General features: G+C 41.2%; 1 protein-coding gene across 3 annotated transcripts; it reads left to right on the top strand.

Moving 5' to 3' along the window:
* Positions 1 to 30,475: 30,475 nt before the first annotated feature.
* On the top strand, positions 30,476 to 62,995 carry LOC121547186 (receptor-type tyrosine-protein phosphatase H). Of its 3 annotated transcripts, none has more exons than XM_041858322.2 (21): positions 30,477 to 30,870; positions 34,673 to 34,793; positions 34,969 to 35,229; positions 35,464 to 35,727; positions 35,930 to 36,193; positions 36,396 to 36,659; positions 36,861 to 37,124; positions 37,327 to 37,590; positions 37,911 to 38,174; positions 38,359 to 38,481; positions 39,809 to 40,075; positions 50,417 to 50,510; positions 50,596 to 50,646; positions 52,591 to 52,672; positions 53,130 to 53,220; positions 53,489 to 53,565; positions 57,427 to 57,561; positions 57,775 to 57,897; positions 58,122 to 58,282; positions 62,021 to 62,156; positions 62,321 to 62,994. In XM_041858322.2, exons 1-21 carry the CDS (start codon positions 30,799 to 30,801, stop codon positions 62,486 to 62,488), a joined length of 3,546 nt encoding a protein of 1,181 aa, XP_041714256.2. In that variant the 5' UTR covers positions 30,477 to 30,798; the 3' UTR covers positions 62,489 to 62,994. The 3 variants fall into 3 exon arrangements, with proteins under 3 accessions (XP_041714257.2, XP_041714256.2, XP_041714255.2); XM_041858321.2 differs by having other exon boundaries at positions 38,359 to 38,595; XM_041858323.2 differs by lacking the exons at positions 35,930 to 36,193; positions 36,396 to 36,659; positions 36,861 to 37,124 and having other exon boundaries at positions 30,476 to 30,870; positions 38,359 to 38,595; positions 62,321 to 62,995.
* Positions 62,996 to 72,089: the final 9,094 nt, after the last annotated feature.

Raw genomic sequence — 72,089 nt, 5'->3', positions numbered from 1 at the left:
ATATTTTCTGGTACTGTTCATTAGAGACTCGATTTTGGAGTCAGGTCCAGGAATGATTGTTATGTCATAATATCAGGGTTAAGATGGACCTGCAAACTGTATTGTTAGAGGATCTGAAAAATCACGATCATTATACTCTTGGGTAAAGGATCTATTTTTAGGGCAATATCAGTAGAAATGTTACAAATAGGGATGCTGAGGACACTTGTAAAATTTCATAGTAAAATGGAGGGATGTATTGCAAAAGGAAATAGCAAAAAGTCATTATACTGGAATTGATGGATTCATCTGTGGATATCAGAAGGTTGGAGTTAAGATCAGAATGAATGGGGGATTGGCCACTGTGGGTGAAAATCCAGCACTTGAAGAAAGAGGAAATTAGGAAGGAATATATGTATAAGTATTTAACTACAGGTACTACAGATGTGAGCAAAATAGCTGTAAGTAGCAGATTGCATTGCTGTGTGCTCAATTTTATACACCTGTCAGCAACGGGTGTGGCAGAAATAGCTGAATCCACTAATTTGATGGGGTGTCCACATACTTTTGTATATACAGTGCATTTGGGAAAGTATTCAGACCCTTTGACATTTTCCAAATGTTGTTGCGTTACAGCCTTATTCTAAAATGGATTTAAATGTTTTTTTCCCTCATCAATCTACACACAATACCCCATAATGTCAAATAAAAAACAGGTATACAAAAACTGAAATATCACATTTACATTAGTATTCAGACCATTTGCTCAGTACTTTGTTGAAGCACCTTTGGCAGCGATTACAGCCTCCAGTGTTCTTGGGTATGACACTATAAGCTTGGCACACCTGTATTTGGGGAGTTTCTCCCATTCATCTCTGCAGATCCTCTCAAGCTCTGTCAGGTTGGATGGGGAATGTCACTGCACAGCTGTTTTCAGGTCTCTCCAAAGATGTTCGATCGGGTTCAAGTCCGGGCTCTGGCTGGGGCACTCAAGGACATTCAGAGACTTGTCCCGAAGCCACTCCTGCGTTGTCTTGGCTGTGTGCTTAGGGTCGTCATTCTGTTGGAAGGTGAACCTTCGCCCCAGTCTGAGGTCCTGAGCGCTCTGGAGCAGGTTTTCATCAAGGATATCTCTGTACTTTGCTCTGTTCATCTTCCCCTCGATCTTGACTAGTCTCCCAGTCCCTGCAGCTGAAAAACCTCCTCAGAGCATGATGCTGCCACCACCACCGTAGGGATGGTGCAAGGTTTCCTCCAGCAGTGATCCTTGGCATTCAGGCCAAATAGTTCAATCTTGGTTTTATCAGACCAGAGAATCTTGTTTCTCATGGTCTGAGAGTCCTTTAGGTGCCTTTTGTCAAACTCCAAGCGGGCTGTCATGTGCCTTTTACTGAGGAGTGGCTTCCGTCTGGCCACTCTACCATAAAAGCCTGATTGGTGGAGTGCTGCAGAGATTGTTGTCCTTCTGGAAGGTTCTCCCATTTCCACAGAGGAACTCTGGAGCTCTGTCAGAGTGACCATCGGGTTCTTCGTCACCTCCCTGACCAAGGCCCTTCTCCCCCGATTACTCCGTTGGTGGTTCCAAACTTCTTCCATTTAGGAATGATGGAGGCCACTGTGTTCTTGGGGACCTTCTCTGCTGCAGACATTTTTTGATACCCTTCCCCAGATCTGTGCCTCGACACAATCCTGTTTCCAACCTCTAAGGACAATTTCTTCGACCTCATGGCTTGGTTTTTGCTCTGACATGCACTGTCAACTGTGCGACTTTATGTACACAGGTCTGTGCCTTTCCAAATCATGTCCAATCAATTGAATTTACCACAGGTGGACTCCAATCAAGTTGTAGAAAAACCTTAAGGATGATCAATGGAAACAGGATTCACCTGAGCTCAATTTCGAATCGCATAGCAAAGGGTCTGAATACTTTTGTAAAGAAGGTTTTTCTGTTTTTTATTTTTAATACATTTGCTAAAATTTCTAAAAAACTGTTTTCGCTTTGTCATTATGGGGTGTTGTGTGTAGATTGATAAGGGGAAAAAATAATTGAATTAATTTTACAGTAAGGCTGTAAGGTAACAAAATGTGAAAAAAGGGAAGGGGCCTGAATACTTTCCGAATGCCCTGCATGTAGTGGTGTAATAATGTGATATGATGTACCGTTTAATCTTTTGTTTTATGTGTAATGTAAGTGCCTTGGTGTGTTTTTACCCCCAGGAAGAGTATCTGCTGCCTTGGCAACAGCTAATGGGGATCCCTAATAAATACATATTACAAATACAAATATGAGTGAGAGGTGCTTGCACGCAGAAGGGAATTACAATTATTATATTCAGCCCAAGGGCACAACGGCCACTGGTCGCTAAAGGCATGGATTTTTTTAGGCGGCATTACGGCCACACAAAGTGGATGCAGCCGGGAAATTCGAAGGATTAAGTGCTTGTCAAATTGTGAATGAGAGACTGACAAAGTGTGTACAGCCTGCGCAAAAACCAAAGCAGAGCTCATGGCTTTTATGCGACTTTTTTACATCATCATTAGAGTCGCATCATGCAGCCTCAGAATGTTTTAAAAATTCAAAACATATAGCCCAACATTTGTATCAACTAAAGTTACATAAATAACTCTAAATTAAGCATATAGGAGTATCTGTTTCTTTGTTAACCGCTCAACACAGTGCGCACTCCCTCAAATCGTTTGGAGAAAATATCCTTTCTATTTTATTCAGCTATGTTCAATTGTATTCTTCATACTATAAAATAATTTCAAATAATGGAATGGAATTCTAAGCAAATATTGTCTGCTAAATGAACTAGTGTAGGCCACAGCCATATGGCATAGCCAGATAAGGGCCTAACATAAGGACAACTCAGAGTATGCAATTCTATTCTTCTGAAATAGACCACATTTTCTTCATATCATGTTTCTTTAGACCTGTCTAAAATAAATAATAGATATATTCTGATGGTGTAGGCCGACCGGCTCAATTCGGTCTTATGTAGCACAATTTGAAATGGTGATTTTACATTGGATAATAGTGGAGACTCAGAGCTAGAAAATGGTATATCATACACTGCAGTTGAGGAACAATGGGAAAGTAATTCTGCTTTGAAAGTTGATAAACTTGTAACCTCACTTTTGAGAAAATGGCCTTTGAATGTTTTGGTACACCCACTGGAGAGCTCTTCTTTGTCTTTACCCATTCAGCATCGTTCACTCCCTCTTAAGCTATAGCCCCGCCCGTAAACTCAGAGCATTGTCAGATTGTCCATTCCTAAATTCAGAGCGTTTCGCTTTCGGAGCGTTCAGAGCACACACTGGACGCTCTGGCCGAGGAGTAGGGTTGATCTGAGCGTTCTGTCCTAACAATAGTAGTCAAGCACCCAAGCTAACTGGCTAACGTTGGCTACTCTGACCATTTTACTCGCCCTAGCAGAGCTGGTTAGGCTGTTTTTATGTTATCCAGAGCGTTGGTGACTGCAACTGTGCTGCTGGCAACAATTTAATTACGTGTTTTTGCAAACATTTACTGACACCGGCCATAATCAACGGGTGTTGAGCGTTCCTAAATTCGTCAGTTATTCTGCGCTCTGGCACACTCAGACAAGAGTGCTCTGAAATCGGAGTAGATAGCCAGAACGAATTTACCAGCTATGTCTATCAACAGTTGTCGCATTGACATCATCACTATTGTATTGAAATGGTAACTTGCATAGTGGATTCTTTTGTTAAGACATGTAGGTAGCTAGCTAAACAATTAACCATAATCCCAGCTCATGACGTTACTACCCTGCATTAATCTAAAGCTAGCTAACATTAGGCTATAACTAGCAAAGCAAATGGCTCGGAGATACGAATAACATTACTACACAGATCATACACGTAACGTTAGCTAGCGAGCGAGCCAGCTAACATTAGCTAGCTAGCTAACAGTACACTTTAACTTGAAATGAAAATGACTTTGTGACAAAATTAGAAACGTGTAATATCTGAAAATGTAGCTAGCTAGACTATCTTACCTGTATACATGGATGGACGCTTCTCCCTCTCTGTCATGGATGCCATGGTTGCCCTTAGTTTGAAGATGTAATCCGGAGAAAGGTGTTTTCTCCATCTCCTTAGCTATCATAATCTAAATCCACTGATTTCAAAACTCGATCTCTCGGCATGTCCAGCCCACTCATTATCTCAGCCAATCATGGCTAGCGGGAAGGTTGTTGTCTTTTTCTGTGGCTAAACCAACTAGACTCGTAATTATTATTTTGTATTCGTATTTACAGATGGCATACAAATTTGTTATTAAGGCTCATGAAAGTTCAAATGTTCCAGAAAATATTTCTGCCAAAAAACGCATTTTGATTTAAAAAAAAGTTTACGTTCAAATGGCTCTCCTGTGAAGTAGTGACGCGCGACATACACCTAGTTTCCTGAAACAAGTCACATACAGTGGGGGAAAAATGTATTTAGTCAGCCACCAATTGTGCAAGTTCTCCCACTTAAAAAGATGAGAGAGGCCTGTAATTTTCATCATAGGTACACGTCAACTATGACAGACAAAATGAGATTTTTTTTTCTCCAGAAAATCACATTGTAGGATTTTTTATGAATTTATTTGCATATTATGGTGGAAAATAAGTATTTGGTCAATAACAAAAGTTTCTCAATACTTTGTTATATACCATTTGTTGGCAATGACACAGGTCAAACGTTTTCTGTAAGTCTTCACAAGGTTTTCACACACTGTTGCTGGTATTTTGGCCCATTCCTCCATGCAGATCTCCTCTAGAGCAGTGATGTTTTGGGGCTGTCGCTGGGCAACACGGACTTTCAACTCCCTCCAAATATTTTCTATGGGGTTGAGATCTGGAGACTGGCTAGGCCACTCCAGGACCTTGAAATGCTTCTTACGAAGCAACTCCTTCGTTGCCCGGGCGGTGTGTTTGGGATCATTGTCATGCTGAAAGACCCAGCCACGTTTCACCTTCAATGCCCTTGCTGATGGAAGGAGGTTTTCACTCAAAATCTCACGATACATGGCCCCATTCATTCTTTCCTTTACACAGATCAGTCGTCCTGGTCCCTTTGCAGAAAAACATTCCCAAAGCATGATGTTTCCGCCCCCATGCTTCACAGTAGGTATGGTGTTCTTTGGATGCAACTCAGCATTCTTTGTCCTCCAAACATGACGAGTTGAGTTTTTACCAAAAAGTTCTATTTTGGTTTCATCTGACCATATGTCATTCTCCCAATCCTCTTCTGGATCATCCAAATGCACTCTAGCAAACTTCAGACGGGCCTGGACATGTACTGGCTTAAGCAGGGGGACACGTCTAGCACTGCAGGATTTGAGTCCCTGGCAGCGTAGTGTGTTACTGGAGGTAGGCTTTGTTACTTTGGTCCCAGCTCTCTGCAGGTCATTCACTAGGTCCCCCCGTTCTGGGATTTTTGCTCACCGTTCTTGTGATCATTTTGACCCCACGGGGTGAGATCTTGCGTGGAGCCCCAGATCGAGGGAGATTATCAGTGTTCTTGTATGTCTTCCATTTCCTAATAATTGCTCCCACAGTTGATTTCTTCAAACCAAGCTGCTTACCTATTGCAGATTCAGTCTTCCCAGCCTGGTGCAGGTCTACAATTTTGTTTCTGGTGTCCTTTGACAGCTCTTTGGTCTTGGCCATAGTGGAGTTTAGAGTGTGACTGTTTGAGGTTGTGGACAGGTGTCATTTATACTGATAACAAGTTCAAACAGGTGCCATTAATACAGGTAACGAGTGGAGGACAGAGGAGCCTCTTAAAGAAGTTGTTACAGGTCTGTGAGAGCCAGAAATCTTGCTTGTTTGTACGTGACCAAATACTTATTTTCCACCATAATTTGCAAATAAATTCATAAAAAATCCTACAATGTGATTTTCTGGATTTTTTTTCTCAATTTGTCTGTCATAGTTGCGTGTACCTATGATGAAAATTACAGGCCTCTCTCATCTTTTTAAGTGGGAGAACTTGCACAATTGGTGGCTGACTAAATACTTTTTGCCCCCACTGTACCTGTCAATTTGTGGAAAAATCACACTGATTAACTCTTTAGTATTATCCCAGTTTACCTATTTGCTTATGGTCTTGCCTACGCCTAGCAAACAGTTTTTTTAATTATATGAGAAAAAAATATTCCATTTTATTTGGAACGGCAAGCAAGACAAAATTAAACGGGCCTATTTATATAATGAATATGAATTCGGAGGACATAAATTATTAAATATTAAAGCATTAGACCTATCACTAAAAGCTTCAGTCATACAAAAATTATACTTAAATCCAAACTGGTTCTCTAGCAAACTAGTAAGATTGTCTCACCCAATGTTCAAGAAGGGACCTTTTCCCATTATTCAGATTACAACCCCTCACTTTCAAGTATTGGAAAAGGAAATAATCTCCCAAATAATCTCCCAAATATCACAAGCCATAGAATGTTGGTTGCAATTTCAATTTAGTCCTCCAGAAATGACAGAACAAATATTGCAACAAATAGTGGTTAAACTCAAATATACTAATTGATAAAAAAACATTATTTTTTGAGAAAATGTTGAAAAAGGTATAATCTTCGTAAATTATATTATCGGTAGGAATGGTGGAGTTATGTCGCACATGCATCTAACAAAAACATATGGAAATGTCTGCTCTACCCAAAATTACAACCTAATAATTGCAGCATTGCCGCAAAAATGGAAGAGGAAAGTGGAAGGAGGAAAAAGTAAGGAACGTGTCTTTCGGCCTTGCATTAAAGAACATAATTGGTTAAAGAAAATTGTGATAAATAAAAAAGTTTACCAGGTTCATTTAAGGACCAAAAGATTGACAGCCGTCCCATATAGTTGGGAAGGTATTTTTGACGTACCGATTCCATGGCATAGTGTTTATGAACTGACACGCAAAACGACGCCGGATTCAAAACTTAGAATTTTTCAATTTAAATTATTAGATAAAATTCTTTCTACCAATAGAATGTTATTTGTATGGGGGATACAATCTTCCCAGCTCTGCAGATTTGGCTGTGAAGAGACAGAATCATTAGATCATTTGTTTTGGTACTGTCCATTTGTAGCTTGTTTCTGGACACAGGTCCAGGAATGGCTGAAGGATTGCAATATTTCCATGGAGCTGACCCTTCAGATAGCACTACTGGGTGATCTGAAAAGTCATAGTCAATCGATCAATAATATAATAATACTTTTAGCAAAGATGTTTATTTTAAATTCACAAACTGTAGAAACAATGAGAATAGAAAGGTTCAGAGCTTTTGTAAAACATCACAGTACAGTTGAAAAATATATGGCAAATAGAAATCCAATATGGATGGTGTTAAGAGATAGATGGGAGGTGTTGAATGGAGCTGAAGGATGGGACTAATAACAACAACTAATAACAACAAAATAACTAATGTAAAGCATACTGTGTCCATAATAAGTATATAGGTTATAGGTTGAGAGCTTTTGTGAAAGAGCACAGTTAGAAAAATAACCCCCACAAATATTATTATTATTATTTTTGTATTGTTTTGAGGGGGTTCCTTAAAGAGGTAGGGTTTCAAGTGTCTCCGGAAGGTGGTCAGTGACTCCGCTGTCCTGGCATCATGAGGGAGCTTGTTCCGGAGATGCCCAAATCGGAGAGGGTGGAGAGGAGGATCTGATGGTTCACAGTATCAAAGGCAGCAGATAGATCTAGAAGGATGAGAGCAGAGGAGAGAGAGTTAGCTGTAGCAGTGCGGAGAGCCTCCGTGACACAGAGAAGAGCAGTCTCAGTTGAATGACCAGTCTTGAAACCTGACTGGTTTGGATCAAGAAGGTCATTCTGAGAGAGATAGCAGGAGAGTTGGCTATAGACGACACGCTCAAGAGTTTTGGAGAGAAAAGAAAGAAGGGATACTGGTCTGTAGTTGTTGACATCGGAGGGATCGAGTGTAGGTTTTTTGATGGAGGGGTGCAACTCTCGCTTTCTTGAAGATGGAAGGGACATAGCCAGCGGACAAGGATGAGTTGATGAGCGAGTTGAGGTAAGGGAGAAGGTCTCCGGAAATGGTCTGGAGAAGAGAGGAGAGGATAGGGTCAAGCAGGCAGGTTGTTGGGCGGGTGGGAGGAGGAGGAGGATTCAGCAGGGAGGAGAAGGTGGCAAAGAGCTTCCTAGGGTTAGAGGCTTGAAATGTAGAGTGGTAGAAAGTGGCTTTAGCAGCAGAAACGGAGGAAGAGAATGTAGAGAGGAGGGAGTGGAAAGATGACAGGTCCGCAGGGAGTCTAGTTTTCCTCCATTTCCGCTCGGCTGCCCGGAGCCCTGTTCTGTGAGCTCGCAATGAATCGCCAAGCCACGGAGCAGGAGGGGAGGACCGAGCCGGCCGGGAGGATAGGGGACATAGAGAGTCAAAAGATTCAGAGAGGGAGGAGAGGAGGGTTGAGGAGGCAGAATCAGGAGATTGGAGGGAGAAGGATTTAGCAGAGGGAAGAGATGATAGGATGGAAGAGGAGAGAGTAGCGGGAGAGAGAGAGCGAAGGTTGCAATGGCACATTACCGTCTGAGTAGGGGCAGAGTGAGTAATGTTGGAGGCGAGCGAGAGAGAAAAGGATATGAAGTACTGGTCGGAGACTTGGAGGGGAGTTGCAGTGAGATTAGTAGAAGAACAGCATCTAGTAAAGATGAGGTCAAGCGTATTGCCTGCCTTGTGAGTAGGGGGGGGCGGTGTGAGGGTGAGGTCAAAAGAGGAAAGGAGTGGAAAGAAGGAGGCAGAGAGAAATGAGTCAAAGGCAGACGTAGGGAGGTTAAAGTCACCCAGAACTGTGAGGGGTGAGCCAGCTTCAGTAAAGGAACTTATCAAGGCGTCAAGCTCATTGATGAACTCTGCAAGGGAACCTGGAGGACGATAAATGACAAGGATGTTAAGCTTGAATGGGCTAGTGACTGTGACAGTATGGAATTCAAATGAGGAGATACAAAAGGGAGAATGTCCACTTGGGAGAGATGAGGATTCCTGTGCCACCGCCGCGCTGACCAGATGCTCTCGGGGTATGCGAGAACACATGGTCAGACGAGGAAAGAGCAGTAGGAGTAGCAGTGTTTTCTGTGGTAATCCATGTTTCCGTCAGCGCCAAGAAGTCGAGGGACTGGAGGGTGGCATAGGCTGAGATGAACTCTGCCTTGTTGGCCGCAGAACGGCAGTTCCAGAGGCTACCGGAGACCTGGAACTCCATGTGGGTTGTGTGCGCAGGGACCACCAGATTAGAGTGGCAGCAGCCACGCCGTGTGAAGCGTTTGTATGGCCTGTGCGGAGAGGAAAGAACAGGGATAGACAGACACATAGTTGACAGGTTACAGAAAAGGCTACAATAATGCAAAGGAGATCAGAATGAAATTAACTAAGCTTCTGGGAAAGCGAGAGAGCGGGGCCTCCCTCACGTTTCACTGAAACACTCAAATATAACTCTCCCAACTTCCACTTCAGATTAATATACTTTATTTAGTGTCTGGTCTGTTAGCGATGTTACCAAACAGACTAGTTCTGTCTCTTACCTCTAGTTAGCATCTGGTCTATTAGCAATGTTATCAAACAGACTAGTTCTGTCTCTTACCTCTACTTAGTGTCTGGTCTGTTAGCGATGTTACCAAACAGACTAGTTCTGTCTCTTACCTCTACTTAGTGTCTGGTCTGTTAGCGATGTTACCTAACAGACTAGTTCTGTCTCTTACCTCTAGTTAGTGTCTGGTCTATTAGCGATGTTACCTAACAGACTAGTTCTGTCTCATACCTCTAGTTAGTGTCTGGTCTATTAGCGATGTTACCAAACAGACTAGTTCTGTCTCTTACCTCTAGTTACTGTCTGGTCTATTAGCGATGTTACGAAACAGACTAGTTCTGTCTCTTACCTCTAGTTAGTGTCTGGTCTATTAGCGATGTTACCAAACAGACTATTTCTGTCTCTTGCCTCTAGTTAGTGTCTGGTCTGTTAGCGATGTTACCAAACAGACTAGTTCTGTCTCTTACCTCTAGTTAGTGTCTGGTCTATTAGCGATGTTACCAAACAGACTAGTTCTGTCTCTTACCTCTAGTTAGTGTCTGGTCTATTTAGCGATGTTACCAAACAGACTAGTTCTGACTCTAGCCTCTAGTTACCTAGCTGGACATGACTGAGATATGACCCACCCAACTGACTATGAATGAGATATGACCCAGCCAGCTGGCTATGACTGAGATATGTGGGTGTTCCAACTAGCTGACTATGACTGAAATATGACCCAGCTAGATGACTGTGACTGAGATATGACCAACCTAGCTGACTATAACTGAGATATGACCCACCTAGCTGACTATGACTGAGATATGACCCACCTAGCTGACTATGACTGAGATATGACCCACCTAGCTGACTATGACTGCGATTTCACCCACCTAGCTGACTATGACTGAGATATGTTGTTGACCCACCTTGCTGACTATGACTGAGATGTGACCCACATAGCTGAGTATGACTGAGATATAACCCACCTAGCTGAGTATGACTGAGATGTGACCCACCTAGCTGACTATAACTGAGATATGACCCACCTAGCTGACTATGACTGAGATATGACCCACCTAGCTGACTATGACTGCGATTTCACCCACCTAGCTGACTATGACTGAGATATGTTGTTGACCCACCTTGCTGACTATGACTGAGATATGACCCACCTAGCTGAGTATGACTGAGATATAATCCACCTAGCTGAGTATGACTGCGATTTCACCCACCTAGTTGACTATGACTGAGATATGTTGTTGACCCACCTTGCTGACTATGACTGAGATATGACCCACCTAGCTGACTATAACTGAGATATGTTGTTGACCCACCTTGCTGACTATGACTGAGATATGACCCACCTAGCTGAGTATGACTGAGATATAATCCACCTAGCTGAGTATGACTGCGATTTCACCCACCTAGCTGACTATGACGGTTGCTGACTATGATAGGTTATATATTGTGAGCTTTTTTGAAAGAGCACAGTTAGAAAGACATGGCATATAGAAGCATACCAGATGGACATCATGAAAATGATCGGAGGAAGTTCAGGAGTAAAAACAAACAAAATATAATTACTGACTGTGTCCATAAAATGTATAAGCATGAAGTAGAGGCCTAAGCGTTGTTGTTCACTAGTTTACTCAAATTATGTATGGTGGGGTTGGAAAGTAATAAAGGGAAATATATATATATATATATATTTTAAAGGATATGTATGTATGTATGTATGTATGTATGTATGTATGTATGTGTGTGTAAGTCGCTCTGGATAAGAGCGTCTGCTAAATGACAAAAATGTAAATGTAAATGTATATATATATGTGTATGTATATGTATATGTATATATATGTGTATGTATATGTATATATATATATATATATATATATATATATATATATATATATGCGAGAGAAAAAAACATGGGGGATTGGAAGTGATGCAGACAATTACATTGATGGAAGTTACAATCTATCTGCAATATTAAATCTGATCTACCCCCTAAAAAATAAAAAATAAAAATATTGACTTTGGGAGGGGGGGGGGGTTGAATAGTTATGCACACTTAAGTTCTGTTTTGTTGTCTTATTTCTTGTTTGTTTCACAATAAAAAAAAACATTTTGCATCTTCAAAGTGGTAGGCATGTTGTGTAAATCAAATGATACAAACCCCCCAAAAAATCCATTTTAAATCCAGGTTGTAAGGCAACAAAATAGGAAAAATGCCAAGGGGGGTGAATACTTTCGCAAGCCACTGTACACACATTAATACCAAAGACAATATCAGCATGTAAAGTAGCTAGTTAGCTGTAAAATCGCCTAAACAAACAGCACTATCAATTTAGAAGTCTACAATCTCACTATGTTCAACCTGCAGATCGATGTGCCTCACAGAGTGGAGTCTGACATTCGCAACGGCAGATATACTTTTGAGGAGATGGGAAAAGATGCCCATGCTACATCAATGGGCTGCCCATTGCATTCTGATCGATTCTGGAACAAGGAGAGCTCTCCTTCAAGGAGTGAATGGGAGTCTATTGAGCGCTAGCTCAAAACCCCAACATTAGCACAAATTCCGTCAACAAGAAGTACAACATTACAAATATTTTCTGAGATGTGAGATAAATAACTTGCTCTCTGTAATATTGTATAGTTTTGGAATCGTGACATTACATACTTTCGAGGAAAATAGGCACGTTTCTCAACATATACACTGACTTTGAGAAGGGATTGCGTGACGATTAGATTAGCAACCGCGTGACGCAGAATGACAACGTGAACGCGATTGGTCGACAGCCTGCTGGGTGGGGCGTTACACATTCATTGATTTATTGAATTCCTATCTCCTTTCTATATTATCTCTGGCAACGGCACCATGCAATGCTCCCTGGACTAAAGAGGCAGTCAAATAGAACGAATGTGCTAGACCCTCCATTAAATTAATATTGTCTCGAGGTAGGAATAACGCAAAAATATGATCAAAGGCTCATTCGAGAGAAGACATCCTCCAAAGTTATGACATTGGCCAGTATTGAAATCTGAAATGTATGATATACGTTTTAACTTCCAGTGTATTGAGAGCGACTTTATCACAGTGCTAGCCGGATTTCTGCCAGCTTGAACGCCAATAACTCAGATACACATGAAAACATGAAATGACCCAGAGAATCGATAGAACATCACTCAGAGATGCACAAAAACAATTAAACATTCAAAATGGGCGAACCTTTCCTTTAGCTCCAAGTCCTTTGCACCCCAGCCATGTGACAAAAACAACGGTACAAAACCAAAGATATTGATCTGTTTTAAACAATTCATCTTGTCATCGTGATGACTATAAACGTTTAAACATCACCAATCTAAAGTAAAAAGGATGTGGAATTCCACAAAGTTTCATGGGGTGAAAATGCAAGCTTGTGTAAAGTAGTAACACAAACTGTCCACATTAGGGAAATTTGTGCAATATGAAATAATTCAATTTGGCAATATAATTCAACATGACAATTTAACCTTTTACTGCAATCAGGGTCTCACAGAGTGTTTCTTGGTAGTCTTAAACAAATTTAATTTGAAACAAAAGTATACACCTCACACATGGTTATGGGCTGAAAAAAAAGAAGACACCTGTACAGTGTCAGATATGGAGTTGAAATGCATTCAATTTTGAGTTTGCATCCCAATATTACACTTTATATTAATCAGAGAAAACTGAAATATAACAAAACCATTTGACATAGAAACACAGGATTTTCGGCGGGTTTCTTGAAATAACGTTTATTAATTATGAAATTATAAAAATATTAATAACAATCCACCCATTAGACCACTAGATGGCAGTTTGATCATTTGACTACGATGATAGTACAGTATATGTTGCCCACTCACAAACTATTGCAACAATGATATTAATTATTCACTCATTTAACCGATTAGAGAGTTTAAAAATGCTCTTATCGTGTCCCGTCGGCTGTTGGTGGCTTATTGCTGTCAATCAAAGAGTCCGCTTAGGCTGCACCGTGATTAGAGGCTTTTATTAATATCACAAGTTTACAGCATAAGTTACAGACCCGCGGTGTCTGGAGAAGCACCGTCCCAAATTAATCTGAATGCTTCTGCCGCCTCTTTCTCTAGCTCATACTTATAAACAATGGCAAAAATATGGGTGGCTCCCTCTTTCGTCCAATCACCTATCCCCCCTGGGGCGTCACCCTACAACTGCTACATTTAAACTAAGATAAACAGTTTTTCTTTGTCCCTCTTGACTAGTCATAATCTTCATACACGACATATCCCCCCTTCGAGACTAACTAAAAGTCTCGAAAACAAACAGAATAGGATTATGACCAGTAACAATTTATCTTATTGAGTATCTTTAACATTAAACCAAAAACATTCTCCTCTAGAGTGTAAATACCTTTCTATGAAATATGAATAACTGTTTATGAAGTGTGAATACATTACTATGAAATATGAACAAATCTTTATGGAGTGTGAGAGCGAAAAACTGTCCGGCAACCTTCGTTCCAAATCCATCCATCAATCAAGACAGTAAAATTCTCTCACGGTCCCTCTGCCCCAGGCAACCACCTAGGTACTCCCGATAAACTCATAAACAATGTAAATGCATTTGAAACTATGATGCAATTAAATACACATGTAAGCCCCTGCAAACAAAATCCTATCCAAAAAATATCCACTCTAAGGCTGGTCAACCCATTGGACCCTACAGTGGACCTCTCCCTGCCTAGACTCCCTGTCCCTAAGCATCAACGAAATAAACAAAAACATCTAAGATCCTCACATGTATTCAATAACATCAAATATCCTTCTACAAAAATTAATACCTAAGACTATGACACACATTATGTATTACACATGCAAATATGTCTATATTTCATTGCAGACACTGGAATGTAGTCCACTACACTTCATCTCCCCGTAGTCTCGACTTCCAATGGATTGTTGATGATGGAATGGGAACCTTTCCCCCCCTTCCTTGTTTCATCTCCTCCAGTCATTGTCCTTTCATATTGTCCTTGTTTGAGTATTTCAATCTCCACATATTCCCCCAAATGCTTCTGGAAGAAAAGAAAAGACCAAACAGTATCTTTTGCAAAACAACACTTTCAAATTGAACATCAATATCAACTAAGAATATAAAAATGATATATAAATGATACCGATATATAAATGATATCAACTAAGAATATAAAAATGATATATAAATGATGTATGAATCACATTATCCTATTCCCCCCTTTGATTCATAAAATCATACTAAAAATCACACTAATATTGAAAAAAATAAAAAAAATGATCAAATAATCAAAAAGGATATTTATCCATTAGTACTCCATCCAGACCCCCTTGTCCATCTTCATCCAGATCAGGAACAGTCAACAACGGCATCTGAGTGTTGTCTCCAGGCATCACAACACCAACCCATCTTAAAATCATAGCTTTCGCAAAGGTCAGTAACAAAGTACAAAAGCAAAACATCACACACAACGCTATCAGCGCTGCAACTAAAATCTGAACCATCACTGCTCCTATTGGGCCTAACTGATCTTGCAACCAAGACTTCGCTGACCATCCAGCTCCTTCAGATCTACCAAATGCATCCCTTATATTCTTCAATGCATATATAACCCTAGTGATAATATCTGAACTATCTGGACTCAAAGTATAACTAATATTATCAATATGATCTTCCCAAATATTACACCATACCATGGAAAAAGTCCCCCCTTCTCTCTTGGACTCATCCTTCAATGATAGGCTTGAAGACTATGACATGTAGCCCTGTCTCTTTTCACCCTATTTTCAACTCTAGTTTCAGATTGATCTGTGTTCGGTGCTACCCCTCTTTTAATGGTAACCTCATATGGAAGCTTCAACGTTGACATGTAACAACATCCTGTCCATCAATAGGGTAAGAATATATATATTTCATCACCACAAACCCTCCAAATATCTATAACATTCCCAATAGTCACATTGTCAGGCAAAAGCTAATCTTTTAACCATCAAAGTCCTGCTCTTCTTACTAACTGGAACATAACAAGTTACATTATATTTCTCATTACTACCCTTAAGGTCATGCTTACCCAAAGTTATCATATAATCATCACAATCTGATATTCCCATAAACATACCCTTTCCATCATATGTTTTATTAGAACAAAAACAACTTTTAGCCCTCACTGCTTTCACCTCCAATGCTTCAGGGTTTGCTGTTACCTGATTTTCCTTCCCATCTAACAAATGCACACAAGTTAATTCACTTAACCCAATAACACCTAACCCTAGGCTTAAACAAATGTTTTGACAACGACATTATTTTATCTGTTACTGATTGTTGCTGATACAACAGTCATGACAAAGCATAAGATTGACACATACTTGATAGAGATCGAACGACCGTCTCTAAAATGTTTGGCTGGAATTCTCAACAGACGTGGACCCTCAAGATTCCTCACTGATATTACAGAATGAGCTGCTGGAACCAAAGATTCCTACCTGCCCATCTATCTTTAATTTTCACAACAGAAGAATCAAACTACATGCATTTAGTTTCTCTCTTCCCTAACGAGCGGTACTGATCAGATACCTCTCCTTGTCTGTCATTAAAATCAAAGACCTCATCCTGTACCTCCATGATAGTATCCTTCACTATTTCAGATGAATCTATATTCTCTCTACCACTATCTGCTCTCCTTTTTTAACCCTATCCTTACTAAGTTGTTGTTTGTGTCTGTGTCATACTTCCTACATCTGTTACCGCCGTCGTATCATTAATCCCTTTCCAAAGTTACCATTAAAGTAGTTGATTTAGTTGATGTATTAACACTCTTAACTACTTCTAGCGGGAAAGTTACCGATATCCTCTGTTTATTATCTACTGTTGGAGTGACTACTGTAATCTACTCCTCCTGAACTCCTTTGGTGACTGTGGAAGCTTCAACAGATTTCACATCTTCCATTTTAAGCGTCACTTTACGAATTACATAGCCTTTTAACCAATAATTCTTAACCGGAACAAATTTTAATGCTTGCACTAGATAAGTACACATATATTCTCCCTAATCTTCTCTTATCATTTACGCAAAATAAGTGAACAATCACTCATAACCCTCTTCCACTTCATATTGTTGTACAAACTATACCTCATTTGATTAGGTGCAACAGCTTCTACATCTGGTCCTGATAACAATACTTCTTCTCCATAATTATCTCTCCATGTGGGAGGAACGTCCCCATCCTAACCCTAATAAGTATTTTCCTCTAAAATTGGTGCTGGAGCTATTGGTTCCCTTATAATCAAATGCGATATATTTATGGCTTTAATAACTATCAATGTTGAAAGAGTTAAATTGCTTCTCACTGTTGTTTTAATAGACTGAAGTGTTAATGTCCCTAGTTACTTCATCCATTTTCCCCAAAGCTTTGAACTCTTTGCTTGTACTTCCATCTATCACCACTAGTGTCACTTTTTCCAACTCTCAGTCCTACCTCTAATCCCTGACTTTCAAACTTTTGATTTGATTATAAAAAATACACCTATAATTACCTTGATCTCCCTGCTGGGAACTGTAAATATAGATACTCAATCACCCTCAATCTTCTCTTATCATTCAGCAACACATACTTTCTCAATGCATCTGCTCCTAACAGATCTAAACTCCTACCATATCTTCCCACTAAACTCTAAAATGTCCTTCACTACTGTTCTCTCTCTTACTACTAACTTTGAAACTTAGCTTACTGTCTTAGAGTCTCTTCAACCTAGTTCTCCTAACTTATTTTAATCTAATCTTTTCTCATACCCTTTAAAAACCTTTTCCACTGATTTATTCACAAAATCCCTTTACCACCAAATTTTTAGGATATGTGATTGGGAAGTCCCCACATGCTTCTGACTTCTTTACACACAGACTTGGCAAACGACTAAACACCTTTTAGCCTAGCCTGAAATCTCTTGGTGTAAGAATGTAACCCAGAATAACAGTCACCCCTTTTAACTTTATTTTTCAGACAGATTGTCTAATAGGCAGTCTAATAGATTATCATCCTTCCTATGATATTATCTTTTTAAGCAAATATGATTCCCAAAAACCCTATTCTTTTTAAAATCTTCTACCAGACAGCCGTCTAGTGTACATCTTATTGTACAGTTCAATTTACACAATGCATCTCTTTCCAACAATGCAATAGGTATATGTTCTAATATTAGTATGTCTATTTTAATTTCTCTTTGATTTTTATAGCAGAGCTCAATTGGTTCCTTAAGAGTAATTAGCTGTTTTACTACCTCAAATCCCTATCCCAATTAGTTAATTTTACATAGTGAGATGTTTAACCTCTTTAGGCTGAACACAGATAAGTTTTTCCACTATTCACCATTATTTCTCATAGTCCTCTGTTTTTACTTCAATTGTTAGATATTTTCCTTCCTAATTGGTGCTATCAGCTGACACCCCCCTTTCGGATCTTCTAGGCACCTCTAGAATCCTTAGGGTTCACCTGGAGAACAGGTGATCTTCACTTGCTCCTTTATCTTCCTTAGAAATGTTCTCTGTTGTTTCCTCCTGACTTATTGCACTCACAGATAAAGTGACCAATCTGTCCATAATTATAACACTCTTCTGAAAGTTGCTGGAAGTGTAGCTGAAATCTTCCTCCTCCTTCTAAGCCTTCTCGTCCTCTTCCTCTCCAATTCTGTGTCTGTCCAGAAACTGGCTGTGGATATGAAACACCTGGTACCCCCCTTGGTGGCTGGTACAATTGCATTTGATATTGTTCAGTTGAAGCTGTAACAGTGATTGTTGATTTGGTTCACTCTGATTCTTCATAACCAAAGCTTCTCTTCTCCACCAGTTGTATGATTGAGTTTTCTGAGAGTTTCTTGATCCTGTTCTTTCTTGCTGTTGACATATCAGGATTCTTCAAAAGCTTATATTCTAAGTTCGGTCCTCGAAATATCATCTTCCATCATCTTCTTAGTATTGGCCTTTCCTTGACCTCAATGTATTATTCTTCTCCTCCAATTCTTGGGATTATTTTCTCAGCAGGTTTTCTCCTTCTGTATCTTCTCTTCTTGAGTTGTTCATCCAGTTGTGTTACTTCTTCTAAACTATTCGCTTTATCCAGGCATGATAAGCATCGGTCTATATCTCCTTCTATTTCTTCTGTGCCAATCATTGTTGAATAAAATCCTCTTGAACATAAAGCACCTTTAATCTCTAAGTCTTCATCTTCCCGAACCTCATTCTTCTCTTAGTTTCCAGACCTCTGGGTTTTTCTTACTTCTGGAGTTTTGGATTCATCTTTCTGGTCGTTTCTGCTTGTCCTCTATTTATTATTCATTCATCTTCCTCTCCGATGCAACAATCACCCTGCTGGATGATCACTGGAAGCTGAGGATAAACATCCCTAAGCTCTACTTCCTTCTCGTAAGGTGGGTGTCTTTTTGCTGAATCCGTATGTGAGAAAGGTGTACTAACTTCTGCCATTAGTTTTTCTGTCGCCTTTCCTTCCTTTAGCATTTTCTCTATACCTTTATCTTATCGCTGGAATCTTTTATCAGTTTTTGTTTGAGAATGAAGGGCAACTTTTGTTTCATTTGCCGGATAACCTAACACTACTTTAGTTAAAGGATTACTATTTTGTACTATACCAACCGGTGTAATCACCTTCATAGCCTTACTGTCCTTTCTCCCCCATTGTAACAACCCTTTTATATTCCTTTATTGTGAATTATTTTATTTTAGACTATATAGCCTATGGCTTCCCCCCTTTAATTATTAATATAAACCAAACAACCCCAAAAAAATAAAAAAATAAAAATAATTGTAATTTTTTTTTTTTTTTTTTTTTAAATAAATCAATAAAAATATGACTATGAAAAAATTCAATTAAAATTCCTATTCAAAAACCATTTCTAATTAAAATATAAAATAAATTAAAAAATAAATTAAAAATTATGAGTATCCTATCTTACCAATTTATCAATTAGTGGCTATCTTACCACAACCCATCAAATGCAAGTAGTCAACTTCAGACTACAATACCCATAAACAAAGCCTGTAACCCTACCATTACTACAATTCCCATAAACCCCCTTGCTCTATAAGCACCTAATTATTTAAATTTTACAGAATAATGTCAGTCCTTGATTCCCAACACAACTCCAATCAACCCCAGTGATGCACATAGCCTCCAAAATGCAATTTTTAATGAATCAGTATTTGCCAAGCCTATGTGAAATTGTCATAACATCAGATATCCTGTAGGGGAAGATTTTGTAACCAGAGCAGTACCAAAACCTTTTTGACTCGATCCTCTGTCGCGTCACGTGACGTTACGTCAGCACCCCCTCTCTTTCTCTCTCCATTGTTCCTCTCATATGACAAAAGAACAGAGACACAAAAATATTTTTGTAGTTAATGCAATCACTGAGTTATTTCAACCATATTCAATATTCCTTCGTTCACATTCGCTCTAAGAATCAACTCAGGACTAAATAGATCAATAACATTTTTATTTAATTTGTATTTATTTTAATCGTCATTTAATTTAATTTATTATAATCCGTCAACATATCTCTCTCATTTATCAATTCAATAGGTCACAAAAACAGTTTAATCTTTAACCAACAGCCGATGTAACAGCTAGAAGATCTAATTCATTTTCAAATCTTTCCTCTTTGTTCCCTCGTCTGTGTTTCTGTCTCCCCCTGCAGTGTAACCCCACAGAAATATGACACTTTACCCACAATCCCCCTGTTGTAGTTTTAGTACCCACCATGTTGTAGTTTAGTACCGGAACCCAACGTCTCATAATCTCGTGCCATAAACTCCAACTCCCACGTTTTGTAGTGTAGTGTTCCGCTACAACCTCACTATTTTATACCTTATAATCAAACAATTACACATAACAGAGCTCACATTTGCGTAGAACTCTGAATTCCACACACACAAACAAGTTTAAGAGGCTTATCCCATCGCAATGAGACCTCTAAGGACACCCGTTAGCATGTAGCACGCAACACAATTAGCATTTAGCCTTAGCATTAGCCGCTATGTACAATGTGGCCTGAACCAACATTTAGCATTAGCATTAGCATTAGCCTTTAGCTAACTGCGGCCTACCCCACACAAATAAGCCTCCTGCACTGCCCTTTTTCTTTTGACTTATTATCCTACCGTTTTGTGCTACCGTGGATTTAATGACCATTCACCGAGAAATTACACCCAACAGACCCCCCGTCGGATGAAAGTCGAGCAATAATCACAAATCAGATAAATTCCATCAACCCGAGTTTTCTTTAAAACCCACCGACTGCACATTCTAACGTGCAACCGGATTTGTCGGCCCATTTCTAAATGGCCCCCCTGGGGTCTTAAGCGGTACAGTGCTCTAATGTATGCGCATATCTGCCTTAATTGTACACCTGCCAATCTCTGCCTTAATTCCTACCGTTTTGTGCTCTAAAATTCCAATTATCTACCGTTTACCAATGCAACCACATTTTAGAATAATTATTACAGACTCCTAGTCGACCACAATAGCACCACAGCACAATCCCAAGTAATTTACATGGTACACCTTCACCCGCGCACATTCACCAGCCAGCCAAACAACTAATGCCCAATAATTTGTGAGAAATCTCACCTTTTTTTTTTTAGCCGGCTTGAGCGGTAGTCACCTCGCTGCTTATGAATGAACCAAAGGGAAGTTGCAGGCCAATCTCAGCGTATCGTGTCCCGTCGGCTGTTGGTGGCTTATTGCTGTCAATCAAAGAGTCCGCTTAGGCTGCACCGTGATTAGAGGCTTTTATTAATATCACAAGTTTACAGCATAAGTTACAGACCTGCGGTGTCTGGAGAAGCACCGTCCCAAATTAATCTGAATGCTTCTGCCGCCTCTTTCTCTAGCTCATACTTATAAACAATGGCAAAAATATGGGTGGCTCCCTCTTTCGTCCAATCACCTATCCCCCCTGGGGCGTCACCCTACAACTGCTACATTTAAACTAAGATAAACAGTTTTTCTTTGTCCCTCTTGACTAGTCATAATCTTCATACACGACACTCTCAAACACAATTTAACCGGCGCTCTAGACTAGAGCCTCCATAGTGTCTGTGCAGCAGCCTGAATGTTTAATGTCCCTATTTATAGCCCATACATTGCAAAGTTTGGCAGTGGCACTTGGCAAGCAGTCTAATGTGCGATGGTGAGTGTAACTTTAGTGACCTGAATTAACTGGCTAGGTCACTACTGTACTGGTGTTCTCTGATAAGTGACTTTAGAGAGATCGTTAGTCGTTAGTTAGCTAGTTAGCTAGCTAGCTAGCTGTTGTTACCCAAATCAATATTAGCTAACGTTAGCTAGCCACAGCATACAACTTCAATAATGTCACAGCTAGCTTGTAAACCTCCAGATCCAGCTAGTTGCATTGACGTATCAAATACTCAAGATTTAGTACCAGTAGATTCTACGATAGAGAATGATAGAGGCCTCTAGTGGCCAAAAGGCTCTATTAGCATGAGCAGTGTCATTGAGGGCTTCCACCATTTTAATGAAGTCAACTGGGTGGGACTTCCAACTTCATTGGCTGATCCCTGCTGGTGACCCTGTTGGAGTCATGTCCAACCGGGTCATCAGGAGGGATCAACCAATCGTGAAGAAGAAAACGGACTACTTTAAAATGGAGATAGCCTCAATGGCGCTGCCCATGCTGTCACTAATGCTATAATGGCACAGATATAAAGATGAATCCTCTATCTATCTCTATAGGTTTGACTTACTTTCTCCATTTGTTTCTTAATCACTACCAGAGCCGCGAGCTAGTAGCTATGCTAGGTTACCCCAGAAACTGAGCCAGCTTGCAGCGACTTTGTTTTCTTGTCCATCAAGTGATATGTTTCTTCACCTGTCGTTCTCCGCTAACATCAAGGCGGTGACCCGATCCTGTAGGTTCATGCTCTACAACATTCGCAGAGTACGACCCTGCCTTACACAGGAAGCGGCACAGGTCCTAATCCAGGCACTTGTCATCTCCCGTCTGGATTACTGCAACTCGCTGTTGGCTGGGCTCCCTGCCTGTGCCATTAAACCCCTACAACTCATCCAGAACGCTGCAGCCCGTCTGGTGTTCAACCTTCCCAAGTTCTCTCACGTCACCCCGCTCCTCCGCACACTCCACTGGCTTCCAGTTGAAGCTCGCATCTGCTACAAGACCATGGTGCTTGCCTATGGAGCTGTGAGGGGTATGGCACCTCCGTACCTTCAGGCTCTGATCAGTTCCTACACCCAAACGAGGGCATTGCATTCATCCACCTCTGGCCTGCTGGCCCCCCTACCTCTGCGGAAGCACAGTTCCCGCTCAGCCCAGTCAAAACTGTTCGCTGCTCTGGCACCCCAATGGTGGAACAAGCTCCCTCATGACGCCAGGACAGCGGAGTCACTCACCACCTTCCGGAGACACTTGAAACCCCACCTCTTTAAGGAATACCTGGGATAGGATAAAGTAATCCTTCTACCCCCCCTTACCCCACCCCCCATAAAATAAAAACATATTGTACAGTGGTTGTCCCACTGGCTATCATAAGGTGAATGCACCAATTTGTAAGTCGCTCTGGATAAGAGCGTCTGCTAAATGACGAAAATGTAATGTAAATGTTATTTCAAGAAACAACTTGATAACTCGAAAGTCCCGATCGCTAGGGTCATTTTAAAATGTCAGGCTTAAAAATCGGTTATGCCATTTTCGCAGAGTGAGGTACTACCCAAACCAGATCAAACCAACTGGTTTCAAGAGGCCAAGTCACGTCATGTGATCTAGCGGATGAACTGGGAATCAGACATGAGATCTGATTATATCAGTGAAAAGGTTACCACTTTAGCTTTCTCCTTATATGTATATAATTTCTGTAAGACAAAAATGTAAGGCATGGCACGTTGCACAAGCCCTGCGCTTTTAAAATGGCGGTGTTTCTATGGGAATTTGCGCATGTTTTGAGCGCCACCATTAGGTCAAAGATATAAATAAAAATAAGTTATCCTTTCGGAATTGGTGACATTTTTATTTCAAACCTAGACTTTCAAATATCTTATTCCCCAACATGGGGACAATTTGGGAACAAAACCACCCCAAAATAAAACTTATACAGTACCAGTCAAAAGTTTGGACACACCTACTCATTCAAGGTTGTTCTTAATTTTTACTATTTTCTACATTGTAGAATAATAGTGAAGACATCAAAACTATGAAATAATACATATGGAATCATGTAGTAACGAAAAAAGTTTTAAACAAATCAAAATGAGATTCTTCAAAGTAGCCACCCTTTGCCTTGATGACAGCTTTGCACACTCTTGGCACTCTCTCAACCAGCTTCACCTGGAATGCTTTTCCACATATGCTGAGCATTTCTTGGCTGCTTTTCCTTCACTCTGCGGACCGACTCATCCCAAACCATCCCAATTGGGTTGAGGTCGGGGGATTGTGGAGGCCAGGTCATCTGATGCAGCACTCCATCACTCTCCTTCTTGGTCAACTAGCCCTTACACAGCCTGGAGGTGTGTTGGGTCATTGTCCTGTTGAAAAACAAATGATAGTCCCACTAAGCCCAAACCAGATGGGATGGTGTATCGCTGCAGAATGCTGTGGTAGCCATTCTGGTTAAGTGTGCCTTGAATTCTAAATAAATCAAGTGTCACAAGCAAAGCACCCCCACACCATAACACCTCCTCCTCCATGCTTTACGGTGAAAACTACACATGCGGAGATCATCCGTTCACCTACACCGCGTCTCACAAAGACATAGCTGTTGGAACCAAAAATCTCAAATTTTGACTCCAGTCCAAATTTGGACACTAATGGCCATTGCTCATGTTTCTTGGCCCAAGCAAGTCTCTTCTTCTTATTAGTGTCCTTTAGTAGTGGTTTCTTTGCAGCAATTTGACCATGAAGGCCTGATTCACACAGTCCCCTCTGAACAGTTGATGTTGAGATGCGTCTGTGACTTGAACTCTGTGAAGCATTTATTTGGGCTGCAATTTCTGAGGCTGGTAACTCTAATGAACTTATCCTCTGCAGCAGAGGTAACTCTGGGTCTTCCATTCCTGTGGCGGTCCTCATGAGAGCCAGTTTCATCATAGCACTTGATGGTTTTTGCGACTGCACTTGAAGAAACTTTAAAAGTTCTTGAAATGTTCCGTATTGACTGACTTTCATGTCTTAAATTAATGATGGACTGTCGTTTCTCTTTGCTTATTTGAGCTGTTCTTGCCACAATATGGACTTGGTATTTTACCAAATAGGGCTATTTGAAGAATCTCAAATATAAAATATATTTTGATATGTTTAACACTTTTTTGGTTACTACATGATTCCATATGTGTTATTTTATAGTTTTGATGTCTTCACTATTATTCTACAATTTAAAAATAGTAAAAATAAAGAAAAACCCTTGAATGAGTATGTGTGTCCAAACGTTTGACTGGTAGTGTATATATTTGTTGCTTTCCTTTACCTGCTGCTGCTCCAGCTCTGTAAAAGTTAAGTTGTTGCTGTACACCTGTATCAGAACCCCACGGTTCTTACCTTTCTAACAGTACTAGGCATGTGCTTGTAGGACTTTGTCACGATCGTCATAATGATTGGAACATGGCGCAGCGTGATATGCATACATATTTTTAATAGTGTACTGGCAACACGATACAAAATACAAAACAACCAAACGAAATGTGAAGTCCTCGGTTAACAACACAAACCAACACGGAACAAGATCCCACAAAACACAAGTGCACAACAGGCTGCCTAAGTATGGTTCCCAATCAGAGACAACAAGCAACAGCTGATTCTCGTTGTCTCTGATTGAGAACCACCCCGACCAACCTAGAAAACACATGAACTAGAAACTGAACATAGAACACAAAAAATAGACCCTACAAACCCTGGCTCAACATATAAGAGTCCCCAGAGCCAGGGCGTGACAGACTTATAGTTTTGAAATCGAAATATATGTAGTAAAGGTAGTTTACAATTCGTGGCGATTAGAAAATGCTACCAGAGGGTGTCAGAGTTTAAGTGGTTAAAATCAGATTTTAAACTACTTAACCTAAACCCTAACTTTAACCACACTGCAAACCTTATGCCTAACCCTAAACTTAAATGAAGACCAAAAAGCACATTTTTGTTTTCATACAATTTTATTTAGATATACAGTGGGGGAAAAAAGTATTTAGTCAGCCACCAATTGTGCAAGTTCTCCCACTTAAAAAGATGAGAGAGGCCTGTAATTTTCATCATAGGTACACGTCAACAATGACAGACAAAATGAGGAAAAAAAATCCAGAAAATCACATTATAGGATTTGTAATGAATTTATTTGCAGATTATGGTGGAAAATAAGTATTTGGTCAATAACAAAAGTTTCTCAATACTTTGATATATACCCTTTGTTGGCAATGACACAGGTCAAACGTTTTCTGTAAGTCTTCACAAGGTTTTCACACACTGTTGATGGTATTTTGGCCCATTCCTCCATGCAGATCTCCTCTAGAGCAATGATGTTTTGGGGCTGTCGCTGGGCAACACGGACTTTCAACTCCCTCCAAAGATTTTCTATGGGGTTGAGATCTGGAGACTGGCTAGGCCACTCCAGGACCTTGAAATGCTTCTCACGAAGCCACTCCTTCGTTGCCCGGGCGGTGTGTTTGGGATCATTGTCATGCTGAAAGACCCAGCCACGTTTCATCTTCAATGCCCTTGCTGATGGAAGGAGGTTTTCACTCAAAATCTCACGATACATGGTCCCATTCATTCTTTCCTTTACACGGATCAGTCGTCCTGGTCCCTTTGCAGAAAAACAGCCCCAAAGCATGATGTTTCCACCTCCATGCTTCACAGTAGGTATGGTGTTCTTTGGATGCAACTCAACATTCTTTGTCCTCCAAACACAACGAGTTGAGTTTTTACCAAAAAGTTCTATTTTGGTTTCATCTGACCATATGACATTCTCCCAATCCTCTTCTGGATCATCCAAATGCACTCTAGCAAACATCAGATGGGCCTGGACATGTACTGGCTTAAGCAGGGGGACACGTCTGGCACTGCAGGATTTGAGTCCCTGGCGGCGTAGTGTGTTACTGATGGTAGGCTTTGTTACTTTGGTCCCAGCTCTCTGCAAGTCATTCACTAGGTCCCCCCGTGTGGTTCTGGGATTTTTGCTCACCGTTCTTGTGATCATTTTGACCCCACAGGGTGAGATCTTGCGTGGAGCCCCAGATCGAGGGAGATTATCAGTGGTCTTGTATGTCTTCCATTTCCTAATAATTGCTTCCACAGTTGATTTCTTCAAACCAAGCTGCTTACCTATTGCAGATTCAGTCTTCCCAGCCTGGTGCAGGTCTACCATTTTGTTTCAGGTGTCCTTTGACAGCTCTTTGGTCTTGGCCATAGTGGAGTTTGGAGTGTGACTGTTTGAGGTTGTGGACAGGTGTCTTTTATACTGATAACAAGTTCAAACAGGTGCCATTAATACAGGTAACGAGTGGAGGACAGAGGCGCCTCTTAAAGAAGAAGTTACAGGTCTGTGAGAGCCAGAAATCTTGCTTGTTTGTAGGTGACCAAATACTTATTTTCCACCATAATTTGCAAATAAATTCATTAAAAATCCTACAATGTGATTTTCTGGATTTTCTTTTCTCAATTTGTCTGTCATAGTTGACGTGTACCTATGATGAAAATTACAGGCCTCTCTCATCTTTTTAAGTGGGAGAACTTGCACAATTGGTGGCTGACTAAATACTTTTTTCCCCCACTGTATAGGCAATTTTGACTGGTAACTAGTGGTAACTAGTGAGAACCCATGCATTTGCTTTGAATACTGCACCACCGCCATCTTTCAGAGTGGGGTGTTGACTGCAGCCTAGTGTTGCTGACTTAGTAGAAGTGAAAGTGCTACAGTAGATGTGATGGTTGATTTGAAGGAGTCAGGCGCAGGAGGGTAAATCACAGATTACAGAGTTTATTCCGGAATACAGAGTTACGCAGAAATGCGTCAAAACAGTCCAGTGCGCAAAACAGGCGCACTGGAACCAAACAGGCACACAGGAAAATATACCCCGGCAATACAAAATACACGGAGCTCAACCGAGCTACACTCTCCTCACAATAAACAATCACCCACAAGGACAAGGAGGCAGAGGGAACACTTATACACGTACTAATGAGGGGGTATGAACCAGGTGTGTGTAATAAACAAGACAAAACAAATGGAATGATGAGATGAGGAGCGGCAGTGGCTAGAAGGCCGGTGACGACGAACGCTGAAGCCTGCCCGAACCAGGAGAGGAGGCAGCATCGGAGGAAGTCGTGACAGTAGGCCTACTAGCCTACCATCCTCATTCACAATACTTTCATTTCTCCTCATAACTTTGGTGTCCAACATTTCATAAGAAGAGCTCAAAAGTGCATCGTTCTTAGAAATGACAAAGTTTCTCCAAAGTTGAATTGATGCATGACATGACATCATGACGTCTTTGAGGACTGTCATTGTAAGATCCATTCAAGATCCATTAAGATCCATTTGTCTGGGCTCTTCTCAATATACTTCCTTAGACACAAGTTGTCCCTCGTTACCATTATGTTCGCGGGAGGAACTGAATATAAGAGTCATTATGGAGATGGAGCTCTTGACCAGTGACCAAGTAATTGAAGTCCTCTACCGGCAGAGGTCACAATGTCAATGACCTCTTATGGCTCAAGATAGAGGGTCTTCCTCTTCTTGTAGTCCAAAAATCATAGTGCAGAGAGCAAAAATCTATTTCCAGTCAGGTGGTAGACTACATAACAGATGTGTTTCCTTCTTCATACTGTATGTTGCGAAATGTCTGTCCCCAAGTCGCCATGCTGCACTATCAGTTAGGCATACTGTCATACAGTCCCATACGTTGTAATCACCTGATTTGGGACTCTACAGATGAGTGAGCCTGTTTCTATTTGCATCTATGGGCAAGCAGAGAGAATATGCTACCTCTCAGACAGTGTTGATTTGAGCGCAGAAAACTGGGCAACCCTGATCTGCTATTTTGAGGGGCAGGAGAACAGACTGATGGTTTCAACAGGTGCTTCCAAATAAAGACCAGAAGATCTCCCCCCCCCCCCCCCGCACCCACTCCGACCCCGCATCTCAATAGTTGTAGTCAATAGAAAGAACACAGCTGTTTTCATGACACTGCGGGATGTCTCCCAGCTCAATTACAATTGTAAAAAATGTAAAAGCCTCTGAAAGGCCTCTGAAAAAGAAAGTCATAAATCAAATACTGTATGATGCCATGCTGTTTTAAAGTGTGTACATGTCATGCGGATGTGTGACTTTTGGGAAAGTAGAGTTTGTTTGCAGAGTTCAATGCATAATACATCCAAATGGTGCCACCTCATCATTGAGGTGAATGAGCTTTTCAAACCTTAATGTTTGAATGACACTAAACTGTGTAGCTATACACTGAGTGTATAAAACATTAAGAACACCTTCCTAATATTGAGTTGCACCCCCGAGCTTGATGTAGTCATTGTGTGCTATGAATATGGGACCAAATACTTAACTTCTTACTACTTTAATACACATTTAAGTGAATTTGTCCCAATACTTTTGGTCCCCTAAAATGGGGGGATTATGTACAAAAAGTTATGTAATTTGTAAACAGTTCACCCGATATGGATAAAAATACCCTAAAATTAAATCTGACAGTCTGCAATTGAATCACATAGTCATTGTATCATTTCAAATCCAAAGTGCTGGAGTACAGAGCCAAAACACAGAAAATGTGTCACTGTCCCAATACTTTTGGAGTTCACTAAAGCTATGTAATTGTGTGTGTGTGTGTGCTGCAACCAGTGTACCTTATTTGTATATGTTCTTCTAACATAGCTGTAATTCTGATTTCAGTGTCATGTAACTGATGCACCAACTGCTGATTCACTAACTGTTACACCAACAACCACAGCTACACAGTGGTGTAAAGTACTTAAGTAAAAATACTTTAAAGTACTACTTAAGTAGGTTTTGGGGGTATCTGTACTTTACATTACTATTTATATTTTTGACAACTTTTACTTTTACTTCACTACATTCCTACAGAAAATAATGTACTTTTTACTCCATACATTTTCCCTGACACCCAAAAGTACTCATTACATTTTGAATGCTTAGCAGGACAGGAAAATTGTCCATTTCACACGCTTAACAAGAGAACATCCCTGGTCATCCCTACTGCCTCTGATCTGGCGGACTCCCTAAACACACATGCTTCATTTGTAAATGATGTCTGAGCATTGGAGTGTGCCCCTGGCTTTCCGTAAAATAAAGAAAACAAGAAAATGGCGCCATCTGGTTTGCTTAATATAAGGAATTTGAAATGATTTGTACTTTTACTTTTACTTTTGATACTTAAGTATATTTTAGCAATTACACTTTCTTTTGATACTTAAGAATATTTAAAACCAAATAGTTTTAGACTTTTACTCAAGTAGTGTTTTACTGGGTGACTTTCACTTTACTTGAGTCATTTTCTATTGAGGTATCTTTACTTTTACTCAAGTATGACAATTGGGTACTTTTTCCACCACTGTAGCTACAACGGTCCCACTTACAACAATCCCACCTACAACCCCTCAAATTAAAGCTGACAGTCTGCACTTTAACCTCATAGTCATTGTATCATTTCAGATCCAAAGTGCTGGAGTACAGAGCCAAAACAAACAAAACATGGTCACTGTCCCAATACCTTTGGAGCTCACTGTACATACATATTTATGTTGCTTAATTTGCCTATATTTCCTTAATACACCACAGATGCACACAGAGACACACTAACACATACTGTATTTTCTTGTTTGTGTGACCGTTACTGTTAATAAGGAAGTAACAGGCAGGGGAATGGTCTGTGCGTGTGTGTGGTTGTTTCCAGAAGAAAAAAAGAGAAGTATCAGTAAAGCAAGTTGCAAACAGCCATGATATGCAATCAGAGGTGACAGAGAGGAGGACGTGTGAGAAAATTAAAAGTAAACACTGGTGGAATTAAGTAGAGTATTGGTATAGCCTACTCAGGGCAGGAAGATTACCAAGGCAGGCCAACATACTGTTGCTTTTAGTTGAAAATACCTTCAATAGAAAATAGCAAATTGTGTGCGAACGTCGAGTAGAACAACAAGTTCAAGAACCATTTCAACATTTGTACAGTGATAACCCTGTTCCTTAGCATGGTTTGGTCTTCATCGCTTACAATGAGATTAGCTCACGTAATAATGTGCCTATGTGTGGCAGGAGTGTTGGTAAGTCAGTTTCATTTTACTTCTTGTGTTACTAGAATAGACTGCGCCTCTGTAGTTTCACGTATGCTTGTGGTTAGGTTTGACCGGTTTTATTTGAATTGTCTGCTTAAAATAAGTTTATTCAGTTGATTAAGTACTCTCAATTCAGGAAGTAAATAGAAATTCCTATTCAAGAAGTAAAACATTGCCTTCTAAAAATAAACGCCTTTCAATTATTAAGTTGGAATTCCAGTTCATCCCCTGAAGTGACTGAATTAAAATGGAATTGACTCCAACAAGTGTACTGTCAAGTTTAGATACTGTACAGTAACATGTTATGACTGATTGTTGGTTAAAAGCAGCAAACGAAATATATTTTTCTATACAAAGTCATTCTATGGTTGCGTTTACACAGGCAGTTCAATTATGATCTTTGCCACTAATTGGTCTTTTGATCAATCATATCTGATCTTTGTCCGACAATTGGGCAAAAGATGAGAAATGGGCTGCCTGTGTAAACGTAGCCTAACTAGACAGACCTTCGATGCATCTTGCTGTAGAGTTAGCGCTGAAATTATTTTCTTATCAAAAGGCAGATACTCCCCCATCAAGATGATTGGAAACGGATATACTCTATAATTCTGTCTAGAATATTTGACATTTACTGTAATCAAAAATAGATTGATTTATTGGTTTATAACACATATTTACTGGATCTAGTTTGATTTGATTTGATTTATTAGGATCCCCATTAGCCGATGCAAATTGCGACAGCTAGTCTTACTGGAGTCCGACACATAACGAAAAAGACATTACAGACAAAATACTTTACAATTGACATACAGTACCAGTCAAAAGTTTGGACACACCTACTCATTCAAGGGGTTTTCTTTATGTTTACTATTTTCTACATTGTAGAATAATAGTGAAGACATCAAAACTATGAAATAACACATATGGAATCATGTAGTAACCAAAAAAAGTGTAAACAAATCTATTTTACATTTGAGATTGTTCAAAGTAGCCATCCTTTGCCTTGATGACAGCTTTGCACACTCTTGGCATTATCTCAACAAGCTTCATGAGGAATGCTTTTCCAACAGTCTTGAAGGAGTTCCCATCTATGCTGAACACTTGTTGGCTGCTTTTCCTTCACTCTGCGGTCCAACTCATCCCAAACCATCTCAATTGGGTTGAGGCCAGGTCATCTGATGCAGCGTTCCATCATTCTCCTTCTTGGTCAAATAGCCCTTACACAGCCTGGAGGTGTGTTTTGGGTCATTGTCCTGTTGAAAAACAAATGATAGTCCCACTAAACGCAAACCAGATGGGATGGCTTTTCGCTGCAGAATAATGTGGTAGCCATGCTGGTTAAGTGTGCCCTGAATTCTAAATAAATCACCAAGTGTCACCAGCAAAGCACCACCACACCATCACACCTCCTCCTCCATGCTTTACGGTGGGAACCACACATGCAGAGATAATCTGTTCACCTACTCTGCGTCTCACAATGACACGGCGGTTGGAACCAAAAATCTCCAGACCAAAGGACAGATTTCCACCGGTCTAATGTCCATTGCTCGTGTTTTTTGGCCTAAGCAAGTCTCTTCTTCTTATTGGTGTCCTTTAGTAATGGTTTCTTTCCAGCAATTTGACCATGAAGGCCTAATTCACGCAGTCTCCTCTGAACTGTTGATGTTGAGATGTGTCTGTGACTTGAACTGTGTGAAGCATTTATTTGGGCTGCAATCTGAGGTGCAGTTAACTCTAATGAACTTATCCTCTGCAGCAGAGGTAACTCTGGGTCTTCTTTTCCTGTGGTGGTCCTCCTGAGAGCCAGTTTCATCATAGCGCTTGATGGTTTTTGCGACTGCACTTGAAGAAACGTTCAAAGTTCTTGACATTTTCCGGATTGACTGACCTTCATGTCTTAAAGTAATGATGGACTGTTGTTTCTCTTTGCTTATTTGAGCTGTTCTTGCCATAATATGGACTTGGTATTTTACCAAATAGGGCTATCTTCTGTATACCACCCCTACCTTGTCACAACACAACTGATTGGCTGAAACGCATTAAGAAGGAAAGAAATTCCACAAATTAACTTTTAACAAGGCACACCTGTTAATTAAAATGCATTCCAGGTGACTACTTCATGAAGCTGGTTGAGAGAATGCCAAGAGTGTGCAAAGCTGTCATCAAGGCAAAGTGTGGCTACTTCGAAGAGTCTCAAATATAACAAATATTTTGATTTGTTTAACACTTTTTTGGTTACTACATGATTACATGTGTTATTTCATAGTTTTGATGTCTTCACTATTATTCTACAATGTAGAAAATAGTACAAATAAAGAAAAACCCTTGAATGAGTAGGTGTGTCCAAACTTTTGACTGGTACTGTACATTTAAAAACATGAACATGTAGTGTGTGTGTGCACCTATCAGTTACTCATACATGTCAGTACATACACACAACAAGTAGGTCACATGGGGGAGAGGCATTGTGCCGTGAGGTGTTGCTTTATTGTTTTTTTTAAACTAAGTTTGCTGTTCACTTGCGCTATGTAAGATAGAAGGGAGTTCCATGCACTCATGGCTCTGTATAATACTGTACGTTTCCTTGAATTTGTTCAGGACCTGGGGACTGTGAAAAGACCACGTGGTGGCATGTAGCTTAGTGGTTAAGAGTGTTGTGCCAGTAACCGAAAGGTCGCTGGTTCTAATCCCCGAGCCGACTAGGTGAAAAATCTGTCGATGTGCCCTTGAGCAAGGCACTTAACCCTAATTGCTCATGTAAGTCGCTCCGGATAAGAGTGTCTGCTAAATGACAAAAATAAATAAAAATACAAAATAAAAATGTCAGGTGGGGTAAATGTGTGTGTCAGTGCTGTGTGCAAGTTGACTATGCAAACAATTTGGAATTTCCAACACATTCATGTTAATGTATTAAAACTAACAGAGTCAGTCTTTCCTTAACTCTTAGCCAAGAGAGACTGACATGCATAGTATTAATATTAGCCCTCTGATTACAATGAAGAGAAGATGTGCTGCTCCCCACGGGGGGCCAGTATAAAAAAAATATATAAATATATATGTATTCACTAACTGTAAATCGCTCTGGATAAGAGCGTCTGCTAAATGACTAAAATGTAAATGTAAATGTAGGCCAGCTGCAGCTTAACTAGGTCTTTCTTTGCAGCACTTGACCATATGACTGGACAATAATCAAGATAAGATAAAACTAGAGCCTGCAGGACTTGCAGTGTGGTGTCAAAAAAGCAGAGCATATCTTTATTAATGACAGACCTCTCCACATCTTTACTACCTTCAAATCTATATGTTTTGACCATGACAGTTTACAATCTAAGGTAACCCCAAGTAATTTAGTCTCCTAAACTCCTCCTCAAATTGCTGGAGGACAGAGCCAAAACAAACAAAAAATGGTCACTGTCCCAATACTTTTGGAGCTCACTGTACATACATATTTATGTTGCTTAATTTGCCTATATTTCCCTAATACACCACAGATGCACACAGAGACACACTAACACGTACTGTATTTTCCCGTTTGTGTGATGGTTACCGTTAATAAGGACTGCTACACCAACAATTAAAGGTGACAGTCTGCACTAACCTCATAGTCATTGTATCATTTCAAATCCAAAGTGCTTGAGTACAGAGGCAAAAAAATAAATAATTGTCACTGTCCCAATACTTTTGGAGCTCACTGTTGTTCTACTAAAGCTATGTGTGTGTGTGTTTGTGCTGCCACCAGTGTCCATTATTTGTATATGTTCTTCTAACATAGCTGTAATTCTGATTTCAGTGTCAAGCAACTGATACAACAATTGCTACATCAACAACCACAGCTACAACGATCCAACTTATAACAACCCTACCTACAACGATCCCACCTAGAACAATTCCACCTACAACCCCTAAACCACGTAAGTGTTCAATCTCATACCCTGCATCATTTGACAGGTGATTGAGTTCTGCTTTAACTTTATGTACATGATATTTGAGTTTTACTGCAAGTAATAGCAAATGTGACAAAGTCCTCTTTTATCGATCAATGATATTGGTAAATATAAACAGACTATTTTCTGTTTTGTGTGTTAGCTCCCGCCAACGTAGATCATGTAGATGTGACAGAGCAAACTCAGACCAGTGTAACTCTGCAGTGGAACAAGCCAGCAAATGGAGTCTCCAGTTATCTGCTGAACTTTGGCGAAAAAGAAGAGATTCACATTAATGCATCAGAAGGGGTAACAGATATACACACAGTCTCACCTCTCACTGCTGGGACACAATATGGGTTCACTCTCTTCACTGTGTTTGAAGGCGTCAGGAGTACTGGATTCAACTATACTGCTGCCACTGGTAAGATGCATGACTTGATTTGAAATCTATGTGTAAAGATGTTTTAACAAAACCTGCATGTATGCTGTAGTGTCAAAGTTTAAAACAGAATTCAACAATGCGGTATAGTTTTGCATGGATTTCATGTATTTTACAAATTAACGAGTGGGTGACACATGATGTACTAATGTAGTCAGTCCTGAAGTGCATTCTTGTTAGAAGGGTCATATTTGATTTGCCTCTCTACTGTTTCAGCTCCCCGCAACGTAGCTGATGTCAAAGTGACAAGGCAAACTGAGACCAGTCTAACTCTTCAATGGAAGAAGGTGGAGGGGGAAGGGATCACTTATGTGCTGCAGTTCAACAATGGGACTAATAATACCATCCCTGTATCTGATACAAGTGAAACAGTGACATACACAGTCTCATCTCTCGATGCTGGGACAAAATACAACTTCTCTATCTTCACTGTGTTTGAAAAATTACCAAGCAATGGATACAATGTGCTCACAATCACCCGTGAGTCTCTTTAAAATGGATTCTGTGTTATTTCTTGCATCCTTTAATGAGTTCACATGTCAATATGTTAGTAATGACATCATAGAAAATATTGAATCTATACTTTCTTAAATGTACAAAGTGAGTGACATTAGTTGTGAATACATTGTGAATGCATTGTGAAGGCATTAATTTACATTATCTTCCTGTTTTTCTATCTTAGGTCCCCTCAGTGTAGATCGTGTAAATGTGACAAGGCAAACTGAGACCAGTCTAACTCTTCAATGGAAGAAGGTGGAGGGGGAAGGGATCACTTATGTGCTGCAGTTCAACAATGGGACTAATAATACCATCCCTGTATCTGATACAAGTGAAACAGTGACATACACAGTCTCATCTCTCGATGCTGGGACAAAATACAACTTCTCTATCTTCACTGTGTTTGAAAAATTACCAAGCAATGGATACAATGTGCTCACAATCACCCGTGAGTCTCTTTAAAATGGATTCTGTGTTATTTCTTGCATCCTTTAATGAGTTCATATGTCAATATGTTAGTAATGACATCATAGAAAATATTGAATCTATACTTTCTTAAATGTACAAAGTGAGTGACATTAGTTGTGAATACATTGTGAATGCATTGTGAAGGCATTAATTTACATTATCTTCCTGTTTTTCTATCTTAGGTCCCATCAGTGTAGATCGTGTCAATGTGACAAGGCAAACTGAGACCAGTCTAACTCTTCAATGGAAGAAGGTGGAGGGGGAAGGGATCACTTATGTGCTGCAGTTCAACAATGGGACTAATAATACCATCCCTGTATCTGATACAAGTGAAACAGTGACATACACAGTCTCATCTCTCGATGCTGGGACAAAATACAACTTCTCTATCTTCACTGTGTTTGAAAAATTACCAAGCAATGGATACAATGTGCTCACAATCACCCGTGAGTCTCTTTAAAATGGATTCTGTGTTATTTCTTGCATCCTTTAATGAGTCCATATGTCAATATGTTAGTAATGACATCATAGATAAATTGAATCTATACTTTCTTAAATGTACAAAGTGAGTGACATTAGTTGTGAATACATTGTGAATGCATTGTGAAGGCATTAATTTACATTATCTTCCTGTTTTTCTATCTTAGGTCCCCTCAGTGTAGATCGTGTCAATGTGACAAGGCAAACTGAGACCAGTCTAACTCTTCAATGGAAGAAGGTGGAGGGGGAAGGGATCACTTATGTGCTGCAGTTCAACAATGGGACTAATACTACCATCCCTGTATCTGATACAAGTGAAACAGTGACATACACAGTCTCATCTCTCGATGCTGGGACAAAATACAACTTCTCTATCTTCACTGTGTTTGAAAAATTACCAAGCAATGGATACAATGTGCTCACAATCACCCGTGAGTCTCTTTAAAATGGATTCTGTGTTATTTCTTGCATCCTTTAATGAGTCCATATGTCAATATGTTAGTAATGACATCATAGATAATATTGAATCTATACTTTCTTAAATGTACAAAGTGAGTGACATTAGTTGTGAATACATTGTGAATGCATTGTGAAGGCATTAATTTACATTATCTTCCTGTTTTTCTATCTTAGGTCCCCTCAGTGTAGATCGTGTCAATGTGACAAGGCAAAATGAGACCAGTGTAACTCTGCAGTGGAACAAGGTGAAGGGAGAAGGGATCACTTATGAGCTGCAGTTCAGCAATGGGACTAATAATACCATCCCTGTATCTGATACAAGTGAAATAGTGACACACACAGTCTCATCTCTCGATGCTGGGACAAAATACAACTTCTCTATCTTCACTGTGATTGAAGATATCAGAAGTATTGGAAGTAAATTATCTGCAGTCACTGGTAAGATATTTTTTGGGGGGTGGATATAAGATTGTCCCTTACTATTTTAATTTCATTCACTCTTGTTTGATACAGTTAAAATGGATGTTGCTATAACCTTCATAAACCACAATGTTTTTTTTCTTCTCAGAATTACACGTTAAATAGTAGATTTTTATTCATGCAATATAATTGTGGAATTGTCTAATACTGAAGAGGTATTGGGATAAAAACCTGCATGTGATACATGTTTCAAGATTAGCCATGTATAGTCCGTCTTGAAACAGTGCATTGAGTGTGTATGATTTAACGTTTCTTCTGTCTGTCTCTCTCTGTATCAGCTCCCCTCAATGTTGAGGCTGTCACTGCAACAGAGTCACACCGCACTGAGACCAGTGTAACTCTGGAGTGGAAAAGGCCGGCATATGGCGTCTCCAGTTATGTGTTGCAGTTCACCGATAAAGGACAGATACCCATTCCTATATTGGAAGAAACAGTGACACATACTGTTCAACTTCTCGATGTTGGGAAAAGATATGACTTCACCCTCTTCACCGTGTTTGATGGCATCTGGAGCAGTGGAGAAAGCAACTTCACAGTAACGAGTAAACATCCTTTTTCCCCCCTTGATTTCCAATCAGGTGTTGTTTGTGACTACACTGAATGTTAACAATTACATTTTTATATGTGTACTATGGAGAAAGGATTGAAGTAATTTGATACATAAAACTTTATTAATCCTCAAATGTGAAAGCTATTAACAGAATCCACTTGTTTTTTTCCCTACAGAAATAAACTGTGCTGTTTTACCCTGGAACGTTACTACCTCAACTATCGAGGCTAAAATCCCTGGGTTGTTCACCAGTGCGACAGCAACTAATGAAACTTACTCTGAAACCCATGACAATGCTGGTGATGGCAAAGTGTTATTCACTGACCTGTATCCTGGCTCAAATTATACAGTGTCTCTTCAGTATACAAATTATTCTAAAGACCTTAGGCAGTGTACACACACAGAGACTGTGGGTGAGTCACTTACTTTGTCAAGAACATTGTGTTTAGTCCATTAAATACAATTATTTAAAAAAGTATTTGATCCCCTGCTGATTTTGTACGTTTGCCCACTGACAAAGAAATGATCAGTCTATAATTTTAATGGTAGGTTTATTTGAACAGTGAGAGACAGAATAACAACAAAAAAATCAAGAAAAACGCATGTCAAAAATGTTATGAATTGATTTGCATTTTAATGAGGGAAATAAGTATTTGACCCCTCTGCAAAACATGACTTAGTACTTGGTGGCAAAACCCTTGTTGGCAATCACAGAGGTCAGACGTTTCTTGTAGTTGGCCACCAGGTTTGCACACATCTCAAGAGGGATTTTGTTCCACTCCTCTTTGCAGATCTTCTCCAAGTCATTAAGGTTTCGAGGCTGACGTTTGGCAACTTGAACCTTCAGCTCCCTCCACAGATTTTCTATGGGATTAAGGTCTGGAGACTGGCTAGGCCACTCCAGGACCTTAATGTGCTTCTTCATGAGCCACTCCTTTGTTGCGTTGGCCCTGTGTTTTGGGTCATTGTCATGCTGGAATACCCATCCACGACCCATTTTCAATGCCCTGGCTGAGGGAAGGAGGTTCTCACCCAAGATTTGACGGTACATGGCCCCGTCCATCGTCCCTTTGATGCGGTGAAGTTGTCCTGTCCCTTTAGCAGAAAAACACCCCCAAAGCATAATGTTTCCACCTCCATGTTTGACGGTGGGGATGGTGTTCTTGGGGTCATCACCTTTATGACTTGGAGAAGATCTGCAAAGAGGAGTGGGACAAAATCCCTCCTGAGATGTGTGCAAACCTGGTGGCCAACTACAAGAAACGTCTGACCTCTGTGATTGCCAACAAGGGTTTTGCCACCAAGTACTAAGTCATGTTTTGCAGAGGGGTCAAATACGTATTTCCCTCATTAAAATGCAAATCAATTCATAACATTTTTGACATGCGTTTTTCTAGATTTTTTGGTTGTTATTCTGTCTCTCACTGTTAAAATAAACCTACCATTAAAATTATAGACTGATCATTTCTTTGTCAGTGGGCAAATGTACAAAATCAGCAGGGGATCAAATACTTTTTTCCCTCACTGTATATTATTAGCCTAGCATTATTGTATATGGGACACCTGTAGGATAGTGACTTTAGCAGGCAGTTAATGTTATGTGACATCTTCCTTTGTTTTAATCAGTTCCCCCAGACCTAACAGGAAAATGTGACTATCTGTCCGGCGGCTACGCTTTCTCTCTGTCCTGGGATGCGCCGGAGGGACTATGGACCAGTGTGGAGGTGAATGTAGCTGGGAAAAGCCCTCAGCAAGTGAAGGGAGAGCAGGTGATGGAGGCTGAAATCACTGGGGTTCAACCTGCCCAGACCTATCAAGTGACTTTGGTCTCAATCTCTGGGCCTCGCAGGAGTATCAAGGCTTTCTCTTTCAGCTGTCATACAGACCCAAGGGGTGAGTGAGACTGGCATTTATCTTTAACTCATGTTTAAAGGTTCAACAATTGGTCATTGATATCTGTAGTACTGCTGATGTAACAGTAGCTACACACAGCATGATGTGATAAACACGGTAAACCAAGGCATCTCACCAGCTTCCTGTATTCAAAAGGAAGTGCAAAAATATAAACACAATGTAAAGTGTAAAGTGTTGGTTCCATGTTTCATGAGCTGAAATAAAAGAATGCATACATTTTCCATACGCACAAAAAGCTTATTTCTCTCACATTTTTGGCACAAATTTGTTTACATCCCTGTAAGTGAGCATTTATCCTTTGCCAAGATAATCCATCGACCTGACAGGTGTGGCATATCAAGAAGCTGATTAAACTGTGTTGTGTAAATTCTAACACAGGGACACTCGAATCATTGTTTGAATCATTGTTTATTGTCAGCAAGCTGGAGAGGTCACAGTCAAACTTAGATGCATAAAGTACCGGTCTGAAGTGAGCTCTAACGGGGCAGTCCTGTTAGTTCTCTTATATACTGCAGACAAGTCATATTTGCATGATTTAGCTTATTCATAAGTTGAGACCTTGAAACTGAGATATCCCTTTCTCTAAACAAGGTTCTGGGCGTACAGCCCAATTGCAGATACTGATAGTGAGGATTCGTTCAATCAGTCACTTGCATGAACACAGAAATTGGTTTATAGAAAAGCACAAACGGAGAACACAGAAATGTATAAATAGAAAAGCACCAACATAACATTTTCCATCACAACAGCATGATCATTACACAGGTGCACCTTGTGCTGGGGACAATAAAAGGCCACTCTAAAATGTGCAGTTTTGTCACACAACACAATGCCACAGATGTCTCAAGTTTTGAGGGAGCGTGCAATTGGCATGCTGACTGCAGGAATGTCCACCAGAGCTGTTGCCAGAGAAGTGAATTGTCACGATCGTCGACTGATGAAGACACGGACCAAGGCGCAGTGTGATAGACGTACATACTTTATTTAGTACACACATGAACCAAAACAACAAAACGATACGTGAAGTCCTAGGTCATACAACACAAACCTTACGGATCAAGATCCCACAATAAACTAGTGAAAACAGGCTGCCTAAGTATGGTCCCCAATCAGAGACAACGAGCTACAGCTGTCTCTGATTGGGAACCACCCTGGCCAACATAGAAATAAACGATCTAGAACAAAACCCATAGAAAACTAAACATAACAAGTACACACACTGGCTCAACATTTAAGAGTCCCCAGAGCCAGGGCGTGACAGTACACCCCCCCCCAAAGGCGCGGACTGCGACCGCGCCAACCAAACACAACAGGGGAGGGGCCGGGTGGGCATTCCGCCTCGGAGGCGGATCCGGCTCCGGGCGTGACCACCACTCTCCCTCTAGCCCCCCGTAGCGCCCCTGGTCTGGTCCCGCTGGCCGGAGCTGGACTGGACACCGGTGGAGCGGATTGCTCTGGCTCCGGAGTGGAGCAGCTGACTGGTGCCGGACCAGGCACCGGTGGAACAGGCACGGACCGTGCCGGACTGACGACGCGCACCACTGGCTTGGTGCGGGGAGCAGGGGGCGCACCACTGGCTTGGTGCGGGGAGCAGGAACGGGCGGACCGGGCTGATGACGCGCACCACTGGCTTGGTGCGTGGAGCAGGAACGGGCCGGACCGGGCTGACGACGCGCACCACTGGCTTGGTGCGGGGAGCAGGTACGGGCCGGACCGGGCTGACGACGCGCACCACTGGCTTGGTGCGGGGAGCAGGAACGGGCCGGACCGGGCTGACGACGCGCACCACTGGCTTCGTGCGGGGAGCAGGAACGGGCCGGACCGGGCTGGCGACGCGCACCACAGGCTTGGTTGGGGAGCAGGAACAGGCCGGACCGGGCTGGCGACGCGCACCACTGGCTTGTTGCAGGGAGCAGGAACGGGCCGGACCGGGCTGGTGACGCGCACCACAGGCTTGGTGCGGGGAGCTGGAACAGGCCGGACCGGGCTGGCGACGCGCACCACAGGCTTGAAGATGAGAGAGGCCTGTAATTTTCATCATAGGTATACGTCAACTATGACAGACAAATTCAGAAAAAAAAATCCAGAAAATCACATTGTAGGATTTTTTATGAATTTATTTGCAAATTATGGTGGAAAATAAGTATTTGGTCACCTACAAACAAGCAAGATTTCTGGCTCTCACAGACCTGTTGTCACGATCGTTACATGAAGCGGACCAGGCACCGGTGGAACAGGCACGGGCCGTGCCGGACTGACGACGTGCACCACTGGCTTGGTGCGGGGAGAAGGAACGGGCCGGACCGGGCTGACGACGCGCACCACTGGCTTGGTGCGGGGAGCAGGAACGGGCCGGACCGGGCTTACGACGCGCACCACTGGCTTGGTGCGGGGAGCAGGAACAGGCCGGACCGGGCTGGTGGCGCGCACCACTAGCTTGTTGCGCGGAGCAGGAACGGGCCGGACCGGGCTGACGACGCGCACCACTGGCTTTGTGCGGGGAGCCGGAACGGGCCGGGCCGGACTGTGGAGGCGGACTGGAGGTCTGGAGCGGAGAGCTGACACAACCCGTCCTGGGTGCCTACTTCCACACAATATGTGTGAGGCATCAGCACAGGACGTACAGGGCTGTGCACTCGTACTGGCGCTACAGCACGTGGCACTGGCGCAGGATATACGGGACCGAGGAGGGGTACTGGAGGCCACGAGCGTTGAGCCTGCACACTCTGTCCTGGCTGCATGCCCACCTTAGCACGACACGTGCGTGGTGCTAGCACAGGACGTACAGGACTGTGCCGGAACACTCGCGGCACAGTACGTGGCTCCGCATAACACGGAGCCTGCCCTTTTAGCCCCCACCAAATATTTTCTTGGGGCTGTCTCTCGGGCTTCCTCCTCGGCCGGTACCCACTGCGTTGCCGCTGCTCCTCTCTGTAGCGCGCCTCCACAGTCTCCTCCCAAGGACGGCGATCCATTCCGGCCTGGATCTCTTCCCAAGTCCAGGATCCCTTCCCGTCCAGGATCTCCTCCCAAGTCCAGGCTGTCTGTTCCTGGACACGCTGCTTGGTCCTCCTTTGGTGGGATCTTCTGTCAAGATCGTTACATGAAGTGGACCAAGGTGCAGCGTTATATGCGTACATCTTTTATTTAGTACGCACACGAACAAAACAATAAACCAAATTATACGTGAAGTCCTAGGTTAATCCAAAACAAACCTTACGGAACAAGATCCCACAAATGACAAGTGCACAACAGGCTGCCTAAGTATGGGTCCCAATCAGAACAACAAGACACAGCTGCCTCCGATTGGGAACCACCCCGGCCAACACAGAAATACATAATCTAGAAAGAACACATAGAAAACAAAACATAGACACTACACATAGAAACTAAAACCCTGGCTCAACATATAAGAGTCCCCAGAGCCAGGGCGTGACACCTGTAACTTCTTCTTTAAGAGGCTCCTCTGTCCTCCACTCGTTACCTGTATTAATGGCACCTGTTTGAACTTGTTATCAGTATAAAAGACACCTGTCCACAACCTCAAACAGTCACACTCCAAACTCCACTATGGCCAAGACCAAAGAGCTGTCAAAGGACACCAGAAACAAAATGGTAGACCTGCACCAGGCTGGGAAGACTGAATCTGCAATAGGTAAGCAGCTTGGTTTGAAGAAATCAACTGTGGGAGCAATTATTAGGAAATGGAAGACATACAAGACCACTGATAATCTCCCTCGATCTGGGGCTCCACGCAAGATCTCACCCCGTGGGGTCAAAATGATCACAAGAACGGTGAGCAAAAATCCCAGAACCACACGGGGGGACCTAGTGAATGACCTGCAGAGAGCTGGGACCAAAGTAACAAAGCCTACCATCAGTAACACACTACGCCGCCAGGGACTCAAATCCTGCAGTGCCAGACGTGTCCCCCTGCTTAAGCCAGTACATGTCCAGGCCCGTCTGATGTTTGCTAGAGTGCATTTAGATGATCCAGAAGAGGATTGGGAGAATGTCATATGGTCAGATGAAACCAAAATAGAACTTTTTGGTAAAAACTCAACTCGTCGTGTTTGGAGGACAAAGAATGCTGAGTTGCATCCAAAGAACACCATACCTACTGTGAAGCATGGGGGTGGAAACATCATGCTTTGGGGCTGTTTTTCTGCAAAGGGACCAGGACGACTGATCCGTGTAAAGGAAAGAATGAATGGGGCCATGAATCGTGAGATTTTGAGTGAAAACCTCCTTCCATCAGCAAGGGCATTGAAGATGAAACGTGGCTGGGTCTTTCAGCATGACAATGATCCCAAACACACCGCCCGGGCAATGAAGCAGGGGTTTCGTAAGAAGCATTTCAAGGTCCTGGAGTGGCCTAGCCAGTCTCCAGATCTCAACCCCATAGAAAATATTTGGAGGGAGTTGAAAGTCTGTGTTGCCCAGCGACAGTGTGTGAAAACCTTGTGAAGACTTACAGACAACGTTTGACCTGTGTCATTGCCAACAAAGGGTATATAACAAAGTATTGAGAAACTTTTGTTATTGACCAAATACTTATTTTCCACCATAATTTGCAAATAAATTCATAAAAAATCCTACAATGTGATTTTCTGGAAAGAAAATCTCATTTTGTCTGTGATAGTTGACGTGTAACTATGATGAAAATTACAGGCCTCTCTCATCTTTTTAAGTGGGAGAACTTGCACAATTGGTGGCTGACTAAATACTTTTTTTCCCCACTGTATATTGTGATCACTACATCCTATGGATTTGGATACTGCTTTAAAGCACATTTCTGCAGCATTAGTAAGATGTGATCAATACATGTTGATGATTTCATTTCTGTGCTTTTTGTAAATACCCTGGTAAGTTGACTGACAACCTGAACCAGGTTGCAGGCACTGGTTACAGTTTGAAGTTGTTTCTTGAGTGGGCAGCTTAATGAGAGCCAGTCAATATTTACAATAACCCAGAAAATATACTTCTCTGTTGATATCACATACATTATCAAGCATTTCACACATATTATCCAGATACTGACTGTTAGCACTTGGTGGTCTTTAGCAGCTTCCTACAAGAATGGGCTTTAGGTGAGGCAGATGAACCTGTAGCCATATTACTTCAACAGTATTTTACATGAGATCGTCTCTAAGCTTTACAGGAATGTGGTTCTGAATATATACCACAACACCGCCCCCGTTGGCGTTTCTGTATTTTCGGTAGATGTTAGAAACATGTATTGCTACCACTGTATCATCAAAGGTATTGTCTAAGTGAGTTTCAGAGATCACATTTACATTTTAGTAATTTAGCAGACGCTCTTATCCAGAGCGACTTACATGAGCAATTAGGGTTAAGTGCCTTGCTCAAGGGCACATCGACAGATTTTTCACCTAGTCGGCTCGGGGATTAGAACCAGCGACCTTTCGGTTACTGGCACAACGCTCTTAACCACTAAGCTACCTGCCGCCCCCAGAGATAGTCAGAATATGAATGTCATCTGTTACAAGCAAGTTATTGACTTCATGGACCTTGTTCCTCAGGTTGCATATGTTAATATGGGGTATTTTTAGCACTTTTCTGAGTTGCTTGATGGTTTTTAATGCTTTACTGAGAAGCTTATCAGAAGTAGACTTGCTCATGTTATTTAAATTGGAGCTGATAGTGCAGAGTGAGCTGCACACAATGGTCTTCCTACTAGGGCACACCACCTCAGTGCTAACAGTGTAACTCTGGTTCATAGGCTCATGATTACTGCATACAATAGCTGTAGGATCAACAGAGGTATTCAGGGCAATTAGGGGGACATAAATTAAGTTACTTACATTGTGTCTGCCAACACCCCTAGGATAATGTACATTTGATGCAGCATTATGACGACTCATTGCCACAATGGTAGGGATTAACTGAGCTGGTCTTGGGTCATTGCTAAGTCATTGTTTCAATGCAGCCTTGAAATGCGTGGACAGAGTCCAGGAGCCAAGATGATTTGGATGGACTCCGTCATTCCTGTAGAGTATCTTCTGTTTCTAGAAGGTGTCAAAGTTATCTATAAAAGTGATTCCAGCAGAGCTACAGTAATCTTTTAGCCAGATGTGTAATGCCAGTAGCCTGCTGAATCTTTCACACCCGCAGCCCAACGATGGTACTGGACCTGAAATGATTGGCAGTGTTTTGGAGTCTTTTAAACCTCTTAAGGATTGGACCCTTTTTTTCAATTTTCGCATAACAGTACTTAAGTAAAAATACAATTTTATTCAATTTTTCCCTAAAATGACATACCCAAATCTAACTGCCTGTAGCTCAGGACCTGAAGCAAGGTAATGCATATTCTTAATATCATTTGAAAGGAAACACTTTGAAGTTTGTGGAAATTTCAAATTATTGTAGGAGAATATAACACGTTAGATCTGGTAAAACAAAAAAAACATGCGTTTTCTATTATTTTATTTTTGCATGATCTTTGAAATGCAAGAGAAAGGCCAGTCATTGATGTAGGATTATAGATGTAATTTAGATGTTGTCCACTAGATGGCAGCAGTGTGTGTGCAACGGTTCAGACTGATCCAGTGAAAAATGACATCACTTCACAATATTTTTTATATTTATTTAACCTTTATTTATCAAGTCTGCCAGGAGTTTTCCCAAATGTGCCAAATTGGGAACATTTAAAAAAAGGCTTTGGTAATACAAAATTTAAGTTTGCTGTCACGAACATTGAGAGACGGGTCGGACCAAGGTGCAGCGTGAAAGGCGTACTTGTTTATTTGTTAGAATAAACATACAAAAACAACGTGACGTGAAAGTCCTATGGGCTATACAACAACCAGCCTAACAGGAACAAGATCCCACAAACAAGGACTGCAACCAGGCTACTTAAGTATGATCCCCAATCAGAGACAACGAGCGACAGCTGCCTCTGATTGGGAATCATATCCGGCCAACATAGAAGTCAAACAACTAGAATCTAAACATAGATATACAACAACCTAGAACTAAACATGCACACCCTGACCAAACTAACTAGAGTTCTATAGGTCAGGGCGTGACATTTGCACACTCCCAGGAATGTCATACATGATGGATCATTAGCTTCCCTACAGAAAAGACACTAACCGTCACACATCTAGATGGCCGGGTGGGGTGGGTGTGGAGCCAGAGGTCAAACTGTAGAACCCAGTTCCTACATTTTAATATAACAATTGATTTTTCAAACAAAACTACACTACATTTTATCTCTGGGACCCTCAGGTTGACAAATCAGAGCAAGATTACTGAATGTAAGTACATTATATACTTTCAGAGGTGAATGTACCAACCAGTTGCCGTGATAAAAGTGTTTTGTTGTTGTGCACTATTCTCAAACAATAGCATGGTATTTTTTAGCTGTAATAGCTACTGTAAATTGGACAATGAAGTTAGATTAACAATAATTTTATGCTTTCTGCCCATACAGTGAGGGAAAAAAAGTATTTGATCCCCTGCTGATTTTGTACGTTTGCCCACTGACAAAGACATGATCAGTCTATCATTTTAATGGTAGGTTTATTTGAACAGTGAGAGACAGAATAACTCCAGAAAAACGCATGTCAAAAATGTTATGAATTGATTTGCATTTTAATGAGGGAAATATGTATTTGACCCCTCTGCAAAACATTACTTAGTACTTGGTAGAAAAACCCTTGTTGGCAATCACAGAGGTCAGACGTTTCTTGTAGTTGGGCACCAGTTTTGCACACATCTCAGGAGGGATTTTGTCCCACTCCTCTTTGCAGATCTTCTCCAAGTCATTAAGGTTTCGAGCCTGACGTTTGGCAACTCGAACGTTCAGCTCCCTCCACAGATTTCCTATGGGATTAAGGTCTGGAGACTGGCTAGGCCACTCCAGGACCTTAATGTGCTTCTTCTTGAGCCACTCCTTTGTTGCCTTGGCCATGTGTTTTGGGTCATTGTCATGCTGGAATACCCATCCACGACCCATTTTCAATGCCCTGGCTGAGGGAAGGAGGTTCTCACCCAAGATTTGACGGTACATGGCCCCGTCCATCGTCCCTTTGGTGCGGTGAAGATGTCCTGTCCCCTTAGCAGAATAACACCCCCAAAGCATAATGTTTCCACCTCCATGTTTGACGGTGGGGATGGTGTTCTTGGGGTCATAGACAGCATTCCTCCTCCTCCAAACACGGAGAGTTGAGTTGATGCCAAAGAGCTCGATTTTGGTCTCATCTGACCACAACACTTTCACCCAGTTCTCCTCTGAATCATTCAGATGTTCATTGGCAAACTTCAGAAGGGCCTGTATATGTGCTTTCTTGAGCAGGGGACCTTGCGGGCGCTGCAGGATTTCAGTCCTTCACGGCGTAATGTGTTACCAATTGTTTTCTTGGCTTTCTATGGTCCCAGCTGCCTTGAGATCATTGACATGATCCTCCCATGTAGTTCTGGGCTGATTCATCACCGTTCTCATGTTCATTGCAACTCCACAAGGTGAGATCTTGCATGGAGCCCCAGGCCGAGGGAGATTGACAGTTCTTTTGTGTTTCTTCCATTTGCGAATAATCGCACCAACTGTTGTCACCTTCTCACCAAGCTGCTTGGCGATGGTCTTGTAGCCCATTCCAGCCTTGTGTAGGTCTACAATCTTGTCCTTGACATCCTTGGAGAGCTCTTTGGTCTTGGCCATGGTGGAGAGTTTGGAATCTGATTGATTGATTGCTTCTGTGGAGAGGTGTCTTTTATACAGGTAACAAGCTGAGATTAGGAGCACTCCCTTTATGAGTGTGCTCCTAATCTCAGCTTGTTACCTGTATAAAGGACACCTGGGAGCCAGAAATCTTTCTGATTGAGAGGGGGTCAAAAACGTATTTCCCTCATTAAAATGCAAATCAATTTATAACATTTTTGACATTTTATGATTTTTTTGTTGTTATTCTGTCTCTCACTGTTCAAATAAACCTACCATTAAAATTATAGACGGATCATTTCTTTGTCAGTGGGCAAACGTACAAAATCAGCAGGGGATCAAATACTTTTTTCCCTCACTGTATAAGACATGTCTATGTCCCGGAAAGTTGTCTGTTGTTTACAACACCATTCTAGTCACATATCGCATATTGAGCAGCAACCGTCCTGTATAAGGGACACCGATCCCGTAGAGGTTAATGCTAAAATCAGTTCTTTATAATCAATTTTCAGATGTTCCGAGCTAGCTTTCCTGATTTTGTTTGACCTTACATGGACTATGACAGAGTCAGCTCCCGGTATCTGTCGTAGAACAGTCGGAAGCAGCCTTGTGATGTCCTGTACTCGTGCTCCTGTGTAGCACAGGGTTTTTGCATTGGGAACTGAGTTGTTTCTCACCATAGAGCTGCCGATGATGACAGCTGGTGATGTTGAATGGGCCGGTCTCTCAGGCAGCCTCATTGTCTGATGGGGGGGCTCTGAGGAGCTGAACCTGAGTTAGAAGCCACCAGAGAGGGAGACAGAACAGAGGACGAAGACGCAGGTACCTCCGGATCCGATCTTGAATGGGAAGCCCCTAAGGAAGAAGGCACCGCAACCTCTGGATCCAGGGCGGCAAAGCCGTTTCTGGTCTGTGTCAGGTCCGGGCTTAACATCTCGAAGGAGACCAAGTTGCCAGAGGATGCCTTTTTCGATTTTCCACAGCGAGTGACGTATCTCCATGGCTGGTTGGTTGGATCAAGAACAGCTCCGTTCTCCAGGGAAGGGGGAGACCCCTTCGGGGATGGGTCCCTGCTGAGCACCGGCCAGTCGGCTGTGGAGTGCCGACACAGCGGCGACACTTCCACCAGACCAGAGCGGCGTCCGGCTACTGGGGTGGAAGAAAAAGAAAAAGTAGGCAGGCGTGGATTCCCCAGTAGCTTGTGTAGGTTTGCTACTTGCATGCTAAGAGTAGCCACTTCACCCCTGTAGTCCTCCGCAAGCAAGCAGTTGCTACATTGAAATTCAGCGCAGTCCACATTGTCCCGGAATAAAGCAAAGTAAACACAGCTCCTGCAGCGCCGCTGGAAACGTTCAATAGCGACCTCCATTTGAGACTGCCGAGCCAGCTAGGCTAGCTGGGCTTCCGCGTCTCTCCCCCTATGCGGGATCTGGCAGTAGATACTGTTTTACATTATCTGTTGATACTACATGCGTGATTGTCAGTAGACTTATGTTGCTTAGTATCCTTGGAAGAACAGCCCATTGTCTCTATTATGATGATCACTCTTATGTGATGTTTATAAGTAGGCCTATAACCTAGTTATTAATATGTCATGCTCTATGCGCTCATGCTAAGCCCAGGTTTCTTCTCTGTAGGGGTCATTGCATGGTCAGTCATGGTTGTGCTGGTACTCTGCCTCCTGGTTTGTCTGGGTTTCTTCATTTGGCGTTGGAAGCCAGAAATGTTCAGGTTGGTGCTGCTACCTTTAATGATCTTAGATATGGAAACCATTTGGAATCAATAATCAATGTCTTTCTTTTTCCTTTTCCCATAGCCGGCTCAACTCGTTGTTTGTGGAATCCAAACTAGCCGGCGAAAAATTCAAGTATATATACAGTTTATTTACAGTATTTAAGAGTCAGACTTAGCCTTAAAGGGGCAATCCACAGTTCCAATAATAACAAAGCGACACCCCACCACTTTTTTGGTAAAAAGCCGAGGGATGGCGCTGGAGAAATGTAACCACTCTCACATTCATAGACAGAGCGATGGATGCAAGGACTGACCATCCATGGTATACGCATTATGTTTTGAGGCTATCCAGTGTTTATACAGTGCATTCGAAAAGTATTCACACCCCTTGACTTTTTCCACATTTTGTTACATTACAGCTTTATTCTAAAATGGATTAAATAGTTTTCCCCCCTCATCAATCTACACCCAATACCCCATAATGACAAAGCAAAAACAAATGTATAAAAAATAAAAAACTGTAAAATCACATTTACATAAGTATTCAGACCCTTTACTCAGTACATTGTTGAAGCACCTTTGGCAGCGATTACAGCCTCGAGTCTTCTTGGGTATGACACTACAAGCTTGGCACACTTGTATTTGGGGAGTTTCTCCCATTCTTCTCTGCAGATCCTGTCAAGCTCTGTCAGGTTGGATGGGGAGCGTCGCTCAAGGACATTCAGAGACTGTTCCCGAAGGCACTGCTGCGTTGTCTTGGCTGTGTGCTTAGGGTTGTTGTCCTGTTGGTCTGAGGTCCTGAGTGCACTGGAGCAAGTTTTCATCAAGGATCTCTTTGCTCCATTCATCTTTCTCTTGATCCTGACTAGTCTCCCAGTCCTTGCCGCTGAAAAACATCCCCACAGCATGATGCTGCCACCATTCTTCGCCGTAGGGATGGTGCCAGGTTTCCTCCAGATGTCACACTTGGCATTCAGGCCAAAGAGTTCAATCTTGGTTTCATCAGACCAGAGAATCTTGTTTCTCATGGTCTGAGAGTCCTTTAGGTGCCTTTTGACATACTCCATGCGGGCTGTCGTGCCTTTTACTGTGGAGTGGCTAAGGTATTTCTGTTTTTTTTATTTTATACATTTGCAAACATTTCTAAAAACCTGTTTTCGCTTTGTCATTATGGAGTATTGTGTGTAGATTGATGAGAAAAATTAATAATTTAATCAATTTCAGAATAAGGCTGTAACGTAACAAAATGTGGAAAAAGTCAAGGGGTCTGAATACTTCCCGAATGCACTGTATATAATATACAATATATTCATATGCCATTTAGCAGACACTTTTATCCAAAGCGATTTACAGTCATGTGTTCATACATTTCAAGTAGCGGTTGTCCCGGGAATCAAACCCACTATCCTGGCGTTGTAAGCACAATGCTCTACCGACTGAGCTACAGTAAAAAAATGCTTATGTTGGGTTCTGATGTGGTACGACAGTTGAATTTAGCTGATGAGGCATTAATATTCTTCAAGAATCAATGAGTATATATCATTAAGTCCAAATATGGATGTAGCAGCTGCAGATTGCCCCTTTAAACTCAACCATTTACTTTTATCTTAAAAGTTAAGACAAAATATCTATATAGGCTAGATTTAAGGGTATCCAAATAGCAACTAGTCTATGTACACTAGAAAAAAAGGGTTCCAAAAGGGTTATTCGGCTGTCCCCATTGGAGAACCCCTTTTTGTTCCATGTAGAACCCTTTTTGGTTTCAGGTAGAACCCTTTTGGGTTCCAAGTAGAACCGTCTGTGGAACGGTAAAAAAAAAAATATGAAAAAAAAAATGAGCTAGATCAGCTTTAATATTGCAGAAAGATTGTAACTTCCATCAATGTAATTGTCTGCATCACTTCCAATCGGAATGGAACGGGTTCTTTGTGGAACCCAAAAGGGTTGTACCTTTTTTTCTAAGAGTGTATTTTAAGGCCAATTAAGCATGCGTTAGACATTATCACATGTCTATTACCGTAACAAATGAAATATCAACTCAGAACATACCTTTAAGTGTATTTTCTATTTTCTCCAGAGCGATTCCAGTGTGGAAGTTTTCAGACCACTACTACAGAATGAGCGCTGACACCAACAGACAATTCAGTGAGGAGTATCAGGTAGCAATGAGGAAACCATGCTTGCTCTTCTGTTTGTTTTATCCTGGTGTTGGTGTTATGTCTCGTGTGTTTCATAACCACATCTTCACAACAATTCAATAATGATGATATGAGAGACAGGAATTCAGTTTAACCATGTATATGAACGTGCTCATTTCAACACACATAACTCCCATGATGCTCGGCGGCACAACTACGGTAAGTCTGGAGGTGCAAGTTGTACAACTGTAATAGCCTATATAACAGTTGGTAATGCAAAGTAGCTGGACGATTGTCCAATGTTGTTTTCCCTGTGAGTGTGATTACAGTATCAGAATGGATGTATAGGCCTGTTTTGTCATCTTGTAATCCATCTGTGTGTCTGTGCATAAGCCTTCAGACGACTAATTGGAGTATGTTAACATTAATTCGTTTTTCTATACAATATGCTCAATCTATGCTTTATATCTGTATGCAGGACTTCATCCCTGTTGGCACAGAGCAGACTCAAAGAGCAGCCCTTCTGGAGGAGAACAAGAACAAGAACCGCTTCACCAATGTGCTGCCATGTAAGTGTACTCTGGCTGCTATTTCTACACATCATATGAACAACATACAGTTGTGGAATTCTTTGCAACAGTTGAACTTTGTGTCAGCCAATTGACCAAGTATAATAGGGTGGATCAGATAACTATGTCTGGAATCTGATGGCGTTGGCCTAAACACCCCACCTGCAGATTTTATACAGTTTGAGGTTTTGTGGGTTATATTCTCCAAAGTAAAGTTTGATGGGACAAAACTCATTAGTCATTTTAAATCTTCTCTCTCTCTCTCCAGATGACTGGTGTCGGGTGAAGCTAACCACGATAAACCACGACATGAGCTCTGACTACATAAATGCGAATTACATGCCAGTAAGTACAGCAGCATGTAAGTCTCAGATTTCCTTATACAGATCACTGTCCATATCAATCCTAGAGATCCTACACAGGTATTCCTACTGTGACTGCACCTCTAAAAAGTACTAGACTGATCTACTATACTGACATAAACCTTGATAGCCTACTTTAAAAGGCTTACTTATGGAAAAGGTTTGGCTAGGAATTTACCCCCCCCCCCCCCCATGGTAAACAAATAAACATTGCGTAACACCAAAGGTACAATTGTTATAATATTATAATATACTGAACAAAAACATAAATGCAAAATGCAACAATTTCAACGATTTTAGTGAGTTACAGTTCATATAAGGAAATCAGTCAATTGAAATAAATAAATTAGGCCCTAATTTATGGATTTTCACATGACTGGGCAGGGGCGCAGCCATGGGTGGGCCTGGAAGGGCATAGGCCCACCCACATGGGAGATCCAGCAAGGCCCAGCCAATCGAAATATGAATATATATATATATATATATATATATATATATATATATATATTTATACACTACCAGTCAAAAGTTTGGACACACCTACTCATTCAAGGCTTTTTCTTTATTTTTACTATTTTCTACATTGTAGAATAATAGTGAAGACATCAAAACTATGAAATAACACATATGGAATCATGTAGTAACCAAAAAAGTGTTAAACAAATCAAAATATATTTTATATTTGAGATTCTTCAAAGTAGCTACCCTTTGCCTTGATGAGAGCTTTCAGATGAGAGCTGAGTTATTCCCCAAAAAGGCTTTATTGCAGACATAAATACTCCTCTGTTTCATCAGCAGTCTGGGTGGCTGGTCTCAGACGATCCCGCAGGTGAAGGAGCCGGATGTGGAGATCCTGGGCTGGCGTGGTTACACGTGGTCTGCGGTAATACGGTGACCGTATTACCGCCACAGCGGCGGTCATAATGGCAGTCAAATTCCACATGACCGTTTAGTCACAGTAATTAGGCTTCTCCAAGCTCTGATGCTGCTGATGGTCCTTAGTAGCCTACCAAACTTGCCTGATACTCAGCACTCTATTGTCCCGCTAATCACTCCGACATCAATGCAAATGTGATGGAAAATATAAACAAACACTTCATGAGAGCCCATGAGCTCATGTTGTGCAACATTTCTATAGGCTATGCAATTGCATGAGAAAACAGAGGGATGGCCTCTATTAAAAACAGGAGGATCCCATCAGGTTTCTATAAGCTAGGGCTACTATATTTATTTCTTAACTTTCCTAATATTAAGCACATTGCTTCTCTTTAAAACAGGAGTATAGCCTACCTGGCTGGCATTCAAATGAACCACGAGAAAAGCATCCTCCGTTCGCTATTTAAGTGCATAGATTACGTATTTTTTTCAACTGCCCGTTTCGAGACAGGTGCATGATAATGGTCCATTCTAAATCAAAACAAATTTCACACATATTATTTAGTATATGTAAAGACAAGATTAAATCAAGAATAGTGTGATGGGTGACAATATTAGCCTATCACTTGTGACTGATATATTATCACTTGATGATGCCCAGCTTAAGGCAAACAGCGCATGCTTTTTGTGAGTGACTTTTTCAAATCATAGTCGCACACCTCATGTAGCCTAGCCCATAGGCCTATATGTTTTGATAAGGTTTGTAGCACAACTAAAGTGGCCAAATAACTTCTTAAAATGAAGCACATTAATCCGCTTTACAATTGGTGTAGTCTAACTGGCATACATATGCAGCGCATGAGTTTCAAGTTTGGGGAAGATAATTGTCACCATAAAAATGCACCTTTATAATAAAAGCATTACATGAATAATCGCATTTACGGTCACTTTTGAGAATGGTGTTTTCTAATGGAACATTTACGCTTATAGCCTACTGCCGTGTGCGCATTGCTGAGCTTATAATGTTAAGAAATAGACTAATATTTATCAACATTTTAAGCTAAATGTTCTCATCTGTTGAGTCAGGCTCATTGCTTAAAACAGGCTTTTTGATGCTAGTGGTTTTATTAATTTGGGATCTATCGCATCCCACAACTGTCCCAGACTATGTTTGGAATATTTATTTCTCACACGGAATAGAATAGGTCAACTTTTGTACTACGGGGATAGTAGATTGACATAGGCTAGTGCTTTTGCTGTTCGTTAGGCCTATTCATCTTGTTGGCTGCCGAAAAGTAAATGTGGACAGCTCTTGTAATATCTTCAATATGTGCCTCGGAATTGGATAAGGACGCGCGCAGTTGCGTCCCTGATGTGTCTGTCTTCACTTGTAGCCTGTGAGAAAGACCCGATCATGGTTACTGAGAGCCATGTGAGTGAGAGGTGCTTCGGCACGCAGCCGGGAGAAGGGAATTATAATTATTATATTCAGCCGAAGGGCACAACGGCCACTGACCGCAAAAGGTATAGATTTGTTTAGGGGGCATTACGGCCAGACAAAGGGGATGCAGCCGGGAAATTCGTGGCATTATCAAGTGCTTCTCAAATTGTGAATGAGAGACTGATGAAGTGTGTACAGCCTGTGCAAAAAAACAAAGCAGAGCTCATGCCTTTCATGCAACTTTTTTCAAATCATCATTAGAGTCACATCATGCAGCCTTAGAATGTATTAAAAATCAAAACATATATACCAACATTTGTATCACAACTAAAGTTACATAAATAACCTGTACCTGTTTCTTTGTTAACTGCAGAATAGCCGCATGTGTGCACTCCCTCAAATCGTTTGGAGAAAATATCCTTTCTATTTTATTCAGCTATGTTCAATTGTATTCTTCATACTATAAAATAATATAAAATAATGCAATGGAATTCTAAGCAAATCTTGTCTGCTAAATGAACTAGTGTAAACCACACTCATATGGCATAGCCAGATCAGGGCCTAACATAAGGACAACTCAGAGTATGCTATTATGTTCTTCTGAAATAGACTACATTTTCTTCATATCATGTTTCTTTAGACCTGTCTAAAATAAATAATGGATTTATTGTGATGATGTAGGCTATATTACATAGATGTATTATACTTTTTAAATGTAGATGTTCCAAAGGCCTGCATCACTGGCTTGTAGGCTATGCATGGAAGCCAGGAGATGCTAAATGTGTTTATGTTAATTAATGGTCAATTACCATGAGACTGGCAGCTACTTGCTTGACAATCACCGGCTGACAAAATTTCATGACCGCCACAGCCCTAGTCTGCGGTTGTGAGGCCTGTTGGATGTACACTAAATTGTATAAAATGACGTTGGTAGAGAAATTAACATTAAATTCTCTGGCAACAGCTCTGGTGGACATTCCTGCAGTCAGCAAGCCAATTGCACGCTACCTCAAAACTTGAGACATCTGTGGTATTGTGTTGTGTGACAAAACTGCACATTTTAGAGTGGCCTTTTATTGTCCCCAGCACAAGGTGCACCTGTGTAATGATCATGCTGTTTAATCACCTTCCTGTCAGGTGGATGGATTACTTGGCAAAGGACAACATTTGAGAGAAATATGTGTTTTGTGCGTATGGAACATTTCTTGGATCTTTTATTTCAGCTCATGAAACAAGGGACCAACACTTTACATGTTGCATATAGTTTTGTTCAGTAGTTACTGGCAGTTGCCGCTAAACGGGCTTCAATACTTCCCAACAAAACTCTTTATGTCAATTATAAATGTCATAATGTAATAATAGCACGATATCGCTGATTAATATGATGCCTTAAAAGGACTACATACACCTATAAATGTTTACACAAGTTGTGGCTGTGATATATTGATTAGTGAACCATATGAGTCATTTTAAATTACTATAAATACAATAGGTGTGTTTTGTTAACCATGATGCTTTCTGTTTCAGGGCTACGGTAACAGCAGACAGTACATCGCTACACAGGGTCCCCTGCCCGCCACCATCAAAGACTTCTGGAGAATGATCTGGGAGCAAAGGGTAAAGGGCGTGGTCATGGTAACCAACTGCACCGAAAGAGGGAGGGTGAGTCCTGTGTGTCTTTAATGTGCTTTGCATTATGTGTGGTTTTGTGTGGAGAATGTGGGGATATCACAGATAAACAGTGATGTAGTCATATAAATAGAATAACTAGAATGGGCAAACCCCCTCAGACCATGGCAATTTGACAGATAAGATTATATTTACTGTATTTCTATTGATTAAATTGCCTAGTCTCCATGGCTGTCTCTCTCTTAGACTAAATGTGAGCAGTACTGGCCTCTGGACTACACCCCGAGCCTGTACGGAGACCTGTTGGTCACAGTCACATCCGAGAAGAGAGAAACCAACTGGACACTGCGGGAGTTTGTGGTGAAAAATGTGAGCACTATGCTTTATCTCCTCATATGAAACCTGGGACGTTTTAAGTAGGGCACGCATATAGCAAATCGTTTTGGAAACTAAAATCCATTGCAAAACATTTTCTCTCTTATGAACACAACCCTAGACAAGGTTTTTAGTGCGTGCCCTGCTTACAATACAATACAATTTACCTGTGTGAATGTCGCCTCTGCCACTAGTTGAAATTCTTCTCTTTCTTTCAGAGAGACACATCTGAGGATCGCCTTGTGAAACACTTCCACTTCACGGCCTGGCCAGACCACGGAGTCCCAGAGGGGACAATGACTCTGATCCAGTTCAGAGGGCTGGTCCGGCAGCACATAGAGAGCCAGGAGGACAGTGGACCCACTGTGGTGCACTGCAGGTAATGTTACAGTACTGACAACACCCAGCCATTACTCTATACAGAGAATGCAAAATAGGGATAGATAGGGCTGTACATATGGCAACCATATAATTAGGAATTAGAATACTCGAATGGACATGAACCTTCTTATGATGGGATAAAGGTCAGCCATTTTGGCCAGTGCTGTGATAAGATAATGTAAAATAATGAATTTGAATATTTTATCTGCACTGTATGTTAGCTAGCTAGCCAGACAGTTTTAGAGGAATGATTCCATACATTTATCAAATTAACTGCCAACAGGTTGTTATCAATAAAACGCCACAATACATGCAGAGCATTTTAATTTGGCAAGGAGCCCCCAGCTCCGCTAAAACAATTGACAACTAGCTACATGCGGTTTTCAAGAGATTGTTAAATAAATGTTACTTTAACATCATCACCTCTTGAAGAGCATAGTCAGAACTACACATTTCCAATTATTTTCCACATGTAGCTTTATCATCATAGTTATACAGCAAGTAACTGCATGCTTTTCATGATCAGTAAACATCAATTGATCATGTAATTTCAGATATGTGAGGGTAGCCTATCCATTTGGCATGTAGCTAGCTAGCTAGCAAAGCAAACAACATGTGCCATTTAGCTTGCTTCATCAGAGATTAGGCTTTTGGAAAGAGCTTGATATCGGCAAGTCCTCATCCTGGTAAAGTCAGTCGCACTTCTGTCATCACCACTATAGATGGCAAGCAAATCAAACAATATTTGGATATAGCCATCTAGTCAATCCCCTGAAAGTTAGCTTGTTAACTAGCCGTATTGATGTGATCTGTTATTAGCTAGCTAGCTAGCCAATTTGACATGGTCCATAAATCAATGTAGCCTATTAGGACTGTCAGCAGCAATCTTGATTAAACACTTAAAAACAATGTTGAAAAGGGGATAGATAGCTAACTTCACTAGGTAGGCCTACGTTGGTTGGAGAAAAAAGTACATTAAGTCTACTTACCACTATGTTTAGCCAACTGTACAACATTTCTACTGGTAGCTTGCAAAGTAAACATTATCAGCTAACAGTACATCGGCAAATGCGCCCTTCTGCTGCTTGACAGGCAGAGCCCACAAAGGATGGGAAATTAACCTAAACCATACCATGCAGGTATTTTATTTTATATCACTCAAATATCCAATTAATGGTGGCCAATATTTACATTTACATTTAAGTCATTTAGCAGACGCTCTTATCCAGCGCGACTTACAGTTAGCGAGTGCATACATTTTTCATACAATATTGGGAGATATCGTAAAGCTATTGATGTTTACTGATCATGAAAAGCATACAGTTACTTGCTATGTAACTCTGATGATAGAGCTAAATGTGCGCAATTGTTTTGCATAGAGGTGATGATATTACAACCAAATAGTTAACATTTATTTAACAATCCCTTGAAAACAGCACACAGTTGTCAATGGTTTTAGCGGAGCTGGGGATCAAGGGGCAGACAAATCGAACGCTCTGCATCTTGTGACGTTTTAATGATAACAACCTATATGCCAACATTCCATTCAAACAATGCAGTCAATCCACAGCCATACACTGGCTGAAATCAGTTGATGATAGGACTTAGACAAGTTGTAAATGCAACAAGTCTGATATTGTATCATATAATATCACTCACGGTTTTCCAAGAAAACAAAAATGTTGATATTTATGGTCTGTTTACATATATTTTAGAGGCTATTTATACAGAAACGTTGTATACACTGTATTTATAGTTATATGACAATATTTTTGTTTGACAATAATTATATTACACAATTTCTGATATATCGCATGCCTTACTTTTATTTTCCTGCCTAAGTAAAATCAGGATTATGTCTCTACTGCCATTCATTCCAATTAGACTGGTTTGGATTTCTCCCTGACCAATATGGCTGCCATTTTAAACCGCTTCTGGAACTTTGGGGGTTTATGACGTCCCCTAGTAATTTGATAGGATCTCTATGGTGGCAACCCTATTGAGGTGTTCCAGGAATGCAACGTTAACCAATAAGTGAGGTGTTTGTTGAAGTATAGGCCTAGTTTCAGTTTGTCTCTTCCTTGAACAGGATTATTCTGTGCTCTATTTTAACATGCTGTACAGTGTATTCGGAAATTATTCAGACCCCTGGACTTTTTCCACATTTTGTTACGTTACAGCCTTATTCTAAAATAGATGTAATTGTTTTCCCCCCTAATAAATCTACACACAATACCTCATAATGACAAAGAAAAAAAAGGTTTTTGGAATTTTTTGCAAATTAATTTAAAAAAAAACCCTGAAATTTCAAATGTACTTAAGCATTCAGACCCTTTAGTCAGTACGTAGTTGAAGTACCTTTGGCAGCGATTACAGCCTTGTGTCTTCTTGGGTATGACGCTACAAGCTTGGCACACCTGTATTTAGAGAGTTTCTCCAATTCTTCTCTGCAGATCCTCTCAAGCTCTGTCAGGTTGGATGGGGAGCGTAGCTGCACAGCTACTTTCAGGTCTCTCCAGAGATGTTCGATCGGGTTCAAGTCCGGGCTGGACCACTCAAGGACATTCAGAGACTTGTCTAGAAGCCTCTCCTGCGTAGTCTTAGCTGTGTGCTTAGGGTCGTTGTCCTGTTGGAAGGTGAACCTTCGCCCCAGTCTGAGGTCATGAGCGCTCTGGAGCAGGTATTCATCAAGGATCTCTCTGTAATTTGCTCCGTTCATCTTTCCCTCGATCCTGCCTAGTCTCCCAGTCCCTGCCGCTGAAAGAAATCCCCACAGCATGATGCTGCCACCACCATGATTCACCGTAGGGATGGTGCCAGGTTTCCTCCAGAAGTGACGCTTGGCATTCAGGCCAAAGAGTTCAATCTTGCTTTTATCAGACCAGAGAATCTTGTTTCTCATGGTCTGAGTTCCTTGGGTGCCTTTTGGCTAACTCCAAGCGGGCTGTCATGTGCCTTTTACTGAGGAGTGGCTTCCGTATGGCCACTCCACCATAAAAGCCTGATTGGTGGAGTGCTGCAGAGATGGTTGTCCTTCTGGAAGGTTCTCCCATCTAAACATAGGAACTCTGGAGCTCTGTCAGATTGACCATCTGGTTCTTGGTCAACTCCCTGACCAAGGCCCTTCTCCCCCGATTGCTCAGTTTAGCCGAGCGGCCAGCTCTAGGAAGAGTCTTGGTGGTTCCAAACTTCTTCCATTTAAGAATGATGGAGGGCACTGTGTTCTTGGGGACCTTCAATGCTGCTGAAATGTTTTGGTACCCTTCCCCAGATCTGTGCCTCGACACAATCCTATCTCGGCGCTCTATGGACAATTCCTTCGACCTCATGGCTTGGTTCTTGCTCTGACATGCACTGTCAACTGTGGGACCTAATATAGACAGGTGTGTCCCTTTCCAAATCATGTACAATCAATTGAGTTTACCACAGGTGGACTCTAATCAAGTTGTAGAAACATCTCGAAGATGATCAATGGAAACAGGTTGCACCTCAGCTCAATTTCGAGTTTTATAGCAAAGGGTCTGAATTCTTATGTAAATAAGGTATTTCAGTTTTTTATTTTTAATACATTTGCAAAAATATCAAAAAACCTATTTTCGCTTAGTCATTATGGGGTATTTAGTGTATTTTTCTGTTTTAATACATTTTTGAATAAGGCTGTAACATAACAAAATGTGGAAAAAGGGAAAGGGTCTGAATACTTTCCGAATGCAATGTATATTACTCTGTCCCTCAGTGCTGGCGTGGGGAGGACAGGCACCATCATTGCTCTGGACGTGATACTACAACAGCTGGAGAGGGAGAGGGCAGTCGGCATCGCTGCCTTTTTGCACAAGATGAGGCTGAGTCGACCGCTCATGATTCAGACAGAGGTAAGGCCTGAGTTAGCCTAATACAGATGATCACCTGATCAACACCAGATACTACCCTAAAACATAGGCAATATCTTTTGATTGACTAAAGGTTTGATTAAAAATTAATATATGACTCATGAGGCTAAATTTGTGGCTTATCCTTGCCATTTACACTCTTTCAGTCGCAGTATATTTTCCTGCACCAATGCATCATGGATTCTCTGCAGCCCAAAGAGAAGATGATGCAAGAGGCCCTGTATGAGAACTCGGACATGATCTACGCCAACAGCATGGCACTGAGGCAGTTTCACGCTACCAATCCAAATGTGTCTGCTCTGAGTGTTTGTTAACATTGTGGATAAAAATGCCTTCTATGAGCCCAAGAGTAACCTAGGTTCTTTTTATCATGATGTAAGAATACTCAATACTCAATGCTGCCTGTGTTTTCAATAAGTTGAGTCTGTCAAACAATGGCGATCTCATGCTCCTGTCTTCTGTATTTTGGTATTTCTATTTTAATCTATTTACATCACATGTACATAATGGTTTAGCTTATATTGGGTATCATCATTCACTGGTTATGTTCAGGAGAATTCAGCACACCTGGCACACTTCACATTAACCTAATTACTTTTTATCATGGTGTAAGCATACTCAATTTTGCCTGTGTTTTCAATACATTTCAGTTATAGCCTATCCAATTTCAAAATTGCACTTGAAATTATTCATGAAGGATGACAATTTTACCTGACATGTATAAAAGTGTGTAATTTGGCTTTCATGTATAACAAAGCGTAAAAATAAAACTATTTTTCGTTAGTCACAAAGACTATTATAATAAGAGACCATAGTCTTATTACACCCACATCATTTCATAAAAATATTTTCAACGTCCTCAGTCCGAAACACTGTCATTCCCAGAGGAATGCGAGAAGTACAGTGTGGGAAAAAAGTATTTGATCCCCTGCTGATTTTGTACGTTTGCCCACTGACAAAGACATGATAAGTCTATGATTTTTATGGTAGGTTTATTTGAACAGTGAGAGACAGAATAACAACAACAAAAATCCAGAAAAACGCATGTCAAAAATGTTATGAATTGATTTGCATTTTAATGAGGGAAATAAGTATTTGACCCCTCTGCAAAACATGACTTAGTACTTGGTGGCAATCACAGAGGTCAGATGTTTCTTTTAGTTGGCCACCAGGTTTGCACACATCTCAGGAGGGATTTTGTCCCACTCCTCTTTGCTCCTAATCTCAGCTTGTTACCTGTATAAAAGACACCTGTCCACAGAAGCAAACAATCAATCTGATTCCGAACTCTCCACCATGGCCAAGACCAAAGAGCTCTCCAAGGATGTCAGTGACAAGACTGTGGACCTACACAAGGCTGGAATGGGCTACAAGACCATCGCCAAGCAGCTTGGTAAGAAGGTGACAACAGTTGGTGCGATTATTCGCAAATGGAAGAAACACAAAATAACTGTCAATCTCCCTCAGCCTGGAGCTCCATGCAAGATCTCACCTCGTAGAGTTGCAATGATCATGAGAACGGTGAGGAATCAGCCCAGAACTACACGGGAGGATCTTGTCAATGATCTCAAGGCAGCTGGGACCATAGTCACCAAGAAAACAATTGGTAACACACTACGCCGTGAAGGACTGAAATCCTGCAGCGCCCACAAGGTCCCCCTGCTCAACAAAGCACATATACAGGCCCGTCTGAAATTTGCCAATGAACATCTGAATGATTCAGAGGAGAACTGGGTGAAAGTGTTGTGGTCAGATGAGACCAAAATCGAGCTCTTTGGCATCAACTCAACTCGCCGTGTTTGGAGGAGGAGGAATACTGCCTATGACCCCAAGAACACCATCCCCACCGTCAAACATGGAGGAGGAAACATTATGCTTTGGGGGTGTTTTTCTGCTAAGGGGACAGGACATCTTCACCGCACCAAAGGGACGATGGACGGGGCCATGAACAAGGGTTTTGCCACCAAGTACTAAGTCATGTTTTGCAGAGGGGTCAAATACTTATTTCCCTCATTAACATGCAAATCAATTTATAACATTTTTGACATTCTGGATTTTTGTTGTTGTTATTCTGTCTCTCACTGTTCAAATAAACCTACCATTAAAATTATAGACTGATCATGTCTTTGTCAGTGGGCAAACGTACAAAATCAGCAGGGGATCAAATACTTTTTTCACTCACTGTATACTACTCGAATGGGCAAAGAAACTCAAAAGGGTTGATGATATTAATTAACAGTCATTTTGATCCGAATGTGCAAATTGTCCAAACAGATCTGCAAGGTAGATGGATGATTTTAAATATGTTATTGGACAATAAACAGATATGGCTCATCAACCTTAACAGACCAAATAATGATGATCCACGCTTCTTTGAAAATACACTATCAGTCAAAGATTTGGACACACCTACTCATTCAGGGTTTTTTCTTTATTTTAATTTTTTTCTACATTGTAGAATAATAGTGAAGACTTCAAAACTATGAAATAACACATATGGAATCATGTAGTAACCAATAAAGTCTTAAACAAATAAAAATATATTTTATATTTGAGATTCTTCAAATAGCCACCCTTTGCCTTGATGACAGCTTTGCACACTCTTGGCATTCTCTCAACCAGCTTCATGAGGTAGTCACCTGAAATGAATATCAATTAACAGGTGCGCCTTGTTAAAAGTTAAGTTGTGGAATTTCTTTCCTTCTTAATGCGTTTGAGCCAATCAGTTGTGTTGTGACAAGGTAGGGGGGGTATACCGAAGATAACCCTTTTTGGTAAAAGACCAAGTCCATATTATGGCAAGAACAGCTCAAATAAGCAGTCCATCATTACTTTAAGACATGAACGTCAGTCAATACGGAAAATGTCAAGAACTTTGAAAGTTTCTTCAAGTGCAGTCGCAAAAACATCAAGCGCTATGATGAAACTGGCTCTCATGAGGACCGCCACAGGAAAGGAAGAACCACAGTTACCTCTGCTGCAGAGGATAAGTTCATTAGAGTTACTAGCCTCAGAATATGCAACCCAAATAAATGCTTCACACAGTTCAAGTCACAGACACATTTCAACATCAATTGTTCAGAGGGGATTGTGTGAATCAGACCTTCATGGTCGAATTGCTGGAAAGAAACCACTACTAAAGGACACCAAGCAAAAATATATAAGATCTTGCTACCATGGAATGGTAAATACCTGACTATTTATGGAAAAATCACCCTGATTAACTCTTTAGTAATATCCCAGTTTACCTATTTGCTTATGGTCTTGCCTACACCTACCTAGCGAACAATTTTTCAAATTATATGAGAAAGAAAAATCATTTTTATTTGGAACTGCAAGCCAGACAAAATTAAACTGGTCTATTTATTTAATGCATATTAATTCGGAGGGCAGAAATGATTAAATATTAAAGCATTAGACCTCTCACTAAAGGCTTCAGTCATACAAAAGTTAAACTTAAATCCAAACAGGTTCTCTAGCAAATTAGCAAGAATGTCTCACCCTATGTTCAAGAAATGCCTTTTTCCCTTAGATTACAACCTCTCACTTTCAGTTATTAGAAAAGGAAATAATCTCTCAAATATCGCTATTTCTAAAACAAGCCATAGAAAGTTGGTTGCAATTTCAATTTCATCCAACAGAAACGAAAGAACAAATAATGCAACAAATATTGTGGTTAAACTGAAATATACTAATTGATAAAAAATATATATATATTTTTTTATTTAAAAAAAAAGGTATTTCTTCCTAAATAATATCATAGGTAGCACTGGTGGAGTTAAGTCGCACATGCAGCCAACAAAAACATATGGAAATGTCTGCTCTACCAAAAACTACAACCAACTAATTGCAGCCTTACCGCAAAAATGGAAGAAGAAGGGGAAGGGGGAAAAAGTAAGGAACTTGTCTGTCGGCCTTGCATTAAAGACCGTAATTGGTTAAAGAAAATGGTGATGAATAAAAAAGTGTACCAGTTTCATTTAAGGACCCAAAAATTGACAGCCGTGCCATATAGATTACTAAATATTTGGGAAGAGATTTTTGACATACAGGTTTCATGGCACATGGTTGATGAACTGATACGCAAAATGATGCCGGATTCAAAATAATTTTTCTATTTAAATTATTATACAAAATTCTTGCAACCAATAGAATGTTCTTTATATCGGGGATACAACCTTCCCAGCTCTGCAGATTTTGCTGTGAAGAGACAGAATCATTAGATCATTTGTTTTGGTAATGTCCATATGTAGCTTGTTTTTGCTCACAGGTCCAGGAATGGCTAAAGGATTGCAATATTTACCTGGAGCTAACCCTACAGATAGCACTACTGGGTGATCTGAAAAGTCATAGTCAATCGATCAATAATAAACTCAGCAAAAAAAGAAACGTCCTCTCACTGTCAACTGCGTTTATTTTCAGCAAACTTAACATGTGTAAATATGTGTATGAACATAACAAGATTCAACAACTGAGACATAAACTGAACAAGTTCCACAGACATGTGACTAACAGAAATTGACAAATGTGTCCCTGAACAAAGGGGGGGTCAAAATCAAGTAACAGTCAGTATCTGGTGTGGCCACCAGCTGCATTAAGTACTGCAGTGCATCTCCACCTCATGGACTGCACCAGATTTGCCAGTTCTTGCCATGAGATGTTACCCCACTCTTCAACCAAGGCACCTGCAAGTTCCCGGACATTTCTGGGGGGAATGGCCCTAGCCCTCACCCTCCGATCCAACAGGTCCCAGACGTGCTCAATGGGATTGAGATCCGGGCTCTTCGCTGGCAATGGCAGAACACTGACATTCCTGTCTTGCAGGAAATCACGCACAGAATGAGCAGTATGGATTGTGGCATTGTCATGCTGGAGGGTCATTTCAGGATGAGCCTGCAGGAAGGGTACCACATGAGGGAGGAGGATGTCTTCCCTGTAACACACAGCGTTGAGATTGCCTGCAATGACAATAATATAATGATAATAAGCCACTTAGCAGACGCTTTTATCCAAAGCGACTTTCAGTCATGTGTGCATACATTTTTACGTATGGGTGGTCCCGGGGATCGAACCCACTACCCTGGCGTTACAAGCGCCATGCTCTACCAATTGAGCTACAGAGGACCACACTGAGCTACAGACAACAAGCTCAGTCCGATGATGCTGTGACACACTGCCCCAGACTATGACGGACCCTCCACCTCCAAATCGATCCCGCTCCAGAGTACAGGCCTCGATGTAACGCTCATTCCTTCGACGATAACCGCTTTTCCGACCATCACCCCTGGTGGGACAAAACCGCGACTCGTCAGTGAAGAGCACTTTTTGCCAGTCCTGTCTGGTCCAGCGACGGTGGGTTTGTGCCCATAGGCAACGTTGTTGCCGGTGATGTCTGGTGAGGACCTGCCTTACAACAGGCCTACAAGCCCTCAGTCCAGCCTCTCTCAGCCTATTTCGGACAGTCTGAGCACTGATGGAGGGATTGTACATTCCTGTTGTAACTCGGGCAGTTTTTGTTGCCATCCTGTACCTATCTCGCAGGTGTGATTTTCAGATGTACCGATCCTGTGCAGGTGTTGTTACACGTGGTCTGCCACTGCGAGGACAATCAGCTGTCCGTCCTGTCTCCCTGCAGAGCTGTCTTAGGCGTCTCACAGTACGGACATTGCAATTTATTGCCCTGGCCACATCTACAGTCCTCATGCCTCCTTGCAGCATGCCTAAGGCACGTTCACGCAGATGAGCAGGGACCCTGGTCATCTTTCTTTTGGTGTTTTTCAGAGTCAGTAGAAAGGCCTCTTTAGTGTCCTAGGTTTTCATAACTGTGACCTTAATTGCCTACCGTCTGTAAGCTGTTAGTGTCTTAACGACTGTTCCACAGATGCATGTTCATTAATTGTTTATGGTTCATTGAAAAAGCATGGGAAACAGTGTTTAAACCCTTTACAATGAAGATCTGTGAAGTTATTTGGATTTTTGCGAATTATCTTTGAAATACTTTTTTTGCTGAGTTTACAACAACACTTTTAGCAAAATGTTTATTTTCAATTTACAATCTGTAGAAACAATGAGAATAGAAAGGTTCAGAACTTTTGTGAAACATCACAGCACAGTGTAACAATATATGGCAAATAGAAATCCAATATGGATGGTGGTAAGAGATAGATGGGAGGGGTTGAATGGAGCTGAAGGTTTTGAATAATAACAACTAATAACAACAAGATAACTAATGTAAAACATACTGTGTCCGTAAAACGTATATAGGTTATACGTTATGAACTGTTGTGAAAGAGCACAGTTTGAAAGATATGGCAAATAGAAATCAAACCGGATGGACATCAGAAATAGATGTTGAGGGTAGAGGAAGGACAGGAGTAAAAACAAACAAAATAGAACTATTGTAAAATAGACTGTGTCATTAAAATGTATATAGTATGTATAAGCTGGAAGTAGAGGCCTAATAATTGTTGTTCACTAGTTTACTCTAATTAGGGGAGGGGTGGTAGGGTTAGAAAGTAATAAAGGAAATATATATTTTTTAAAGGATATGTATATACAGTGGGGGAAAAAAGTATTTAGTCAGCCACCAATTGTGCAAGTTCTCCCACTTAAAAAGATGAGAGAGGCCTGTAATTTTCATCATAGGAACACGTCAACTATGACAGACAAATTGAGATTTTTTTCCTCCAGAAAATCACATTGTAGGATTTTTTATGAATTTATTTGCAAATTATGGTGGAAAATAAGTATTTGGTCACCTACAAACAAGCAAGATTTCTGGCTCTCACAGACCTGTAACTTCTTCTTTAAGAGGCTCCTCTGTCCTCCACTCGTTACCTGTATTAATGGCACCTGTTTGAACTTGTCATCAGTATAAAAGACACCTGTCCACAACCTCAAACAGTCACACTCCAAACTCCACTATGGCCAAGACCAAAGAGCTGTCAAAGGACACCAGAAACAAAATTGTAGACCTGCACCAGGCTGGGAAGACTGAATCTGCAATAGGTAAGCAGCTTGGTTTGAAGAAATCAACTGTGGGAGCAATTATTAGGAAATGGAAGACATACAAGACCACTGATAATCTCCCTCGATCTGGGGCTCCACGCAAGATCTCACCCCGTGGGGTCAAAATGATCACAAGAACGGTGAGCAAAAATCCCAGAACCACACGGGGACCTAGTGAATGACCTGCAGAGAGCTGGGACCAAAGTAACAAAGCCTACCATCAGTAACACACTACGCCGCCAGGGACTCAAATCCTGCAGTGCCAGACGTGTCCCCCTGCTTAAGCCAGTACATGTCCAGGCCCGTCTGAAGTTTGCTAGAGTGCATTTGGATGATCCAGAAGAGGATTGGGAGAATGTCATATGTCATATGGTCAGATGAAACCAAAATAGAACTTGTCGTGTTTGGAGGACAAAGAATGCTGAGTTGCATCCAAAGAACACCATACCTACTGTGAAGCATGGGGGTGGAAACATCATGCTTTGGGGCTGTCTTTCTGCAAAGGGACCAGGACGACTGATCCGTGTAAAGGAAAGAATGAATGGGGCCATGTATCGTGTGATTTTGAGTGAAAACCTCCTTCCATCAGCAAGGGCATTGAAGATGAAACGTGGCTGGGTCTTTCAGCATGACAATGATCCCAAACACACCGCCCGGGCAACGAAGGAGTGCCTTCTTAAGAAGCATTTCAAGGTCCTGGAGTGGCCTAGCCAGTCTCCAGATCTCAACCCCATAGAAAATCTTTGGAGGGAGTTGAAAGTCCATGTTGCCCAGCGACAGCCCCAAAACATCACTGCTCTAGAGGAGATCTGCATGGAGGAATGGGCCAAAATACCAGCAACAGTGTGTGAAAACCTTGTGAAGACTTACAGAAAACGTTTGACCTGTGTCATTGCCAACAAAGAGTATATAACAAAGTATTGAGAAACTTTTGTTATTGACCAAATACTTATTTTCCACCATAATTTGCAAATAAATTCATTAAAAATCCTACAATGTGATTTTCTGGATTTTTTTTTCTCATTTTGTCTGTCATAGTTGACGTGTACCTATGATGAAAATTACAGGCCTCTCTCATCTTTTTAAGTGGGAGAACTTGCACAATTGGTGGCTGACTAAATACTTTTTTTCCCCACTGTATATGTACGTATATGTATTCCATTTTTTGTATGTATTTTGTATTTTGCTCTACAACATTCGCAGAGTACGACCCTACCTTACACAGAAAGCGGCACAGGTCCTAATGCAGGCACTTGTCATCTCCTTTCTGGATTACTGCAACTCGCTGTTGGCTGGGCTCCCTGCCTGTGCCATTAAACCCATACAACTTATCCAGAACGCCGCAGCCCGTGTTCAACCTTCCCAAGTTCTCTCATGTCACCCCGCTCCTCCGCACACTCCACTGGCTTCCAGTTGAGGCTCGCATCTATTACAAGACCATGGTGCTTGCCTACGGAGCTGTGAGGGGAACGGCACCTCCTTACCTTCAGGCTCTGATCAGACCCTACACCCAAACGAGGTCACTACGTTCCTCCACCTCTAGCTCCCCTACCTCTACGGAAGCACAGTTCCCGCTCAGCCCAGTCAAAGCTATTTGCTGCTCTGGCACCCCAATGGTGGAACAAGCTCCCCCATGACGCCAGGACAACGGAGTCACTGACCACCTTCCGGAGACACTTGAAACCCTACCACTTTAAGGAATACCTGGAATAGTATAAAGTGGTTGTCCCACTGGCTATCATAAGTTGAATGCACTAATTTGTAAGTTGCTCTGGATAAGAGCGTCTGCTAAATGATGTAAATGTATTTATATGTGTATGCATATGTGTGTATGTATGTTTGTTTAACACTGTTTACTACATTATTCCATATGAGTTTTGAATTCTTCACTATTATTCTACAATGCAGAAAATTGTAAAAATAAAGAAAAACCCTTGAATGTGTGTCCAAACCTTTGACTGGTACTGTATAATTTAAAAAAAATATTGGAAGTGATGCAGACAATTACATTTGTGGAAGCTATAATCTATCTGCAATCTATCTGCAATATTAAAGCTGATCTACCCTCTTTAAAAAAAGTAGTGCTATGTATCAACAGCCATTGTCAGCCAATCCAGTAGGGGTTGGACGCTATGAGCTTCGAGTCGTCACTTGCGTTGCGATATCGCTTTCCCCAACTTTAGTCCAGCCTTGTTCAGCTCCCTCGCCCCCTCGTCCATTCCGCTTCTCTCACTTTCCTTCCATTGAAAATGAATGGCTTCCGATGTTTCAGTGCGCTATGGCGCTTCCTAGTGTAAACGCACTGTTACATTTGAGCAGTCCTATAACCTTTAACTCTGACACATTTTGGTTGAATGTATTCAGTTGTGCAACTGACTAGTTATCCCCTTTCCCTTCCTTTTCCCTTTCTATCGCAGCCGAGTTATAGGTGCCGGTTTGGAGAAAAGTTTGGTTCATACAGTTTCTATACAGATATCCACACATTATACAATCCGGACCTACGTACAAGGAGTTACGGATTATAGATTAGCCTTCAGTAACATGATTTGGGGAAAGAAGTACCCCCCTAATCATTTTCGCGGCTTCCTTTATAGGGCTATGAAAATATGTGACCATTGTTGAATTGGCAATATGTAACCTTTAAATAATGCATAATTTGTCATTGTATTTACAAATGGGTTGATATCAATGATGTACAGTACCAGTCAAAAGTTTGGACCCACCTACTCATTCAAGGATATTTCTTAATTCGTAATATTTTCTACATTGTAGAATAATAGTGAAGACATCACAACTATGAAATAACACATATGCAATCAGATATGCCGATAGTGGACAACCTTGTTTTACTCCTCTTGACAGTTTAAAACTTTCTGAGATACAGCCATTATTTACTTTTTTAAACCT

This window comes from Coregonus clupeaformis, chromosome 31 (genome assembly GCF_020615455.1).
Source record: "Coregonus clupeaformis isolate EN_2021a chromosome 31, ASM2061545v1, whole genome shotgun sequence".
Classification (NCBI taxonomy): domain Eukaryota; kingdom Metazoa; phylum Chordata; class Actinopteri; order Salmoniformes; family Salmonidae; genus Coregonus; species Coregonus clupeaformis.
Note: the sequence above shows the minus strand (reverse complement) of the source record. Positions and strands in the feature narration are given on the sequence as shown.

What these genes read in the sequence shown, in the direction of transcription:
- LOC121547186 (XM_041858321.2), top strand. Translation starts at nt 30,799, where the DNA reads ATGGTTTGGTCTTCATCGCTTACAATGAGATTAGCTCACGTAATAATG. An exon ending in CTGTCATACAGACCCAAGGG is followed by an intron (nt 40,076 to 50,416) that starts GTGAGTGAGACT and finishes TCTTCTCTGTAG; the next exon opens with GGGTCATTGCATGGTCAGTC. An exon ending in CTTCACCAATGTGCTGCCAT is followed by an intron (nt 53,221 to 53,488) that starts GTAAGTGTACTC and finishes CTCTCTCTCCAG; the next exon opens with ATGACTGGTGTCGGGTGAAG.